The sequence below is a fragment of the Brachyhypopomus gauderio genome, chromosome 12 (assembly GCF_052324685.1).
Source record: "Brachyhypopomus gauderio isolate BG-103 chromosome 12, BGAUD_0.2, whole genome shotgun sequence".
NCBI lineage: Eukaryota > Metazoa > Chordata > Actinopteri > Gymnotiformes > Hypopomidae > Brachyhypopomus > Brachyhypopomus gauderio.
This window is the reverse complement of record NC_135222.1, coordinates 10,014,298-10,084,872: the sequence shown is the minus strand read 5'-3', so window position 1 is coordinate 10,084,872 and position 70,575 is coordinate 10,014,298. Positions and strand designations below refer to the sequence as shown.

Below are 70,575 nucleotides of genomic sequence, written 5' to 3'. Positions count from 1 at the left end.
GAGGGCGGGGATATGGACGGAGTGGGGGACTTCGACGAGAGCAGTCAGGGCATGTTCTGGGGGGAGCACGTGGAGGGGGAGGCCCCGCGGGGCCGTCGCATCGACCGCCTGGACATCAACATCCAGATCAACGAGTCGTACTGCGTGGACGTGGGCGAGGGCCTGAAGCGCTGGAAGTGCCGCATGTGCGAGAAGTCGTACACGTCCAAGTACAACCTGGTCACGCACATCCTGGGCCACAACGGCATCAAGCCGCACGCCTGCCCCCACTGCGGCAAGCTCTTCAAGCAGCCCAGCCACCTGCAGACGCACCTGCTCACGCACCAGGGCACGCGGCCGCACAAGTGCGCCGTCTGCAAGAAGGGCTTCACCCAGACCAGCCACCTGAAGCGCCACATGCTGCAGCACTCGGACGTGAAGCCGTACAGCTGCCGCTTCTGCCGTCGCGGCTTTGCCTACCCCAGCGAGCTGCGCGCCCACGAGGTGAAGCACGAGCGCGGCCGCTGCCACGTCTGCGCCCAGTGCAGCATGGAGTTCCCCACCTACGCCCACCTCAAGCGCCACCAGGTCAGCCACCAGGGCCCCGCCTCCTTCCAGTGCGGCCAGTGCACCAAGGTGTTCGCCTACCGCAGCCAGCTGCAGAACCACGTGCTGAAGCACCAGACTCAGCGCTCCTTCTCCTGCAGCCAGTGTGGCCTGCAGTTCCTGCAGCTGCACCAGCTGCGCCAGCACTCCCTCACGCACAAGGTGCTCAAGCCCCAGACCCGGGCCTCCAAGGTACCGCCTTACTCCGCCTTACTCCGCCTTACTCCGTCTGCTAACTACACACGTATATTTGTAGTGAATGTATTATGTACGTACACAGAGATGGCTACGTGGACACACATAATTTTTTTTAGTGATAAATCAGAGCTAGTTTGGCATTTCATTTGGAAAATTAGGCCGATTCCCATTCACCATAGAAAATTAGGACATTTGCCTACGTCTAAAAGAAGTTGTACAGGTTTTAATCATGGCACGTAAAGTCCCGCTGTACTCTGTCAGGGGAAAATTATTAGTTGCAGTAACCTAACCTTACATGTTGGGTTTCAAGGCTAACGCCAACCATCAGGTTCTCATAGGTTAATGGGGATCTTGCAGGTTAACGAGATCATATTACACCATTGAATGCCTACTCTTCTTTAGAGCTACACAGCTGATTAAAATCATTTTACTGAAATTGTACTCTGGGCTCAGTAACAATAACTTCTGCTCAGTAAATGTCCACAGCGATTGTAAACAGCTGCCTGCTCCATGTAGAAATACACCCCTCCCATTATTAGAAAATGGTATTGATCAGAAACACCTTGTAGATGCACAGTTGACCACTATTGCCCAGTACTCCCCATTTCCAGTTTATCAGCAACTCTCTGACTCCTAATCAGTGGTCACATGACTGCTGTGGTGGTACGCCAGTCTCGGTGCACCAGTGACACCAGTATCTTGTCCAGCTGTGTGTGTCCAGAGAAAAGTGATGGAAAAGTTTTCTCTGAAATGAATGTTTTATGGGGCCAAAAGTCACACGATTCTGTTCCACCTGAGAGCAGGAATGTACAACACAGCAGACCTCTCCACTGGTCTTATGTTTTATATACACCTTATACAGTCAGGCTTTTTGCATAACTGCCATGGACAAAGATGCAACTTCGTTTGTATTTTCATCCCACAACTTTTCTGAAATACACATATTTGCAAAACACTGGACTGGATATGCAGTCATAGACCTAGTAAGACTACGGTGCGTGTAAGAATCCCATCTGTATGCCATGAGCATGTCACTGTCACTTCTGTGCTGAGGATCATTGCATAGCAAATATTCGCTGTGTTTCAAATAACGTATGAAGCAAGTGTGTTCTCGAATTTAGATTTTGTGGATTAGTGAGTGCATAAGTTATAGTTAGTTTTTTGCTTTAGTTAGCTTTTATGTACTAAATAAATTTATTTCATTCTACTTAGAACTGAATTACACAAATATCTGAACACAGTATGTGTACATATTTTATTAATTCAGCTAAAACTGTATAACTTTTGGGAGGCTGGTGTAAACTGTAAATTGTGCTCTATGTGGTGTTTCTCTTCAGTCTTGTCTCTGCATACATTTCCAAAAAGGCTCATTTATTTGGACAAAACCTGAAGCCTGATCTTAAACAATGTCTGACACATGAAAAACTGCATTCTGGGATTTGATTTAGTGTTTGTGCTGGTTTCTGTTGACCGACAGGGAATAAAGGGATTCAAGTGTGACGTGTGCGCACGCGAGTTCACACTGTCTGCGAACCTGAAGAGGCACATGCTCATCCACGCCAGCGTGCGGCCCTTCCAGTGCCACGTCTGCTTTAAGTCATTCGTCCAGAAACAGACCCTCAAAACCCACATGATTGTCCACCTGCCTGTGAAGCCCTTCAAGTGCAAGGTAAGTATTCACAATGTCATCAGTGACTCCCCCAATCAACTTTCCCCACTCGTGCTACTCCCAACATAGATCTGTCCAACTCTGTTAGAATCAGGTGCCTCTGTTTTGTTGTTTGTTTGTCTTTTTTACACTAATTACGGAGGAGGAAAAGAACACTACATGAATTGGGGGAAATGTGGTTTGTAATCAGACTGTAGTCCTCCAGGATACCTTCAGTCCTTCGTCTGAACCTAGAACACAAGCCAGATTCTCTTGAGTTCCTTGTTGTTATTATACCTCACCACTGTGTCTCCAGTTCATTGCTGTCCACATTGGTGCCTTGCAGGTCTGTGGGAAGTCATTTAACCGAATGTACAACCTCCTGGGTCACATGCATCTCCATGCGGGCAGCAAGCCGTTCAAGTGTGCTTACTGCTCCAGCCGCTTCAACCTAAAGGGGAACCTTAGTAGACACATGAAGGTGAAACATGGTATGGATATTTCTCCAGATGGACAAGGTGAGGAACAACTACCAAAATACGTCAAGTCCCTTTTCTACCAGTTTCATTTTATGTTATGTTTGTGTACTGTCTTATAGCAGTGAACAAGTTCATAAAAATTTTCATCTCATTCCTTTATCAGATGCTCCTCCAGATCTAGAACCTCACGACAACTATGAGGAAGAGAACTTCCACTTCACCGCACCTGAGAATATGGATAGTAATGATGCACCTAATCTTACCAAGCTCTCTGAGGTGGCTATCCAGGAGCTGGACTACTATAACTTTGGAAAAGATGTGGCAAGCTATAATACAGCCTGAACACTACACTTGGGCTGAAATGCTCTTAAGTAACAGGTGACCTGGGCTGGCTGAGATGTTTCTCCAGGAGAGCCAAGGCCTAGCTTTTAGGAATGAGGGCCTAGTGATGTCCTTGGTCTCACTCCCATGGTAACTACTCTGGTCCTGTTTCTGAAGAAACAGACCGAGTCTGCTAGCTAAGAGTCTTTTGAACAGATCTAACAACGGTCACCCCTGTACGTTAGTACTTTGTGGATTATTATAGTTACATTTGAAACGGTCTCAACATACTGAACTGTAGGCGTGTTTACACTCACTCACTCTGGCAAATCACCCCATGACCGTTTGACAGCAGGAAGAGAGGCGCTAGTGCCACCTTGTGGTCTTCCTCTCTGCTGCACATCCCATTACATTTACAAATACTAATTTCCACTCCCTTTCACTACATTCGTTTACATTCGCTTACAATTACTCATAGAATTACTCCAAAAGACTCTTAGGTGAAAGAACGAATCTACACTGGTCAGTGTAGTATACAGGATGACTGGAATTCTGTATGTTATAGCGCGCGTGTGTATGTACGTTGTAGCGACTGTGCATGTATGACGTAATGAGTGAGTATGTATGAGCCTGTAGCAAGTATGTGTACGTTATAGTGTGTGAGTATGTCAGTAGTGAGTGTGTGTGTATGCTGCTGTGCACGTGTGAGAGTTGTAGGGCATGTGTATATGTACATAGTTGAGAGTCTGTATTTGGGCCTCATGTACCAAAGCTACTGCTCTCGGTCACACCCATTAGCGGCCCGCCCCTAAGCGCCACTACTGTTGCCAGAACTGAATATAACCATAAGAAATCTTTGGTTTAACAGCCACTTATTTTGTGAAGTATTATTGTTTCTTTATATTGATTTGCTATTTATTTTGCACTTTTGATTAAACAAGTTCATTTAATATCTTCTGGAAAAAAAAAACCCTGGTTTATCACTGACAGTTTGAGCTCTGGTCTGCCCTTCATCTTCCAAGGAGGCGGATCTTTGTTCCACATCCTTTGTATGCTGTTCCTTAAGGTAAACTTGCCGACTGTGTAGGTTCTTTAATTAAACCATTTTGAAGTGAAGTCATTTCCTTGCTTCCTTTTCTTATCCAGGTAAGTAACTTCAGGTCTATGAGATCTTTGTAGACAGTTTATACTCCCTTTTCAAGTACACTTGATCTAGCCATATTTACATTTACCATAGACCTGGCAAATCTACGCTGTTTACATTAAACCTGTCCCAATCTACAATAACCAGGAAAACTCACATTTACAGTAGACTAGAGCAACCCACATTCACGTTTACAGTAGACTGGAGCAACCCACATTTACAGTAGATCTGGTCAACCTACATTTTGGATTTTCTTAACGACATTTATTACATATGTGTGTACGTTGAACATTTGGATGTAGACAAGGGAAGATGTGAGTGAACCACCCAAACACCAGAACGTTATCAAACATTTAAACAAAAACAGTTCTTGGCATGGTGACGTCCCTACTCATGGGCAAACACTCAATCTGGTTCATTTATCTGGACTAAATGATGTTAGTGGTGTTGGTTCTGGTTATTGCAATCTCTTGAAATATTTATTTGTTGAAATTATACTTAGGTTTCCTCCTACTGGCATTAAAGTTGAAAATCACAGAATTCATAATCTTAGGTCAGTCAATCCTCCGGCCTTTTCTTCTATCCAAGTTTTTTTCCTTTGATCGTACCAGTCTGTGCTGTACAAAAAATTTTGATCTCCGCAAATGACAATGACAGTCTAAAGCTCTTGATCCACATGCCCCCTTGACCCGCCTTTCCCCTCCTCTCATTCCTGATCCTAGATCACTCCTGCATAAAAACAGCGGGAAGCTGCCCTGAGCGCCTTCATAAGTAAATAAAAATAACCATTCCATATCTTATAATGAACTCATTAAAATACAAGTCTGCAATCAACATTGCCCAATCATTTTTTTACTACAATAAAACCCTCTGTTACTGGCTCTGGTGAGCTATGTCAGGTATTTCTCCACTATTTTCTGAATAAAACTGACTCTGTTTAAACCCTTCTCAAACAACCCATAAATGTACATGACCATGCCGAAGGGGGATTTCTTTATGGACACTATTCATGTTTTCACTCTTCATTCATTTGATTTCACTCTGACCCCTCTGCAACATGCCAGCTATTCCCTGCACCCATTCCACTACTCAAATGTCTGCCAGATATCTGTTTCCATTTCTCACTTGATTAACATCCTTGGCATCTGGAATGCATATTTGGCATCCCGTTAAGAAATAAAAGCTGCTGCATTGTTCCAGTCAAGAAGACAGCTGGTTTAGACTCAAGTAATTTAAATAATTATCAGCCAATTTCAAATTTGACTTTCTCTTCTAAACTACTGGAAAAGGTTGCTGCGTCTGTTACAGTCCCATTTAGCATCATAATCTCAACAGTTCTAGTCTGGTTCATGCCAGAGACAGTTCTCCTTAGTATTGTAAATGGTCCTGTTGCTTCAGATTCTGGAGCAATTAGTATTCCACTACTTCTGTATCTCAGCTCTGCTTTTGAAAGTCTCATGACATTAAAAGACATTTCATTGTCATTCTGTTGCTTTTTCCTGGTTTAATTCCTACCTCAGACAAATGTTTATCATAATTAAATAATGCAAACCACCACTGTCCATGTTGCTCAAGACTTTCACCAGGGTTCTGTTCTCTCTACTCATCACTTTTATGCTCTTATTTGGAGATGTTTTGTCAGCATGGACTATTTTCATTGTTGTGCCGGTGACTGGTTTGAGGTTTAGCCTTTCTACTCCCTGGCCTCCTCCCTCTCTGACTACGTGTGTCTGATTTTGAGCTTGATGAATTCAAGTTTCCTTAAGATAAACACTGATGTCCTAATAATTGCACCGAAAGCATCTGTTAGCACCCACTTTGATATCTTTGTGAAGGATTTACATATAGTCCAGTGTCAGTCATAATCTGTCATCTTTTCCTTTCATTTGAATGTTGTTTACTAAAGTAGTCACCTGCCATCCAACATAACCAGTCTTTACCCCTCTGTAGCTAGAGTCCCGTATTACACACGACCTTCATTAAATATCCAATACAAATGAGTCCTTAGTCAGACTTGCTCTCCACACCACTCCACTAGCCCACACTTAGGTCTTCCAGTACTGGTCTAGTTGTTCAGTCAGTAGTAGAGCTTTCAGTGCAACAGATCCTAAACTAGAACTCCCTTCCTCAGGCAGGTCTCAAAACCTGTTTTCTTAGCCCTTTCCCTTCCTGCACTGTTCTTAATTTGTTAACTGCCCTACGTTTTATGCATGGTGTATGTGAAGCTACCTTGAGTGTGAGAAAGATGCTATATAAACAAATATTCTTTTTTAATTGTTATTCAAAAATGAGAATGCAGATAGATTATGGAACAAGTGAAAAGCAAAACGCCGTCACATACATGACACCCTAGGTTATAAAGTCAAATGATTTAATGGAATACAAATAACAAAACAGCATTTAAACACTTTTAGACCAATTACTGTGATCTGCTTCCACAGTTGCAGTGAAAGGATCATCCACAAAGCTTCACTTTTCATAACCCATGAAGTATGCAACTTACTGTAACTGTGTTTGTGTATAAAGGTTTCCAGACCTTAGTCACCAAATTTTATAAAACGTACAGAACAAATCAACATGTAGCAGACTCGAAACACGTTACTGAGGTGAGGAGAAAACGTGCAGCCTCCCGCCCTTGGTAGCAGCCAGTATGGCGTGTCTGTTGGGGTGGAACGCTGTGATGGGACACAATGCGGTCATGAGCTCCTCGTGCTGAAACGAGTAGAGGAGCTGGCCACTCTCGTGACACACTTGTATCTGACGAGGCCAGGTGTCTATGTTGCCCATGACAAAACAGTCCTCCTGCTTTGGGTCCCAAACTGCTTTTGGTCTGTCGTACTGGCTTACCTGCATCATTTTTCTGTGAGAGGAGACATGTTGCATGTTACTGGAAAGAATGTGTAGACCAATGAACAGCCAGTATCCTCATGGGACTGATGCTGAAGGCTTAGTCCTCTCATTATCTCAATTGTGTTGCATATGTACGTACTTGACTGAGCTTATGACAGGGGGATCGGTGACCAAACTGGAGGTGTTAAATACCCTAAAATGACCATAACGAACACAATAAAAAAGTTAATTTAAAAAATAATTTTTATCATTTAAAAATAATTCTTAATAAAAATGATTCTCTGCACGTTCACATTTACTTAAACACCATGAACTACAATCGGAAAACCTTTAAAAGTGTTCTTTCCTGGGACAAACTGGTAACCAGTTATTGAGTAATATTAAGAAAAAGCAACATTTTCTAATACAAAATTTTTTAAGAAAAAACAATAGTTACAAAAATAATCACAAAGACTATTTTGGTACCTGATTGTGCCAGTTGTGCATGAAGTCAGCATCCTGTTGCCTGTGCACGGTGAAAAGAAGGCACCTGAGATACTGTTAGAGTGCTCCATTAATGTGCACACAGGAGAGCTGACCTTCCTCTTCAGCAGACGACAATCATATATGTGCACATATCTTCAACGGGAACAGAAAATTGTCTTTGATAATTCTATATATTGTGTAACGTTTGAACTCTGAAGTCAGTTTTGATGCCAAAGTTACATTACTTAATTGAAAACCACCAACTTCTACATACATTTCATTCTACAATCATTTGATCAGTTTTGTATATAAAGCCGAATGTTGCTGCAATCGTGCCGTTTCAAACCTGCTCTCTACAGCCACAAAGTACTGCCTCTCCAGTGGGTGCACATGAACGCCACGCACAATGTGAGGATCCAACGTGTGCAGGGACTCATAGGATATCCTGTAAACATTCAAAACAAGTCTTGTTTTTTCTAATTTGCAAAGTTAAAACCACATTGAAGTGACCCAAACAACAAATGGATTTTAAAAACTAGGGAAGATCATTCTTACCCTCGGGTTCTGCGGTCAACTATGACAACATCTCCACCATTGTGGGCAATTAGTAAAGTTGAACAGTCCACAGAAAGGAAGTCAAAGCTTTTCAGCCCAGAGACTGAGTGGTACACCTATGTACAACATTACAAAAACATCGAGTTCTATGTAGATCAGATACAGGTAGCAAAATGGTTTTAACAAATATAAATTAGTATATGTATGTAGATTGTAAACCAGCTTTGTCTGCACAGAAAGTCACACCATAAAAAAAAAGTGTGGATTACTTTTGGAACACACCTAATAACAGTAAGGACACAAGACAGTAATGGCAACATGAGTGTGTTACAAAGTTTAGTCATTACAAGCAGCTGTTTATAAGAGTGGGCAGGGCCTAGTTTTGCCGTCAGACCTCTTCAAACAGCGCCCTCTCCAGGTCCATGCTGCGTGCGCTACCATCGTTGCTGACTGTGAGCAGGTTGGTAGGCTGAGCTGAGGAGAAGGCCAAGCAGGAAATGGAACGGGAGTGTGGCTCAAAAAGCAAGACGCCATCTTCACCCCAGTCCCTGCCCTTTCAAACACAAGCAGATCACAGTTCAAAAACTTTAGTGGTCTATAAATACATTTACTAATAAATAAATAAAATAAATGTACTTTTATCTGTCTGGTTTATTTTGACAGTATTATTTGACAGTAACAAGCCAAACCGAAAACGTATTAAAGCAGAATCCACTGCACCATGGTCAGGGAAGAAACAGTAAAGGGAAAACCCTATTACTCACTCAATCCGAAAGACCTATTTGGACACTATGTGCTGTTATAAACGCAATATTTATTTTAAAACACTTCTTTCGTGGGCATTTCCCCAACACATATTTTTGGTAGTCCACTCGCATCTCAGTGCCGCATGTAAAAATGACAAACACTCTTCAAAACACCAATGTCGGCATCATAACTGAGTGGAGATGCTCCGCTGTTCAAATAACATCCAGTCAGCAATGGTGCTGTGGTCGGAAACTGACCAGCGATGAATGGGGGAGAGTGACCGTGCATTTGATTGTTGTGAGAGTGATTGCCAGCAATTGGGATAAACTCTGTAATTGTACTCAATACAAGGGAGGCATTTCTAATGAAGTGCAATGGACGTAAAGTTGTAGTCAATTTAGGGTTTGCAGGGCAAGCAGGTCTGGAGTCCTGACGACTGCTGCTGTTGTTGTCTGAGTGTGTGTGCTTGTATGCCCAGTGGTGGGTGGTGCTCTGCTACTAGGGTCTGTCCTCTCTCCCCTTCCTGCACCCCATTCAGTCCCCCAGGGGGCTGTGGATCCGGGTAGAGATCCGCTTCTCGCCAGTGTGTGTGTGATTGGTAGTCTGTGACTTGTACCTGTGATAAATTGTAAAGCGCCTTGGGTATTCTGAAAGGCGCTATATAAATCGAACATTCATTCATTCATATAGCATCAGCCTTGTCAAAGTTATCGGCCTTTGGTCCCCGTGAACTTACCAGGGTCCAGAGGCCCAGGTGGCCCATACTGTCCCCAGCAGCCACGAGTAGGCTGGTGGAACATGGATGAAACGCAGCAGAGTTAATGCCCCTGGTCACCACCTTGGCAACAGCATTGGCATCTATGGACATCATCTTCAGATGTGCCAGGTACCTGAGACACAAAACACCTTGGTAGCTGCACGATCTCCAACAAGCATCCATGACCATGTTGGCCAGTAATTTACTCCAACCCAACCCAACTCACAAAGCAAACATTTATTAGGCAGAAAACTTTAAGCTTAGTTTGATCCAAGCCTGTCTTGTGGATCACTTTTCCAGGGCAGTATCACCATGACATCTTATGTTACACATCTTATCTGCTCAGTGGCAGGTTAACGTTTGAAACTGCTGATCATGAACAGCTCTTGGTTAAATTCTCTGGTGTATCAACTGTTTTTTCGAGAGCATCTCACTATGCATTTATAGCACATTTTCTATAAATTCAGAAATGCAATCTGTAAATTCAAATCACAGTGCCAGAGGATGGTGTCTGATGATCACGCCTTCCTCTCTACGCCTGTAATTCTTTTTGCCACGCCTCATCCCTCTTTCCCACCCACATGTGAAAAAAGTGTTGACAACAGTACAAGAGGAAGAGCATTTTTTGTCATCCATATAATGGTATGATATAATAATATAACATTCTACTGTTCGCTGTAGAAAAATACACAGCAAACAATAGAAAATGGTTATTCTCATCTCTACAAATTCTCAGAGGGAGCATAATATGAAACAATAGACATTTTTATGTTGAGACATGATATACATTGTCATATCTCCCAACCCCAAGAAGCACCAACTACTCCAACTACAACACTACAAATCCTATCATCCTATGATAGGATACAACCTGTGCAACAAATCAAGTCATGAAATTTCCTCGCTCCTAATTATTCCAGTCAACTGTCTTGTTAAGAATTGTGTAACAATTACTAAGAAATGTAATAAGACAATGGAAGTGTTTGGGAATGACAGCAACTCATCCACAAACTGGTAGGCCACGTAAACTGACAGAGGGGTCAGTGGATGCTGAAGCGCATAGTGCGAAGAAGTCGCCAACTTTCTGCAGAGTCAATCACAACAGACATCTAAACTTCCTGTGGCCTGCAGATTATCTCAAGAACAGTGCACAGAGAGCGTCATGGAATGGGTTTCCATGGTCGAGCAGCTATATCCACTCCATACCTCACCAAGTGCAATGCAAAGCGTCGGATGCAGTGGTGTAAAGCCCACCGCCACTGGACTCTAGAGCAGTGGAAGCACATTCTCTGGAGTGATGAGTTGCGCTTCTCCATCTGGAAATCTGATGGACAAGTCCGGGTTTGGGGGCTGCCAGGAGAATAGTAATTGTCTGACTGAATTGTGCCAAGTGTAAAGTTTGGTGGAGGGGGGACTATGGTGTGGGTTGTTTTTCAGGAGCTGGGCTTGGCCCCTTAGTTCCAGTGAATGCTTGAATGCTTCAGCATACCAAGACATTTTGGACAATTCCTTACTCCCAACTTTGTGGGAGCAGTTTGGAGCTGGCCCCTTCCTCTTCCAACATGACTGTGCATCAGTGCAGAAAGCAAGGTCCATAAAGACATGGATGGCAGAGTCTGGTGTGGATGAACTTGACTGGCCTGCACAGAGTCCTGACCTCAACCAGACATAACACCTTTGGGATGAATTAGGGCGGAGAATGAAAGCCAGGCCTTCCCATCCAACCTCAATACGTGACCTCACAAATGCTCTTCTGGAAGAATGGTCAAAAATCCCCATAAACACACTCCTAAACCTTGTAGACAGCCTTCTCAGAAGAGCTGAAACTGTTCTAGCTGGACCAACGTCATATTGAACCCTATGGATTAGGGATGTCACTTAAGCTCATATGTGAGTCAAGGAAGGTGAGCGAATACTTTTGGAAATACAGTGTATATACAGGTTATCAACTTTGTCTTAAAATCAATTAGAAGCATAAATACTGGTGCCTTTAAACCATAAAAAAAAGCAAATGTTATTTTACTTAATCGCATGCAAGGTGTGCTGTTAAAGTGAACGTATTTCTCACCTGTTTAAATCTGGCAGATGTTGGTCCTCTTTAATGTAGTCCTGTCTCACATAAGTTAAAATTAAGTGAAGGTGACAAATAAGACATAATGAAGACAACAAAAGAATCCCTCCCTACCTCTGTCCACAGCTTAAGGAGTCCCTCAGGGAGTCTGCTGTTTTCATCCATATTAATTGGGTTCACCTGGACATGTTCCGCTGGTTTACAGGCCCGAATCTTCCAAAAGAAAAAGTTGTTTAGATCATCAATGGAAGGGTTTGATATAGCATGTACTGTATGCAGCCAGAATCACACGTGACCCTTACTTTTCTCACTGGTCCTGCAGCCGAGGTCTCTGAAAGCCCTTTGCTCTGTAACCTTAGTGACTTGCGATGAGGGAGCACTTCGACCGCCTTCACTCTGAATTAAAATCATTTTATTTATTTTTTTTTGCAGTCAGTGAGAAATTTGTCAGCAATTTGTTTGCAACCATGACACTGTACAAACTGATGAGATAAAAATCTACAAAATCTTTGTCTAAAGATTGGTTCATAACTTACTTTTTGATGATTCGCTGAGAGGACTTAGGTTTTGTCCTCAGTGCTTCCAAGACCTGCCGACAGTCAAGACTTCATTACAAGGCCCATAACTCCACTCCTATTTCTACTGTTTCAACAGCTACATGAATGTTAGGAAAGTTTTACATGTCTACCTGAGGCAGTTCCAGAAAGCAAAGGAAGGACTTGTTCTGTTTGATATTTTCAAGGCGCTTAAGTTCATACTCAGACAAATGTTGATGACCCTATGAAAAAACACACGATGACCAACTCGCCCCAAGAGCCTGCATGTTAAGGGAAAACATGCTGCATATTCACTTACTGAACTGCAAGCTTCCTTAGATCTGCGATTTGAATCTGCACCCTTTGCTGCAACTTGAATCCGTTCCACATCTTTTCTAGTTCTCTGATGATGAAAGTCAAAGTCATGATCATTATGTGAACACACAAACTTTAATACTATGGTTATGGCGGTTGCAGACCTCTCCTTTGACTGTCTTGTTTGTAGGCTCTCTCTCTTCAGAGCTTTTCGGTTCTCTTTCTCGTTTCAACTTGACTCGTTGAGACCGACGCACTTGTCTGGTTACACTAGGACTCTCATACTCCGTGGTCTCCTAAAAACATGTTAAAGCGTTTGACAGCACATCGCACTGGTATCCGGGCTTTCTAAACTAGATTACAGGGCGGATATACAGTAACTGTGAGCTAGCTAGAGTGCAAGTTAGGATTCACACTTGTTAATTAACTAGCCAATTAGTTATGGCGGTTGCAGACCTCTCCTTCGACTCCCTTGTTTGTAGGCTCTCTCTCTTCAGAGCTTTTCGGTTCTCTTTCTCGTTTCAACTTGACTCGTTGAGACCGACGCACTTGTCTGGTTACACTAGGTCTCTCATACTCCGTGGTCTCCTAAAAAAATGCAAGTTAGGATTCACACTTGTTAACTAGCCAATTAAGAATCAACTAAACTTTGGAGTTAGTCAGCTAACATGCTAAGAAACTTTAACAGACGTCAGCTACAACACACTGGCTCTAAAAGCTCAGTTTACTTAATCTAGTGAGGTAGCTAGTGAGAAATCCCAGAGCGTTTTAAAAAGAAACGTGCTACTTGTTCACCTCTAACCGATGTAGTTTCACAACACAATCGTAATGAACCGTGGTCCCTTGAGTAGTTACAAAAGACGCATCCATACCACTCCCACGTGTTTAAAATGTGCCAAAATGTTATACTAGATGGCTAAACCGCTGCAAGGCTGACGATAACAAAATAGCAGCATTACATATATGCATTATTCTGCAGATCATCACTCAACGTTACGACAACTCTCGCCAAAGCCCGCGTGACGTGTTTCCAACGCCTCAGTAAGGAGAGCAGCTATTGGCTGTCCTAGAAGTCGACGAATGACGTTGGCACCTAATTTGCATAATTAATGCTTTAATGCTTTGTATAAATAATTTTTACGTAAATTAAATAAACTGTGTGAGTTAAACGCAGTGATTTCTTTTGATGTCACACTGAAGGCGCGTTTAATTTTACATCCCGCTCTGTAAATACGGGGCGGGGTGAGTCAGCGGCGGGGTTTGAGCATGCGCAGTTCATTTTCGGTGTGGACGTGGAGCGGTGCGGGTCTGCTCGGTGAGGCTGCACTGTGAGAGTTGTGGGACAGGGCTCACGGCAGCTCCCGCTGCTCGCTGAGGACAGTAACTGAAGAGCGTAGGGTTCATCTCACAGTGTCCAAAAGTCTCCAATAACCCCACAAAATGTCGCTAGATATATCGCTTAAAAAAGTCACTAAAGGGTCTGAAAAGTCGCTACATATAGCGACAAAGTTGACAGCAGTGGACGGTTCACGGACACCGCACTGGTTGCGTCGGCGACACGTTGTAAAACATTGCAGCGTTTACATTTCTCCACCGAGTGAATTTTACTTTCAAGTCAATTGATTGTCATAAACTGTAAAATCTACTGTTTGTCAAGTATGGATTTGAATAAATTTCCTTGGGTAATACTTGTGGATTCATTGCGTGCGCACATGTGTGTATTTCGCTATATTTAGAAAATCGGGCTAAACGTGGTGTCCACCTGGTCTAACAGACATACTGGTGTATACATATTGGTATAGCCTACACTTTACCAATACCAATGATGCAAGGATGTTGGACAAATAGTTGGCCGCTCTATCAATATTGTGGCCCCTAATGGCCCCTTACTCATCCACTGTGATTTACTCAGAAAAATCCAAGATCTGCCTCTGGAGAGAAAGAAAGATGTGGAAAATTAATTCATACTTTGACAAGCCAACTGAGTTCTCAACATAATGTTATAATGGCCAAATACAACAAAAAATATTGTTCAGTATTACCTGTGAAAGGTAGCTAATTCTCCAAGTTATGGTTTGGATTGTGGCTCGTCAGTAGGGGGCACTGATACGCCACCCCCATCGAATAATCTAGAGAATAAATGCAAAAGTATTATGTAACTAATAATTCTAGCCATTATAATTTTTTTAAGAACTAATTATATCCGCTGAATTTCTGTGACATTAAATGTATACCGTGTACTTCTTGCATGTGGGGCTAATGGGTGTCTGTGGCTAATGGCTGTGAGTAACATCATACTCAGGTACAATGAAATTTCACATGACTTCTTTTACAGAGGTTACAAGGCAGTACAAAGAAGGTTGTGCCATTGTGTAAGTTGAAAAGGTTTACAATATAAATGAATGGTTATACATATACATGGTTAAATGTATGATTAAATGCACAAGGGGTTGGGTGTTATGAGATCTATAATTACAGCTGGACTTGGGTGCTGAAAATGTGTGCAGAGCAATTTGTGTCGATTCCTTCAGCCTATTTTTAATCTGAGCTGCAGCCTCAAAAGAGTTGTGTTTATGTCTTGTGTGATTCCTGTCCCCAAGAAAATGCAGCCAATGGATCTAAGTGACTATTGTCCTGTTGCATTGACATCCCACTTAACGAAGACACTCAGGCTGGTGTTTGCTTATCTGATATCTCTGGTCAGAACTACCTGTGACCCTCTGAGGTTTGCGTATCAGGTTGGCAAAGGAGTGGACGATGCAGTTATCTACCTGCTGGACAGAACATACACTCACCTGTACGTGAGACACATCAGGCAGAACTGTGAGAATCATGTTCTTTGATTTCTCCAGTGCATTCAACACCATACAGCCTGTGCTGCTGTGAGAAGATTTGGCTTATGCAATTGGATGATTAAATCGTCCCATGGATACTGGACTATCTGATTGGGTGACCTCAGTATGTGAGACTGCAGGGATGTATCTCAGACAAGGGGGTGTGCAGTGTTGGTACACCCCAGGGAACTGTACTACAAGCCCCCTTCCTGTTCTACCTCTACACCTCTGACTTACAACACAGTGTCCTCTCATCTGCATTGTGCATTGACACGGCTATCGTGGGGCATATCAGTGATAGACAGGAAGAGGAATACAGGAGGCTGGTGTAGGACTTTGCTGTTTGGTGTAAGCTGAACCACCTGCAGCTTAACATCATAAGATGTTAAGTGCTGGGGCAACTGCATCAACAAGAGCACTCTGAACACACTCAACAAGCTTGTTGGGAAGGCTGGCTCAGTGGGAGAAGTAAAGCTGGACTCCCTGGAGGCTGTGGCAGGGCACAGGACACTACCAGCTACTGGCCAACTCTTGGGCCACACCTCACACCTCCTGCAATCTGGAGAGACAGAGAAGCACATTTAGTGGCAGATGGTTAGAGCTGTGTTGTGTTAAAGAGTGCCTTGTGAGATCTTTCTTATCCACTGCTATAAGACTCTGAGTCACACTATTGCAGCGGTGGCACTGAGCACTGCTGAACCACTTCACTCTCTGTCCAAGGCACAGGCGCGGTACATCTCCACCTAAACTCTAATAATACTTTCTGCATTCCCTTTTCCACTCTGCACTTTATACTGTAAACATTGCTGCTGAATTTTGTTTGTAATACATGAACTTTCTTACATTACTTAGTGATATTTACTCTCATGTACATGCTATCCATATCCAAATATTTAGAACATGATATAGAAAAACACTCACAATTTTTCTCTCTTGCCCCTTGCTCTTTGCAAATCTTATTCTATAGTCCCCCCCCCCCCCCCGTTGTACTTTATTCTTGTTTTTTGTTTTTATTGTGACTATGTGTGTGTGTATATGTGTGCATGTGTGTGTGTGTGTGTGGTAGTTGGACACAGAAGTACACAGAATCAGAATAGACTATTTCACCAAATATGTTAGATATACAAAGAATTTGTGGTGGTGTGTGCACACATGCATGACATGTAGCATAGACAAGTGTACTGACTATTTACATATATACAAGAGAATCAAGACTTTAAAGTAAGGGGTAAATAAAACTATTCACTCAAAATCAAGAGAGCAAATATAAATGCACCAATGGAATGGAGCCCAGCCTGTTGAATATGTGAATGTGTGCCTATGAGCAGAATCAAAGGAAACATACTTTATTATGATTCATATGAATCTATTACTTTATATTGCAGTTCTGAACATTGTACAGTGCAAACATGCATCATGTTACATGACAGTTGGTCCCCAGTAAGATAAGTAAGTGAGGATTTGTTTAAAGTACAAAGTGTCCACTGTGATCAACGAGTCCTACAGCTGTGGGGTAAAAGCTCTTTGTCTTTTTGACCTGACCTTGATGGCCCTGAGTGGAAGAGGTGGTTTTTGGGGTGAGAGAGGTCAGACATGATCTCTGCGCACTTTGTAACCTTGCTATTGTAAATGTCCTGAGGTGTTGGCAGACTGATCACCGGTTGAATTTCTTAAGCTGCCATAGAAAGAACATTCTCTGCTGTACTCTCTTTGTGACACAACCTTGTGGATCGCAAGTACGGTCCAATTGTCTGACGTGATTCACTAGCCACAACTGCTGACTTCTGTTCGCCAGAAACACTGTGATCCACTGGCAGATGGAATCTGGCACAGATAGCTTTAACAGTGTCACCTGCAAGAGCAGAAATAACATTAATAAATAATAATTTAACATGGCAAAAACCTCTAATGAGTCTGCAACACAACAATAGCATATCTCTTAAGGTGCTATGTAATTATCACACTGACTAAAGCATTTTTAATATATATGAAAGGTCCTATCAACAATTAACAGCAAAGTTACAACTCCAAGAGGCTAAGCAAAATGTGTCATCTGTGACTGCATAGTAACCATGATCCAGGAAACCTCAGGGAACCAGAATATGGCCTAAAAGAAGCTATTCACAGGTAGGTGAGTCATTGACCAATCACGATTCACAGTCCCAACTGTTAATTCTCATGATGATTCAGTTTTCACAGCACCAGCTGCAGCATCGTCTCTTGTATGACCTGCAAAACAAGACTAGAGAAGCACAGATGCACAAACCACACTCAAAGGTGTTGCCTATAGCACTGGTCTGTGCTGGGACGATGGTGGTGGACTTCAAACACTTGGAAAAAACCAGAGGTGTCAATTCCAGGTTCAGAAAGTAAAAGTCCTCACCAGGATTTTGCTCAGGCTTCCTGGATTGTGTTGATTCCACAAATTTTACCTGGATTGCACTAATTAGAAATTAGAAAATCTAGCAAGCTTGAGCAAAATCCTGGTGAGGACTTTTACTTTCTGAACCTGGAATTGACACCGCTGGAAAAAGCATAAAGTTCTAAAGATTAGCAGATCTTTTTGATTACTGATGCTAGTTGATCTCAGCTGTTATTTAGGGTGGATGGTGAGACAAGATCTGGACATAAGGTTTTTCTCAGACAGTTGCCACTTAGGTCCAGGGATAGGTGACCATTGCAGTACTTTCAAATTTGCAGTAGAACTCATTCAGATCATTGGTGACCTATGAACACTGTTTGAGTTTATCTGAAAACCACAGCTGTTCTTTGTTGTAATGCACCCATGCTGATGTCTTCACACGTTATCACAGTGTCTGTGATTTGTCCAGGCTAGAAGGACTAAGACACAGGTTCAGAACAGTTTGTGGGACTGATGGAGTTAAAAGTGAAGCTAAAGTCCACAAAACACATTTTCATGTAACGTTCTTGTCCTTCTAAGTGTATCAAGGCAATGCACAACACTGATATGATGGCATTTTCTATGGAGCGATTTAACTAGTATGCAAAGTGGTACTTGTCCACATCAGATAGGATGATGGCTCTCATGTGTGATAGCACAAGCTTCCCAAAACACTTCATGACTATAGGCATTATAATCATTAGATAATAGTCATGCAGGCATTTCACAGCTGAATTTCTGGGCACTGGAATGATTGTGAATGATTTCAGACATATTGGAACAGCAGCAAGCGACAGATTGAGTATGTTGGCAAACATCTCTGTAAGCTGGCTGGCATATGTTTTCTCTACTTTGACAGAAGCTGTACCTGGGCTTGATGCTTTGCTAGCATTCACCGTCTTTTGTGTGGTCCTCACCAGATGATGCTGTAGGCCTCTAGCAGGCAGGGAGGCAACCACCCCGTTTGAGTGTAAAAGGCAGCCAAGAACTTGATCAAGACATCCGGCAGTGTGGCATCATTACTGAGCAGCATATTGTTGCTGATTTGTTGTTTTTAAATCCTTAATGGGCTTTTTGTATCTGCAATTGTATAGCTGATGCCTATCCTGTGCCTCACTGTAGGCTTGTTTGTCATCTGAATTCTGGATCTCACTCCTTGAGTAGTATCCTCACCTGGAGTAGTGTCCTCACCTTGAGTAACATCCTCACACCTGGAGTAGTGTCCTCATCTTGAGTAGTATTCTCACACCTGGAGTAGTGTCCTCGCCTTGAGTAGTATACTCACCTGGAGTAGTGTCCTCACCTGGCATGGTGTCTTCACCTGGCATAGTATCCTCACCTTGAGTAGTATACTCACCTACAGTAGTATCCTCACCTGGAGTAGTGTCCTCACCTTGAGTAGTATCCTCACCTTGCCATTCATCCATAGCTTTTGTTTACTACTGACCTACATACACCTTATTTTATCATGAGGTCTCACATAAACATGCATCAAATTTATATAAGCTGGACCAGTCCGGTCAAATGGAACATGACATTTAAGACTGCATAATAGACATAACAAAACGTTTCTTAACTTATTAAATGCTAGGAGTGATGTCAATTAATCCGTCTCAGACTCAGGTTTTCCATGCTGTCTGACTCTCCTGACTGAGCTCACAAAGTGCTTTATTATCGAATGGTGTGAGAGGTCAAAGTTACAACCTCCTTTTCAATATGATCATGCCAGGATGCATAACTGCCATGTGTGTAACCCCAGGATGAGATTTCATCTGGGACAGGTTTACAAAAAAACATTAGAGATTAAGATCTTAAATGAGACACAGTGTTCAGTGAGGTTCCTGCTTTATCATTTAACAATGTGTAATGATGCAGCCAAGACCGTTCTCATAGGTCAGAATCACGTCTTTCCACCTGTGACACTTACATGTGAATTTTGTAGTCAGATTTGAAATCAGATTTATATGTTGGGATTTGATTCTGGCCAGTATAGTGTGGACTTTTTGTAAATAATATGGTAGGTGTTGACAGTGTTGACATGGTGTAAATAGTGTGTTAAAACAGTGTTAAAAATGTATTAATTGTGTGCTGAGAGCCTGACTTCTGGTTTCTGATTACTATGTCACATTACGTCATGTGCAGTCTCACCAATGATTTGGAAAAATGTAAGCATGGTTAGATAGGGGCTAGGACTGGGACAATATATAATAATTTAAAAGATTGTACCACTAGTCTATTATTAACCAGACTAATCATGAATCATTTATCTCCTAATCTCCTGGCTGACAGAGCATGAGAAGAGGTCAACACCTCTTACAGTTATTATTCTGTAAAGTAAACCCAATAAATTTGTGTCTTTCTGCTGAAGATCAAAAAGATCTTTTAAATGCATTTAGCCCATTTCAGTATTTTTGAGGATATCTACTCTCACCAAAGACAACCATTTGGAGACATCAATTTTCATTAAGAAGGTGAAAGGCTTTTCAAAAGCCATGACTGAGATGCCCTTGAACAAGGCACCTAACCCCAACTGCTCTCTGGGCGCCGGGCTAGGGCTGCCCACCGCTCTGGGCACGTGTGATCTACAGCCCCCTAGTAATCACTAGTGTGTGTGTGTGTGTGTGTGTGTGTGTGTGTGTGTGTGTTCTGACTGCACAGATGGGTTAAAAGCGGAGGACAAATTTCGATTGGGGTGCACGCACTGAAATATATGAATGGAATTTTACATGCAGGTTCCTACATTGGCCTCCTGGGGGCACCAGCGATGTCTACAATGGAAATTGAAGATGGTTCTAAATCTTGCCTTAATATCTGAGAATATTAATTTATAATTTACAATACAAGGAAATGTAAAAATAATAAAGATGATAATGACATATCTAAATCAAAGGTTTCTTAAAAGAAAGACAATAGGCAATTGTGTCAGCAATTTACAGTACAGGCAAATATTTTGATGATATTTGGGAGCCACAATATGCAAACCATATATGTTAGCGGTTGCAGGCCAACTTTTATAAGGGTTTAAATCTGATGAGTATGATGTAATGAATATTATTAGTTTTGCTTATCACTTTTTAGTGCAAAGCTGACAGAAAATGACATTGATTTATTGATCAATGGACATAAGACTGAGTTCCTATATTATTGACTCTGATCTGATTAAACAGTTATTTTAGTTCTACTTTAGATCTGCAGATACACAGCATCAATATCATAGGATATTCATTTTATCTTTGATGCTTTTTTTTCCAGATCCTAGACTCTTCTCTAGAGGAAGTCATGTGGAATTGAACTGGCAACCAATGTAGTGTCAATAAAATAGGGCTAACAGCGCAAACTCTAGTTCTCATCACTAAGCCTTGTTAAGGCTTATCTACTAAAAATTCTAGATACCAAGGTGTTTGTGATCACTGGAAAATCAAAGCAGTTTGTCACATTATCAAAATCTTTCCAAATCTAAATAACAATTTCACCAATAAAGTGACAGTTTCTAAAACATCTGAACTTGGCCCACCTGAGTGAACTCATTACCCATGATCTGTCCCGCAGCTCTAGCCATGGTCTTGCTTCTGTTTCTGCGTTTTTAGTTGATGGTTATGGCTGGCCCTGCTGGAGTTAGTCCTTGCCCCTCAATCAACATCCCGATGTGATGGTTTATAGAGCTGTACGGGTACCTGTTCTGCTGGATGTGATGGTTTATAGAGCTGTATGTGTACCCCTCTGCTGGACGTGATGGTTTATAGAGCTGTATGTGTACCTGTTCTGCTGGATGTGATGGTTTATAGAGCTGTATGTGTACCCCTCTGTTGGACGTGATGGTTTATAGAGCTGTATGTGTACCTGTTCTGCTGGATGTGATGGTTTATAGAGCTGTATGTGTACCTGTTCTGCTGGATGTGATGGTTTATAGAGCTGTACGTGTACCCCTTCTGCTGGATGTGATGGTTTATAGAGCTATATGTGTACCCCTCTGCTGGATGTGATGGTTTATAGAGCTGTATGTGTACCCCTCTGCTGGATGTGATGGTTCATAGAGCTGTACGTGTACCTGTTCTGCTGGACGTGATGGTTTATAGAGCTGTACGTGTACCTGTTCTGCTGGACGTGATGGTTTATAGAGCTGTACGTGTACCTGTTCTGCTGGACGTGATGGTTTATAGAGCTGTACGTGTACCTGTTCTGCTGGACGTGATGGTTTATAGAGCTGTACGTGTACCTGTTCTGCTGGATGTGATGGTTTATAGAGCTGTACGTGTACCTGTTCTGCTGGACGTGATGGTTTATAGAGCTGTATGTGTACCTGTTCTGCTGGATGTGATGGTTTATAGAGCTGTATGTGTACCTGTTCTGCTGGATGTTATGGTTTATAGAGCTGTACGTGTACCTGTTCTGCTGGACGTGATGGTTTATAGAGCTGTACGTGTACCTGTTCTGCTGGACGTGATGGTTTATAGAGCTGTACGTGTACCTGTTCTGCTGGACGTGATGGTTTATAGAGCTGTACGTGTACCTGTTCTGCTGGACGTGATGGTTTATAGAGCTGTACGTGTACTTGTTCTGCTGGATGTGATGGTTTATAGAGCTGTACGTGTACCCCTCTGCTGGATGTGATGGTTTATAGAGCTGTATGTGTACCCCTTCTGCTGGATGTGATGGTTTATAGAGCTGTACGTGTACCTGTTCTGCTGGATGTGATGGTTTATAGAGCTGTACGTGTACCTGTTCTGCTGGACGTGATGGTTTATAGAGCTGTACGTGTACCTATTCTGTTGGACGTGATGGTTTATAGAGCTGTATGTGTACCTGTTCTGCTGGATGTGATGGTTTATAGAGCTGTACGTGTACCTGTTCTGCTGGACGTGATGGTTTATAGAGCTGTATGTGTACCTGTTCTGCTGGATGTGATGGTTTATTGAGCTGTACGTGTACCTGTTCTGCTGAACGTGATGCTGATGTGCTGCCCCCTGGTGTCCTCCTGTGTCCTCCACCTTACATTCATAGTAGGTATTCATGTATGTACTGCACCCCATCCTACTGCTGTCAGCAACATCTCCAGGATACTGCAGATTTCTTATATTATTATAATACACTATAGCGCAGAAAATGCATCATTTAAATTAGTACTCTAATTTTCTTTTTCAGTTTTTATGATTGCCCCTGGCTTGTCTACTGAGTGCTATAAAAAGTATCAGAATTCCACCCAATCACATGGATTCCTGAAGCCATTCTGCATGGTGTCAGCAGCACAGACCGATGGAGTCAGTGTTAGGGTGTGGGCACTGGCAAACAGTACTGTCCCTGACACCCACATTAGAATGTCTGAGGAACAGTGTATCTCAGCATCTGAATAAATCTCTTCATGGCTACAATTTATCCAGACTGGACACTTCCAGCAACAAGGCAGGTATTGTCATGCAAAGATGAGCATCTCTGGGATGAGGTAGAAAGGCTTGTTCACTGGGCAGCTGTCCAGTATGCAGCAACTGCACAGTCATTTCCACAAGATACAGTATTTCTGCAGAGTGCATCCAGCATCTTGTAGAATCAATGCCCAGGTCAAATCTTGCCAGTCTTAAGAGCAAAGCTGATGTGATATATTAGACAGGTATGCCAGCAGACTGGTGTGTATTGCAATGCAATGCATGTAAAATATAATAGCATGAGGTTAAAATAAGAAGGTCAGAGCCACTTCCTCTCTATAACATCTTACCCCTAATTAACATAACCACTGTGTCCCTATGAAGCCAATTTGAAGAGTCTAATTCTCACTAAACTTGGCCACGTGGCCTATTAATACATGGTTGCTACAAAAATGAACCTGATTCAAATTCTTTTTAGATGAATGTAATACTCTACCCATCAATTTACACTGTTCTTTTCACCAACAAGATGAAACACTGGCCCACATCTTCACTTCCTCCATTTCTCAAGTTTACTTCCTGATTGAAAAGTATAAATGAATCGTTGCTGACTCAAGTTCTATGTCATTTCTATTTTTAGCAGTTATTATATAGATTAAATTGGCCAAATGGAATTTATCTAAAGCCCCAAAAAAGTAACCGTTTCACAGAAACTGTTCAGCATTTATTTCTGATGCAAAAGCAAAATGATGTCTGAAATGTGGGGCATAATGGTGGATATGGTGTTGGTGGGAATGTAGACTGTGTAATCCTGATCCCGCTCGGAAGATAAGTTAGTGACTCTCCGTTAGGCGCATGAGTGAGCTTGATGTCTGATTCAGGCAGAACATTGTGATCAGATAAAGGGCTGTTTGTTTTACAGAGGACTTTCACACTGTCCAGAGGAGCTCAACTAGATAGTCAATGACAAAGCTTCTCAAGACCATGGCTTTCTCTATAGTGACATTGGCATGCTAAGACATCAGCAATGATTAGCCACAAAACAGCCAATCAGGCAGAAAAATTCTAGTCAGCTTAACTTGGATTATCTCATTTTGGACTTGTACACACTGAATATTAAATTTACTTACATTTCACTATAGCAACTAATTTCTCTGGTCAGTATTAACAACATGTGCTTAGATTTCACTACAGAAAGAACCTGTATCCATTATAAATTTCTATGTTTATACATTTGTACACTCCCAGATATAGTATAAAATGTATGCATTTGTCCTTCCTAAAATAACTAATATTCCTGATATTTGAAGAAAACTAAAAATAAAACTTAATAATTGTTTATTGGATTTGAAATGTTGTTTTATTAAGATGCTTATCTTTGATGCTTTCTTTTTCAGATCCTAGAGACCCTTCTCTAGAGGAAGACAATTTCACTCTATACACTTTAAGCAATGCAGTTTTCATACACCAGTGACTTAATGCTTAATGTAAATTCACATATCTAGTAACAACTTAGTAGTTTATTAACAACTAAATTTAGAAGGTTGTTGAAGGTAATGGTTGAAACCTAAATGAACAAGATATATATATATATATATATATATATATATATATATATATATATATATATATATATATATACACACACAAGATATTTAACAAGATATTAGTTAAAATTTTAAACTAACTAGTAAAAAGTTGGTTTTAGATTTAGATTTACATGTCTTTCAGTCTGAAGAAATTGTGATTTAACTGGTTAGGGATCTAACCAAACCCTGTTTGGATAATGTGTTTTTTTTTGCATTCATTCTCCATTATGTAATATTCCAATTATATAATTATAATTTTAAAATAATCTAGAAAAAACACTTTCAAGCTGCCATGTATTAGCCAAGCGAAACTTTATAAAAACTATACAAATGATCTGCAGGCTTTAGAGACTAATTCTAAAGGCTTTTCAACTGAAAAAGATTTTCACCCCACACCACATGCTGTTTCCAAGTGATAGTTAACTATCTTGACAGGTGAAAGACAATTCACTGGACAAAAATGCAGTAGGAAGCCATTTCTCCTGCACCTTCCAGGTATAGGAAAAGCTGCCACTGCCTCTTTCTGTCTCCACAGGAGCAGAAACAGAGTGGAGCTGACAGGTATGTGGAGCTGACAGGTATGTGGAGATCGGAATGTTGACTTCAGTTATACCTGAGCTGTACAAGCCCACACGTACTACCTCTCTTCCTCTCACTGGCCAATTTTATTATGACAGTCAGGACAGACAGCAAATAGGCTTCCGCCAGTGGCCCTCAGGGGACCCCAATAGTGCTTTTCCAAATTGTCTAGGAGATGAAATGTGGGTAGGTGGGGTAAAGGGGTAATAAAACTGCCCAGTAGTAGTGGATCTGCAGGAAGATCGCCAGTGTTCTCTTTATGGAGTGGATCTTCAAGAAGGCCTTTAGACTGAGAACTGTGAGTACATTTGGGTAAAAAGAACTCTGGTGAAATATAACTGGCTGGTGAAATTAGACTGATTCTGCAAGACACTCAAACTTTTTGCATCGTGTCAGAGGTGGAAGCCATCCAAAGATACAGAGGTCCTTCTCCTCTCTGCTGTTCCCTTTAGAAGCCACTGCTGGGAAGGCTGGAAGATAACTCAGTTTTGCTCAGAGGTTTGAATTTTGTGCTTGCAGGAATCTGGAAAGAGCACTTGATTTCTGAATGGGATTTTGGAGACACCTGGTCGTTCACATCTCCTTATCACTTCTCCAGCCCAGCTAACGATGGTGAATACGTTGGACGGAGAACTGATAAGGGCATGTGCTTGACACTCACAACCACAACCATTTAGGCCAGATCAAAGGATGCAAGCAATACATGACAGAAAATGAGTGAGTCTTACTCGTTGGATTTACCCATTCTATATGATTTTTACTTGACAATATATATTGCTGTATACACCAAATTTAAATGTTATATTTTTACACTAGAGCAGCTTCATAAAAGCACTATGATAAGACAAACACTAGTCAAAACATACCGATGTAGAAATCATTTGAAATATTACTTCTAACCCTTGAGGGTTAACAAAAAGTGGATGGAAAAAGAATATGCATGTTTCATAAATGAAGTAATAACCTATTGACAAACAATTTTTTGGGTACTACTGCAAGCATTTCTATCTGAGAATGGTACTAAACAAAACTACTCATTGGTACGGCTGCATGGACTTGCTGTTGTGTATGTGCCTTTGTTTCCCTACTCTTGAGTTTTTCAGTGGTTTCCTAATATTAGTATATTAGAAAATCAGACTACATATGCAAAGGGGGTGTATGCAGGTGTAATAGCTTTATGCATCGCACAGCGCTTTTGAAAATATATATTTAGAACTTGTATTAGAACATTAAAACTTAGATAATTTAATGTACTCTCACTTTAGTGTACTCTCATTAACCTTGACCACTGAAATCATAACTGACAATATAATGTTTTTTATTAATATGGTAAAATTAACAACAGGACAAGCATTAGCAGCTGCACCAATGAGCAAAATCCCTAAGGATGCCAAAAAAAGTCTAAAGATCAAATTCCAAAGCATAAAAAAAGGAAAAAGGTGAGATGAGAGATGAGTAAATCCTTCATAAGAAGGCAGGGATAAATCTTAAGGCATAGGGCAACATTACAGAACAAACAGTTCTAGCTAGTGTTTCTGATTTTGTGTATGCATTAACACAAGCTCTACTGGAGATTCAAACGGAATCAATTGTACATATTTTTTCCCATAACACATAATCCATAAGACATCAATTTACATTTTTGTAAAGGAATGTAAAGGTCTGTGAGAGTTCAGTGTACTGGGTCTTCATGGCAGGCCTACCATGGATGCGCTGAGGTCCCACAGCCTGCAGGCGGCGCTGTCACTCTTCGCTGCAGGAGCTTCTTCTTTAGGAGCACAGTCACTATTAAACAAATAAAGAATGCAGCACACATTCAGTGTCAGAAACATAATAACGCAACAGAACCTTTACCAAACCTTCATAAAGATCCTTTACAGGCGACTTCACTTGTAGCAGGACCCTTAAAACAATATTTCTGAAGTAATGCAGATTTGTTTGTGTGTGTGTGATCATTTACCAAATCAGGATTTTCCAGCAGCCTATCATAAACATACAAAAACTTTGTGGTGCAAAATTATTCACAAAATGTAAACAAACTAAATTATAAACAATAACTGGCCCCCAGGCACGCTCTATACATACATACACACACACACACACACACACACACACACACACACACACACACACACACACACACACACACACACACATTTATATTTTTTATTTATTTATATATAATTATAATAATATTTTTAAAGGACTTTGAACAGGACTTTGTTCCAGATCTACCACTATATCTCACAAGTAGGGTTTATGTTGTTTTCTGAAGTACATTGCTTTTAAGACAATCTCATTTTTCATTCCTTCCAGAACCTGATTCAAATCACTGTCTGTGCTTTGATAACAATGAAAGCCTTATCATACCACCATTGCTTGAATAATGAAGATTAATAATGTTCTATCTCAATTCTTTTTGCCTCTTGTGTAACAAGTTACGTCTTTCACAAGATCAAAACTAACGTAAGATCAAGGTGGTGAATAGCAAGTATTTTGCATACAAATTTTTGTTTGTATAAAAATTTTTGTTTGTATGTAATAATTTTTTTTTTACTTTAAAATTGTTCAATTGGGAACAGAACTGATGGTAGAGGGACAGTGTTTATTCGAGTTCAACGGTGTGTGATGTTACAGGAAGCAGTGCAACAAAGCAGTTCATAGAATCATTATTGCCATTCAAAAGGAAATACCTCACTATGATGAACATTTTACCTTTCTCAGTTTCCTGGCAAAACAATGACAAGTCACGTATGCATCCTTTTACATGATGTCAATAACTTCGGAGGACACATAACTGCATTTTTGATTTAGGTTAGTTGTAAGACTATAATTCACATACATTAGTAATATTATTAGAATTCTGCATGAGTGCACTTTTGTTTAGTATTTTTGTTTAAAAAAAATGTAGCAGGTCACTACATTTAATAGGAAATGTCCATCACTACTCCAGGCCAAGCCATGTATATAAAAAGAACTTCTTTATATATGTGTGACGGTGCACCACTGACTCCTCTCTCGGATTCATCTGTGTCTGTTTGTGTCTGTGTCTTCGTGGGTGTGGTTCTGAGGGTGTGTGTTCATCTGTCATTCGTCTCACCTGTCTTTTGTCTCGTTTGCATTATGCGTTGCACTTGTGTCTTGTTGTCTGTATATTTAGTGTCTGCTAATGTTGTGTTCATTGCTTGTCTTTGAGTTCCTCCGTGCTGGAGTGTTAGTGTTAACTATAATAAACTAAGCTGTTTACACTGCTCTCCCCTTGGTGTCCTGCCTCACACTTGCATCATTACAATATGCACATTACATTTTACATATTCAAATAGACGCATACACTAGAAATGTCATATTTCTCTTAAATTATATTAAAATGTAATATTGTAACAAAAACTAAATAAATACATAATGTATACATGAATGCTAAATCTATAGGTAGAAAAAATATATATTTTAATTAGTGATGTTACATTCCCAGGGTCAGGTGGCCTAAATGGTGGTTATGAATTCATCATCCTTCAGGATGGAAAATTAAACTACATTTAGAAATATGAATAATGTTTCTCTGTGTAAAAAATATGCATAAAGACTGTAGTACATTTTTTATTCATTCCCAGTATTTATAATGTTGGCAGTCTAAATAGATATTCATCAAGGGATAGAGATGTTCATCAGGAGATAGAGATGTTCATCAGGAGATAGAGATGTTCATCAGGAGATAGCCCATATATCCACTAACCTGTAGTAGAGGCCCGTGCTGTCCTGGATGTTCTCATCCACTGCACAGTAGATGGTGGTCTGAGCACCCTCCCAAGGAGTTTTGAAAAAAATGCGTAAACACCTGAGCAAGATTTTCATCCACAGAGCCATGGTTGGGAAAAAATGCCGGCCCAGCTCAGTGTAAACGACCCCAGGATGTAAAGAATACACACTTACACCTGTACCTGTGGGTGACACCAAAGCTTACACATAGCGGCCATAGTGACTGGAAGCATATTAGCATGTGTATGTAGAAAGGAAGCTGACCCTTCAGTCTGGCTGCAAGCTCACGGCTGAACAGAACATTAGCCAGCTTGCTCTGCTGATAGCTCTTTGCTGGATCATAGTCTTTGTCCAGATTTATGTCATCAAAATGTATCTGGCCTAAGACATAAACAAACCTAATAAGCATCAAACACTTCAGCAAACAGAAAGCAATAGTATCAAGCCAAAGTAGAAGGTTGTGTTAAAAACATCCAGTTCCTGGACAAAGTACAACTCCCACCTTTCTCATGGGCCAGACTGGACACATTGACAATTCGGCTAGGGGTTGATTTTTTCAGCTTGTCCAACAGGAGGTTGGTCAGTAGAAAATGACCAAGGTGATTCACCCCAAACTGCATCTCAAAGCCATCTTCCGTCTTCCATTTTGGGCACATCATTATCCCTACAAAACAAGCCTAACTAAGATTTGTCTTGAATCACTCCACTGTGAAACAGAGATCAACATCAGAGACGCCTGGGCTGCATGCTGTATCAAATCATCAGTACCTGGTAGGCATCAACACCCTCTATATGGTGCATTTCAGAAATTTAGAAAAGCACAATGTTTGTAATAGAAGCTTAGCTTCTAGTAACGATCACCTGCATTATTGATGAGGATGTCAAGTCTGTCCTCATGCTCCTGGACGTCTTTGGCCAGAGCTCTGACACTCTGCAGGGAGGCCAGGTCCAGCTTCTTCACCACCACATTACCATTTCTGCTCCTCTTCCTGATCTCTTCTGCTGCAGTGCGTGCTCTGTCCAAGTCTCGGCAGGCCAAGATCACTCGTGCGCCTGAGAGACAGAAAACATTAGTTACACAATCACACAATTATACACATTTAAGCTGTCCATGACGATTTTCTCTGAACGTGATTATGTTTCATAATATTTTGACTTCCAATGCATCAAACAGAAAAGGAATTTGAGGTTAGGGTAAGTTGTAGTAGTGGGTTTAGTAAGTAGTAACATCACTATCACTTATTGTTACATCACTACTGAATAGTGATTTTGCGTTTTGCAGGTATAAAACACAAAAAGCATTGATGTGTACCTTAAAGATAGAATTTAAGATACACTGATGATGTTCATGCAGTCTCAACTATGGACTTTATAACTTAAAATACCATAGATGTTAGATTAAAATGTCCACTCTAATACTGATAGTGTGTGGCATTGACTCTCCCAGTAAAAACATAAAAATTCTTATGACCTCTGATTTGCATTTCTCATTATGTGTATTTGAAAAAGGTTCAGGAATCTGCCTCAGTAGTGATGTTTTGGGAATCTGCTTCAGTAGTGATGATATTTTGGGTGTCTTTCTCAGTAGCAATGTTACTGGATCTCAATTCATATGGTACTATCTTTACTATTACAAGCTCACCTCTTTTGGCTATGTCCACTGCTGTCTCTTTTCCAATCCCTGTGTTGGCTCCTGTGATCAAGACTGTTTTGCCATCCAAGCAAGCTTTGCTTCGACAAACTCCACCTGCCTTCCATCTCTGCAGTGCCAAGATCCCAACACCTAGTTTGGAGTACAATTAAATTTATTATCATTCAAGATTTACTCAAGTGAAGAGTATATACAACAAATTTCAGTGAGAAAATCATGAAATATGTACCTCAAAATACATTAATTCAATGAATTAAGTAAATCACATGACCAAGCACTCCTGTAAGAGTTTCACAACACTCAACCTAACAAGTACGGTATGCTGGTAACAGCTATTTCAAAATTTTCACCCAGCTTCTGATATGCAGGTAAAACAGGTGGTTAAAACAAGTCAATTTCTGTTATTTTCAGGATGATTGGATGCATCTTTCAGCATCTAAAAAATGTAAGTCAGACTCAGTATGCTTTAAACTATTGTGAATTGTGGAGGTGGGGCCTCTATTTGACGGTGTGGGACTACACCCGTGGGGAATTAGGGTAGGAGTGCAAACCTGATAAAAGAGAGTGAGGGGACCGCTCGTTTGGAACTGAGTAAGAGTCTGAGCGGTGTGTAAAGGGTGAGGAAGGGTGTTGTTTGCTGTGAATAGAGTAGCCGGCGACGAAGACAGATAGTAAGGGGTTTAATTGGTCCTGTGCCAGGAGAGGAGTAACGACTGCCTCCTTTAGAAAGTTAGACGGGATGGTGCAGCTTTATGTTTAGATGGGTCTCTGAGTGGACTGCCAAACTGCAACAGGGAAGCTGTTTAGCGCCGTCTCAACTAAAACAATTTCCAAGAGGAGTCGGATGACACCATAAGCTCAGACCCCAGGGGAGTGTCTTGCCAGCAATCGAGCTAAGCAGATTTTACAGTGTCTTGTGATGGCTTTATGTGTTTTAATTGGTGGCCAGGAATTTAGGGGTAGGTCAATTAGCTGGCTGTCTGAGTGGTTTGGGTGGCCCCCTTGCCTCTTTTAGAGTGCAGTTGTAATATAGTGCGATAGTTGCAGTTCCCTCAACATGTGATTGTGTGTTGGGTATTTTTTGGGGGGTGCATAGTAATTTATTGGGTGGGTCCATTTAAATCATGCTTGTGGCAATCGTCTGACTCCCTCTTTATACCGTATTTTCCGGACTATAAGCCGCTACTTTTTTCCCCGTGATTTGAACCATGCGGCTTATACAAAGGTGCGGCTTTTCTGTAGATTTTTCTTCACTCGTCAAGGGGCGGAGCAGAAAGTTAATCAGGTGGTAGGTCAAAGTTGTAAATCAAAGAAGAAAGTGCTCAATTTCATTTAGCACATGCAAGCAGCAGGCACGATGGAGAAATTTTTTCAAACCAACGTGTTGTGCCAAATTCCGACTCCCCTCGTTTGCATATGCATAATGACGCTACAGGTGATATTATTTATGCATAGAAACATTGTTACGACCCGCCCCTGTCTAGGTAGGTAGAACAAAGAAAGACACGGAGGGGTGGAGGTGAATTGCGAGAGCTAGGACACAGACACAAAGGTTTCAATTGCCACGTTTTACTTTGTGTTGAACAACAGACAAACAAATAAACTTCTTATAAGTGGACTGAGGACCGTGCCAAAGGAAAGAAACAAAAATAAGACCACTAACCTACCTGACCAAACCTAACCTCAATAACATACATACACGGCACGTGCCCCCAAACTAGTGTTTTAACAAAGGGTTCCCCTACGTGAATGTAATGTAAGGGCCCAACTAAACTGTCCACTTATAAGAAAATACAAAACAAAAACATCGCATACAAACACCAACCAAACAAACAATAACGTATCTCAGTCTATTTGCCGTCAACATGCCCATCTCTATAGACAAGACAGAATCCTTTGCACTTTCCAAATCGTTATGTTTATTACATTTACCGAAGCGCAGACAGCGCACATAAAAAACTTTTACATAGAACATGTGTGACTCAAACAACGATGAGCACAGGACGCTGCGCGAATGCACATTAAATTTAATTCAAGGTGTCCTGGATTACCTTTCTTGAAGGTAGATTTATGATTACCCTTTTCACCAGTCTTCGAGCCATCAGTAACTACCAACTACCAGTAACTATTTGCTGATTAATATCGATATAATACTAGTTTTAACATGTTGCTTCTGTACACAGTCAGGAAACAGCTCAAATACATTTTTAATAACACTAAACCCCGGATTGGATCGAATCGGATCGAATCGATTAAATCGGATTAAATCGGATTAAATCGAAATAAATCGATTCTTAATCTCCGGAATTGGATCGATTCTTGGAATTTGAATCAATACCCAGCCCTAGCTCTATAGTCCAGAAAATATGGTATTTGTATCATTAAATAAAGCTACCTTGGTTAACTTACCCAGTGTTTGTGCGAGTGGTTGCACAAAGCCCCTGATCTGGACCGTACCAGGTTAAAAAGGTGGTCGGAGAATTATGTTATCTTGTGGTTTATTACACTGTGGGCAGTGGGATCTTCCATTTAATTCATAAAAATTATTATGATGTCTGTGGCTGAGGGTAACAACCTGCAACAAGGGGAAGGGGTTAGACAGGAAGAGGTAGGTCAGGTACATGGGGTTTCAAGTTTGTTGTAAGTTGCTCGGCCTGTTTTTTTTTCCAGGAGAAATTTTCAGTGGTCAGATTGGGCTAAACAATTTGAGTTAGCCGTAAATGTGAATAATTGGGATGAGTCCCTTAAACTTATGTTTATGTCCCTACTGTAGTTGTGCCATGCACATGAGATCTATTGTGGTCTTCCAGGTGAAGCTAAGAGTAATTACACCTGAAAAGTAGCCCATGTCCATGTTTCCATGTTTAGAGATTTGTCACAGTAAGCCTCAAGTGGTGTTTCCCATCTCTAATCATTCTGAAACGTAGGATCTGGCATGCTGCTGCTAATGAAGGGAATATTGGAATTGTGGGACAATAGCAGACAGTCTCCCAATTTAATACCTTAGCTGTAGTGATAGAGTTGTTGGTGGCTGATATCCCTTCTCAAGATATTCTCCTGGGGTTTGATTTTCTCGCAAAATATGGAGTTGTATTGGATTTTGCAGAGAAGCAATGTTGCATTATGGGAAACGAATTTGCCCTTTTTAAGTTGCACAGATGTGGAACCCCCACCTGTTGTTGGGGTTCAGTCATATAAAACAGTTCTTCCTCGTAGTGAGGATATTGTTTCTGGGGCTGTTAATGGAGTAGGAAATGGGTTAGAAGATATGTTGGAGCCATCTGCCTCCTTCATGAATCGTTGTGATGTTTTGGTGGCCTGGGTTATAAGTAAAGTGAGAAGAGGTGCCATTCTAGTTTGTATTAATATCACTGATGCTGAACTGTTGTTTGGGGGGGGGGGGGTATAAATGAAGATACTGGGGTGAAAAGTTGAACAATGAGGCTGGTGGGAAGCAAAACAGTTGATCTTTTGATTCCTTGGTAGAACAACTGGGAGTTAATAAAAATGAATTTGGACACATTTGGCTTGTTGGTTTTCCACATTGGACTTCAAGTAGACATAGACCCAAAAGGATAGACATGAAGCTGCATTTACTACACAATATGGGGCATTTGAGTTTAATGTTTTGAGTTTTGTGCTTTGTAATAGTACAAGTACATTTTAGAGACATATGAATGTAGTACTAGCTGAGTTATAGTGGAATACGTGCCTTATGAATATTATTGTTTGTGGAGCATTTATCCCATTTAGTTGAAGTTTTATGTAAATTGTGTCAGGCCAACTTAAATATGAAACGTTGCAAGTGTTGGCAAACCCTGTTTGCCTTCCTAGTACATTACCTGGGCCATGTGATTTCTGGAAAGGGAGTTGAGCCACATCCGGCTAAAGTAGAAGCTACACGTGAGTGCCCTGTGCCCAAGAATCAGACTGAAGCCAGGAGTATTGTGGGGTTGGCTTCTTATTATAGGCTTTTTGAACAGAACAAGGTAGACATTTTGAGTCTCAGTTGTTCAAGGAGGTGTGTCAGATATTCATAAAATGCTTACTTCCCCATACCATCCACAGTCAGATGGCTTGGTGGAACATTTTAACTGCACACTACTTGCAATGTCGTCTCTGTTTGTGGAAGTTAACCAGGCAAATTGGCATTCACTGTTGCCATGTCATGATGGCATACCGAAGTAGTGTGCATGCAAGTACTGTGTTTGCTCCATATAAAGTGTTGTTTGGAAGGGAAATGTTGTAGCTGTTGACATTATGCTTAATTTGGAAGGAGGAGAAGGTTAACAAATATGTTATTCTTCTGTTAACAAATATGTTTCCAAATTGGCAGATTTTTTTACTGTAGTTTCCGCTTTGAGATGACACAGGACTTCAAGCCGGCAGAAGCTGACGTTTGAGTTTAAGGCATATAGCCTTAAAGTATTTTCCTAAAGGCGAGTTGGTGTGGTTTGGGAATAAAGCTACACTGCAGAGGAGCTTTAATGGCCCCTATAGAGTATTGGAGAGGCTCACTGATGTGTTATATAAATGGTCCCTAGTGCAGGGTGGACCTGAACAGGTGTTGCGCTTTAATCTCCTTTAGCCATATCTGTCTCCTCTCCCAGAACCTTTAAGAACCAGAGAGGAACATCCAGGATCATCGTTGCTACCTCCTAGGCAAAGGTGCTCTAGCCACCAGGCTGGGGTCCCTGTTAGGTCTGATATATGCAGTGAAGTGATAGGGGAGCCTGTGCGAGAGTCTATGGGGGACAGTCCTGGACCTGTTGGAGTGGAGTCTCTGCAGGAGTTGGAATTGGAGGTCTCGGAGAGGAAAGACACCAAGGCTCCCAGGGAAGCCAGCTTCCAGGAGGGGTTGATGTAGTGAGGGGGGCTGAATTTGTAGAGGAGATATCAAATAGTTTAGATGGGGACTGTATGGTTAGAGGGGGAAGAGGGGGGTCTTTTAATTAGTGTGTTTTAATTTAATTAATGTGTTTTATTTGTGGCTAGAAATATAGGGGTATGGCAATTAGCTGGTAGGCTGGTTGAGTTGTTTGGGTGGCCCCCTTGTTTAAGGTGGTGTGGTGTTCCTTTTAGAGAGTGCAATGGTATAAATTATTTGTAGTTGCATTTCCCTCAAGTGGTGATTTAAAACGTGAAAGTGTGTGTTGGGTATTTTGGGGTGCATAATTTATTGTGTAGGTCTTTTAAAATCAGCTCCGGGCCAATGATTGTCGCAGTTGCCTGACTCCCTCTTTATTTGCAACATCAAATAAAGCTATCTTTGTTAACTTACCCAGTGTTTGTGTGAGACGTTATGCAAAGCTTCTGATCCGGACCTTACCAGGTTACAAAGGTGATTGCAGTATTACATTATCTAGTGAATTTGTGGTTTATTACACAATTTTTAGTAATACGGTGTGTGTCAATTTAATTTATAACCCTTAAATTCTTGAAGGGGCTGCTTTTTTCCAAGTATTTGTCAGATGAGATTAGGGTGACCAGGTGTCAAGCATTTTCATTACTTTTCACATGTCCCGCAAATTGAGACGCTGTCCCACTTTGTTATTGACAGTCAGACTCCACATTTGAAATGTGTTTTATAATCTGGCATTTATGAATTAGCTGTGTTGGGGGAAGCAGTGAAGTGAGAGCTGTCATCAGGGCCAGGGCGGGTTGTTTGATCATGTCAATCAAATGGGAACGCAGACACAGGTAAAGAGCGCGCCCACCAACACAAACAATACAAATGAGGTCACCGGCACGAGATATGGAGGAAAGCACGACCCTTTGGGGAACCAAACTATTTTAAACGCACATTTAAAATAAGTTGTTATTTGCAGGTTTCCCACATTGTCCCACACGAACAGCCTTTGCTCCACGTTTGGTGAATTGGGTCACCCTAGATGAGATCTGTTTAACGCAAACAGCATCGGTGCATAATGTGATGCCTAAAAATCAGCAATGTTATATGTTTATTACATATAACATGGAAGACTAACCACATCAACTAGTGTCCTGTAACTGAATTCAGGGACTGGAATAGTTCGTCACTCCTCCAAAATCTTCAGATACACATAAACTAGCAAGTAAATTATATCTTATCTTTTTCAGACATTATAAAAGTTAAGTAGCACTATAAAAGAAATATTATTGGTACAATATTTTAAGATAACTGATGGAATGTAATAATTGGTTACTGTAATAAAAGCTACCTGCAACAAGGGCAAACGAGATCCCAAAGTGATGTTCTTCCACGAACTGTTGCACTGTCTTCACGTAGTCCTGCAACATTGTAATCCAGGTATTACCTTTAGATAGCTAACGAGTATGACCAATATATTCCTATGGAGGAAGCATATGTTCTCCCGTTAAATTGTGTGAATGAAACTAGCAAACACACTTTAAGCCCATATAATGTTGATCCTTGCGTTACAGCAACACGTTAATAATAACCGAAAGTTGGAAATACGTGACAGGGATAAAATATAAAGAATGAAGCATTTTCCGGGTTCGTCCCCTCACTGGTAAAATACGCCAAAATAAAAGCTTAACATCCGAGACAAAATAGCATAATTATGAAGATATATGTTGTAATCATAAAAAGCAGGCAATTACCGACGATTAAAAGTTTCTCTGGAGCGGCAGTTGCCAAAACTATATCCAGCTTTATTCCGCAACCAACAGTTTTTGTTATTGTTCCTATATACAAACAGGATATTATGACTTTGGGGGGGGGGGGGATTATAATTATTATATATTTATATATTTTATAATTATTATATATTTATATAATACCACGGGCATATACCACCATCAACATCTCCCCAGCGTGCTGATTGTGAGTCACTAATTTAGTTTTAATTTGAACTTCTAACGTGAAATAACCCGGAAATATCCTCGTCCTCATGCCACGTCAGTGTTTTATTCTCGTGTACGTAAAGGTTGACAGATTTATATATTCTTTGGAACTGTCAGAGTTAATTAAGCTACCTCATATTTGATTTAAAATCCGGTACTGGTCTTTGCTCACCTGAAGCAACATGCGGCGCGCGGGACTGTTAATTGTGACACTGTACACAGCTTTGATCGGTGCCACTGAACTAACGTTTGAATTACCGGATAACGAGAAACAATGTTTCTACGAGGACTTGGAAGAGGGAATCAAGTTTGATATCGACTTTCAAGTAAGGTTAACAGTGGGTTAAAGCTTTAATATGCAGTAACAACGTTAATTTTTATTTATTTAATTTTGAACCAAAATGTGAGAATTATTTTTTTAAACCCAAGACCAGAAATGATATGTGCATTCTTCGTCACTTTGCAGCTGTCATAAACTTGCAATTTTAACCAAGTAATACTGTGCAGACTGTGTAATAGTTTTCCCTCAAACCAACCTCATAATAACTTGGTTATATTAACTTAATATAGTTAAACAACCTTCCTTGTCTATAGGCATTTACACTATCTCAAAGGATACGTTTTCCCTTCCATGAATTATGTACATGGGCTCTTCTCATTACCTTAAGTGATATCAGGGGACACAGCATATAATCTACACTGCCCCTGGATAATGTTTTCAGAGTGTTCAGATTTTATGGCTGGGAACGGCAAGGTTTTTTATGTATGAATTCACATTGACAGAATTGCAGATCCTGGATATGAAGAACCAAGCAGAGCAGCAATGCAACACTACAAATGCAAGTTATGCATGTAGAATGAGTGCAGTTGATGGTGTCACATGTGCAACCTTGAAAGACTTGGACTTTTCTTTGAGCCTTGTAAAAACAATGTTTGTGACTGGGTTTAAATCTGTGTTGGATTGCAGGTTATTGCTGGAGGCAACTATGATGTTGACTGCTTTGTGACGGACCCAATGAATAATGTCCTTTATGAAGAACGGAGGAAGCAGTATGACAGCTTCAGTCATACAACTGCTCTGAAGGGTGTTTACAAAGTCTGCTTCAGCAATGAATTCTCCACTTTTTCTCATAAAACTGTGTATTTAGACTTCAGAGCTGGAGAAGACAATTCGTTACTGCCAGACATGAACAAGGCAACAGCGCTCACCCAGGTAAAACATACACCACTTGCAAACACATATTGATTTATTTAGTTAACTTGTGTTAGTCAAAGAAAAGTAAGAAGTTATTGTAATTGTTGAAGAGAAGGTAAACTATTAAATGAATTTGTAAATCACAGTAGTGGAGAGAAATTAAGTAAGTGTACTTAAGAGCTCACTTCAAATATCTGAACTTTAATAAAGTTTTAAAGACTTTTACCCAGCTACTTTTCAAAGTAAAATAACTTATTTCCCTCTCAAGTGCTTTCTGTAGAATACATCAGCACCCGTTACTCTCAGTTGGACTAATCTGGTCTCTGTAAAATATCTGAAAGAATATGATCCACTTTCAGATTAGAGCAGTCACACCACAGCACACCACAGAACCAACTGATTTTGTTTCAGCTGATACAAACAGAAGATAGAGAGAAGCTAAAGAGCTAAATCTGCAACAACAATCAGAATAATGTCAGACCTGCGGAGGGTGGTGCATTGTGGAGGTCTGTCTGCAGCCACACACACTTGCCCTCACTCAGAGTCCACCATAACATTTTATTAAATAAGAAAAAGCAAAAAGTGTAACTCGCAGGATTTTACTTTTGATCCAGAAGTATATTTGTTCACTTTTATCCTGTAACTCACGTATTTAAATAGATGACTTCTACTTGTATGAAAATGTTTTACCATGGGTATCTCTTCTTTGTCAGATGTAGGATTTATTTTTGTCCTCTGCTAATAAATAACGAAATGTCTCTCTAAGGCCTATTTTCCCTTCCACAGATGGAGTCTGCTTGCTTATCCATCCATGAGATTCTGAAGGTTGTGGCTGACTCTCAGACATGGTATCGTCTTCGAGAGGCTCAGGACCGACTCAGGGCAGAAGACCTAAATGAGCGTGTGTCTTTCTGGTCAGTTGGAGAGACAATCATTCTCTTTATGGTCAGCATTGGCCAAGTTCTCATGCTCAAGAGTTTCTTCAGTGAGAAGAAAACCAATGTGTCCACCAGCACATAGACTTTCCACTATCACGTAGATTGCAATCACTTGGCTAAGTCTGCCCCGTTTTTACTGGAAGCTGCCTCAGTTTAAACCTATAATACCAATGATGATGTAGTCAATTACATGAAGCAAGATACCTGTACCTCGTGGCATTGCAATGTTTCATATCTGCAAAGCACTAATCTGTTGGATTACCACATTTGTTGGATACAGTAATTAAGATCCGTTGAGTACAGTAATTAAGGTTAATACCAACCTTTTGCAGTAATACCAACCTTTTGTTTTATATTGTTTGTTTAGTTTTTTCAGCTGAATCCCAGCTTCAGCTGGTCAGCAACTAGAGCTGTATACATGTCTTGTTATTTGATTTCCTCCCCCCACATCCCTTGTGTACTGCTGAGCTATGAAGAGATTGTTTTAATGTTGGACCCTGTGCACTGTAAACCAAAGAAAACTGGTGGTGGTTTTCAGAATTACTTGTCATTTCTTTCTGACTTTATTTTGTTAACACTCTTTGTAACTTGTGTTATCGAGTATGAGTTTAGACAAGTGCAATTACACTCATGTTTTGTGAAGCTTTTGAGAAGTACTGTGTACAGTTCTTTAAAAATTTGTTTCCGTTCTTAACGTATGTGTTGGCTTCATTACCCACGTTATATGACCCTAAACTAAGTGTAATGCAAATTCGTCTAAACATATCAGTACGTAAAATCAATTATCCATTGATTTGAATTCTGTATACCTAGTGATACGTTTTTAAAAATCTCACTTTCATAATGATACTTATGACACTTTATTAGTGGATATTGCCGCCATATGGAGTTATATTTAAATAGTAAAATATACCAACAAACGTTCACTGAAGCACGGGTATCTACAGTTTGTCTCCTGATTCTTCGTTATCTTAAAGATAACGCGCCACTAGCGACTACTAGATGTCGTTTTTAGAAACGTGCCTAATCTTCTGCAGGCGGGTATTGATGAGTCACCATCTAGTGTAGCCCAGGGAAAGCCAGTGATTTTGCGAGCGGATGACATCCATACGGTACTGTTAGGTAGAATGGTCCGAACACAGCTGGGACGATGTCTGTGGGACACGTGTTTTCATCAGTCGCATGAATTTATGTGTTGCATTCTCACACAGTACTCGATTCTCAGGACCAATCGTAACGAACATGTGTATAAGACTACGCTAAATGTGTTATTCGTATGGTCGAAGATGGGCCAGTCGTGAATATCAACAATGGTTTGGACTTCCAATGCATAAAATGCGCCCTAGCCCTCTCCAGAAACGCAGTGAATTAATATGAAAAGCCTGCTGTTCTGCTGAGTGTCCCAGGGTTCCTCAGCGTTCGCGTCAACTCAACTGGCAGCGGAGGACGTAATGTCCATTCCGGAGGATAACTATGATAGGACATTACTCCTCCAAACGCTTTCTTTCGCGCAGGTGGTTGACCGAAGAGAAGACTAATATTTCACCGTTGGTATGTCGCGACCAGCTTAACGCGTTCGCCGGCCGCCACTGACTGGCCATGATGTTGAGTCGACTGATGAGCGGCAGTGTTCGGAGTCTGGACAGAGAATTCAACTGCACCGTCCGGCTCCTGGATGACACGGAATACACCTGCACGGTTCAGGTCAGTTTGGACGTGATTTCATTACATTACAGTTACACACGGCGCAGACACACGTGTTGTCCTTGTTGTCGTGATGCTGCTGCGTAGTAAATTGCTCGTGTTTGTGCATGTACATGGTTAAGACGATTTGCCAATATGTGCAAACGTGGACGTTGGTTTCGGTCTGCATTGCGCAAGTTTCTGAAACGTTTAACGTTTAGAACAAAGTAATGGCTTCGAGAAGGAAACCTGTCATCATTATTCCTAGCTTGTGATACGATCTTACGGGCAAAAACGGGAATGTTGCGTTTCAAGGTAAGCATACAGTTCGGCTTATGCAGCACAGGGAAGATATAGTGATATAGTATCTTTCATCAGTGGTTTCCCTGCTCTGTTCATTTAATGTGACCGGTTCAGTTGTTATGATTCCTGCTTTTGGAGTCTTCCCGTTGTGTGTAAGTCTTACTGCCCTTAGCGTCAGGGCAAGGACTTTAAGAGGAAGGCTGAAGTCATAAAGACATCATTCAGACCATCTGGCATAAGATACATGAACTCAATAACAGTGTTCAGTGACAAAAGGGTTAGGATGAAATTCTGAGTAATCTTAGTCAGCAGAACATTCCTTCATTCCTTCACCGTTTCTTTGCCATGATGTATTAAGGTCAAAGTTAATAAACTCACCATATACTTCTATTCAATTAGGCAGGATTACAGTTACATCACATGTGAATTTTCATGCCCTGGAGTAGGTGTTAGTGATGGACCTTAGAAAGCTGTTGTAGGTGAGGTCATATGGTTGGTGTGTATGAGTGGGGATGTACATGTGGTGTGTTTGGGTGAGGTCATATGTATGATGTGTTTGGGATTGTCAGTCTCCAACCATGACAGTCCTTCGCCCTTGAAATTCTAGATGATGCTGTGGTCTCCATGGCAACAGACTAATTCCATCATCAGTCTCCAGCTGCTCCTGCGCTTGTCAGACGGGAGGCAGCCAGGAAATGTGCACACATGCACACACATACACATACACACGTTTACACACACCACCACCGCTAACACAATGAACAGTCATTCATGGCAGGTGTATTGGAAGATGGCCTCACTCTACAGGGGAGGGATTTGATGGACGGTGAGTGTGAGCAGTGGAGAGAAGGGAGAGAGCATCTCCTCCTTGCTCAACCCCCTCCTCTCCTCCTCCCTCATCACTATCTCCTCCTTATCTCCTCCTCTCCTCCTCCCTATCTCCTCCTTTCTTACTCCTCTCTTCTCTCATCACTATCCTCCTATCCCTCTCCTCTCCTCCTTTTTTATCCCTCTCTTCTCCTCCTCTATCATCCCTCTCTTCTCTCACTCCAGTCCTCTCCTTCTCTTCCCCTCCTCTTCATCCTTCTCCTCCTCTGCTCCTCTCACCTCAACACTCATCACCTCAATCCCCCGTAATTGACTGATGAGGTCAGAGAGGCTTGGTTAGAGACAAAATGCTTATTAGTGAAATATGGTCTCTTGCTTTTGAAAGACTGCTGACTACACTTGGCTCCTGGCTGTCACACATATACAGATTGGACATCTGAATATCTGCTTCTGGTGCTACTACCACATACACACACACTTACCCCCCCCCCCCCCCCCCCCCCCACCACCACCACACACACTAGGCTAATAATGGTGTAAATATTAGCCTAATAGAGTGCTGATTGAAAGTTTGTGAACCACCCAAACATGGTCATTATTTTCTAAAAAAGGTGAAAAATATCTTATCTTGCTACAACATTTCTATGGGATTGAGGTCTGAACTTTGACTGGGCAAATCCAGAGTGCAATTCTTTCTCTTAAGCCATTCATTAGTAGTTTTACTGCAATGCATTGGGTTGCTGTCTTTCAAATGGCACCATCCATTTCTGTCCCAGCTTCAATTCCCTGACTGATGGCAAGAGATTCTGTTCAGGAATTTGTTGATAGACCTGGTTATTTATGGTTCCCTTTATAATATGGAGTTGTACAGATGAGGAGGCAGAAAAGCAAGTCCAGATCTTCACATATCCACTTCCATGCTTCACTGTTGTGAAGAGGTTCTTCTCTTTATATGAAGTGTTGACTTTTCTCCAAACTTGTGATGTGTGTGGGTTGGCCTTTACCTGAACAACTATTTTTCTGGTGCAAGTTTTGATGGCCATCCTCTTTTGGGCAGAGCTGCGGTGATGTTGACTACCCTCCAAAATGATTTTTCTTGCATGGGTGGAGCTGCAATCTTTTGGAGATTGTAGCTTGTATCTTTCCCCAGACTGATGGGCTTCACCACCTTCTTTCACCTTTGTCCTCGAATGTCTCCTTTCCTCTCTGCATTGTTTTATGCCTTGGCACAACAGTGGCTTGGTTGGTTTCCTCTCCCTTTCAATCATTGTGGCTCAAATCTTCTCCCAAGGATGTCTCATTTGATTGGTCTGCTTCACTGATTACTTGAGCACTCAAAATCTTTGAGTCTTTTACCTAATTGACTTTCCCATGCAGCTGTGGTTCATTTACTTTTGCATATGTTCAGATTCCATGATTCATGTAGTCTGCTGGCATTTCATATATAAAAACTGGTGATAAAATAAGAGAAGGTGTTCACAAATGTTCAAGCAGCATTGTATTTTAGGTATGTTCAACATAAGTCAGTCAAATGTTAAAAAAGCAAAAACTCAGATAACTGTAATCTGTTATCTGTTATTTATTATTAGACTGCCTGCTGCCTCTTTTAATGAAATATACCTTTAGTCAGTGTTCTGAAGTTGCTAACAATCTGCATAGATAAGTGTCATTACACAGTTTATTGTAATATTGATAATCTCAGAATCATCTCTCCTGCCGAAAACACATAATCGTTCAACAGTATGTGTGTGTCTGAAGAGGTGTGTGTGTCTAAAGATTTTGTGTGTCTGTAGGTGTGGGGAGTGTGTTAATATGGGAGGGGTCATTTTTCGCTAGGTTCAATGTATAGTGTGATAGTCAAACTCTTGCCCTTCCTCTGTCTCATCTAGTGCAAGCCAAGCAGAATCAAGCAGACACTTCCTGTGATTTGCTCATGTGCACACACATTCTCTGATGCATCTCATGTAGAACATATCACTCATTAACCTTTGCATTATTTAATCCTGCATACCTACCCATTTGCATATATGCATTCGACATTGCATTACACAATAAAGCCCTGCTGTCAGAATCCCCAGAGTTCAGACATCTGGTTTTATATAACGTGGTAATTTTTCCTTTATGCTGGATATTTTGTTTTGTTTACTTACTCAGCCAATCATTGCAATGCAGTTGAGTAATTGTTCAAGTAGAAGGGCATTATAAGCTCAACTCACCGTGTAATTAGTTGGTTAAATGACTTAGAGAACAGCTAGCTCCCTGGCCTTCACAGATCTGCCTTTCTCCTTAGTCACACTGAATCAACAAATAACCTTCAATTCAGAATGAAGCAAATCAGAAAAGACAGTGCTCAGTTTGAAGAATCGCATGTTTGGAGAAACAGTGGTATTCTGGACAGAATTCCACTCACTGATTCCATTGTGTTGGGGGACTTCAATGCTCACGTCAACAGTGACTGGATAACCTGGAGAGTACGAGTGAAGGTCAAAGTCATACAGTGATATAATAATTATATATATATATATATATATATATATATATATATATATATATATATATATATATACCAACCATTCTCTCAAATCAGCTTTAAATATGTCCAAATCCAAGCCTCCAGTGAATATGTCAAGAGGAGTGATTGGGAGTGAATTGTTTGAACAGCCTTCTGAACCCTGATGACTGGATGTTATCAGACTTTTGTGTTTGGCATGATTTGTCCATAATGGAGACCATGTTCAAACACAAGCTGTCTCATAAGTAGGGGCGATTCAAGTGATAAATCCAGTGTCCATTGCATATTCATGGCAACTTTAGGGAGTATGTATGTGCAATTGTCAAAAAATGACCAAGAAAGCAAATTTATATATTTCTATAAGCGTTTTTTATTATTTAAAGAACACATTAGAAAACACAGACATTCAAAACCTTTTGAAATAAATCTTCATTATGAGAACTGTAGGAAAACTATAGAGGCAGGTCAATGATAATAATACAAATCAGAATAAGATTAGTAGGAGACATGTACATTAAGGGACTACAGTTTGGGGCTCTAGTCTGGTTCAAGCTGGTGGTAATAGCTAAACTATGGTAAGTTATAAAATATTGTATATATTATATTAAGTTATAAAATATTGTGATCTGTAACTAAAACCTCAGCTATATGAGGTGACAACCTAAATGACAGCATACATGCGAGCCTATGGGTTCAAGATGTTTAACCTCTTGCTGTTAAAGTCCGCATTTACTGCCTGAGATGCTGACCTGAGGTGAGGTACATGGACTCTTAGTGGGCCCTGTTGAAGACCTTCATTGTGAAAGTGGCTGCTCATAGTGGTTGCCAGACGCTTGTTTGTGCCTGTTAAGATGGCAACACAAGATCACAGTGGTGCGTGCAATCAAGCAGAAGAATTAGGCTTTCTGAGTTTGGCTGGTTCGGGAAACTCTGGATTCAGCTAAAAAATATAGCAACTTTGATAGTTGCTGAAACAAAATCCAGGATTGAGGAATTTCTTAATCCAAGAAACATACCTCCTGTCTAGGAGGTCCAAATGCTTCTGGGGAGTCATTCTCCATCTTTCTGGCTAATATCACTGAGATTTTTGGAAAGCCCTTCATTGGCAAGACACCAGGGATGGATGAGGATCTACCCAGGATTGTTTAAAGCTCTGGATGTTGACATGGTTGACATGGTCTTAGTTGACATGCCTGTACAATATACAATATCCAGTAGATTTTGGGAATATTGCCTCTGGATTGGCAAAATGAGGTTGCAGTCCCCACCGGAACGTATGTGCAACACAGGATATGAGGAATCACACTTCTCATCCGAGAAAGTCTCTGCAACTTTGTCCTATTGTCAGATTCAGGAGGAAGATTGCAGATTCAGCAGTGGCCGTGGAAGAGTGGAGCAGCTCTCTATTCTCTCATGAGAGGGCATGACAGTTTGTCACTCCAGTATATATGAGTGGATCTGAAAAGCATATGACTGCAAGCCCCGAAATGTTCTATAGGAGGTATATAGAATGAGTGTTGGGGCCACTAATGTGGGTCATTCTATACTGTGGCTACATTCTTAATATTAAGATAAGCTTGGGTGTTGGGTTCTGCCAAGAGTGTGTTTTGTCTACACTCTGTTTATGATATTCATGGACAAGATAGCAAAGCCTAGATGAGGACAAAGCTTCTGCCAGGGGACCATTTACCTGTCGATCTATGTCATGAGATCTGGGGAATGACCAAAATTACGAGATCACTGATGGAAGTGGCTGATGTGAGCTTCCTACCTAACTTACCATGAAACGCTGTGGAGCTTGGCTATCTGGAAGGAGGAATTCCAGGCACAACCAACTGGGAGCTGGGAGGAGACCTTAGGATGAGATTTCATCTCATGACTGGCATATGTGTTTTTAATATTTGTCATTTTCATTAGCAACAGGGCCTATGTGTGTTGGCATGTGCTTTTGTAGCAGTCTGGTGTAACACCTATATGTGCTGAAGATGTGCTTAACATCTGTTGTGCTACTACAACAATAATTAGTGTTTATGTAATAGCTGTTGTGATTACTAACACAGTTCCCACATGGTTCACTTCTGGTCTTTCTAATGAATATCACTTTATTTCCCTTTATTATTCCCTTTTTCCTTGTCATGCAGGGATTGCCACACGGTTTTGCCTCCTCCCTGCACTTATCCTGTATACTAGATCTTAAACAGTTGATGGTCTTGAATTTTCTGAAATGAAAGGGAAATCTGAGGTTGTGTTTACTGGTCATCTGTAACCTCCTTGACTTTGAAATCAACCAGCATACAGATGCTGGTCTCCTTTCCACTCTAGAATTTAGATTGGCTTCTGCTGAGGGTAGATCCTTCAGCATCATGGAAGCTAGTCTCTGGAATACCTCTCCAACTCTGTGCCTGTTCCTCAATTTCCTCTTTCAAAGCAAAACTTAATACTTGGGCCCATATCTTTTCTATACATTTCTACCACCTTCTTAATGATTTCCCCCCTCAATGTAAAGTGACCTTGGGTATGAAAAAGACACTATATAAATTAAAGCTTGCTAGCTTGCCACAGATTGGTCAGAGTGCACATTCTGAACTCTGTCCGCTACCCAAAGTGGAACACATTTCCAGATGTCCAATCTATGGAGGCAACATCTCAGATCATAAACACAAAGGACCTAAAAGATGCCAGATAGCATAGAACATCTTCACAATACTAGGTATTAGACAGGTGATTTCAATGTTATGGCTGATCAGTGTGTGTGTGCGTGCACAATATATTGCTATTTCTATAAGATATATATATATATATATATATATATATATATATATATATATATATATATATATATATATATTAGGGGTGCACGATATGGACTAGAATTGCGATGTGCGATAACGTTGTTGGATATCCCGATATCGATGTGAACCACGATAAATTAAGATTAAAATACAGAAATGTAGTGTCTCTCTGAACAGCAGCACGTTAATTTGTTTTGTTTTTTACTGTGTAATGAATCCAGAATAATTCCAAATATTTTGCAGGTTTATTCAACAATAGATTCAATCTAGGTTTATACTTTCAGGAGTGAGCGACTCCGCACACCTCGTTAACCTCCGCGAACGGCGGAAGCGTTTAATCTTGCCGTGTCACATTCTTTGCAGTGTTGTCCGAAACGATATGTAGGCCTAGTAGTATAAAAAAAACACCCCTCAAATACAGGGGAATGAACTTTTACCTGACCAATTTTAATGTTGCTTTGTGTTTCAGGTTTGAAAAGTGCTGGAATTTAGGCTAAAGTATTTGAAAAGGCTTGAAATTGTAACTACTTCGTTTCACAACAAATATCTGTCTGACTGAACAGTTTTCATGTATTACGTTAACAAATACGAGCCTCTTGTAATTCCAGGACGAAACAGAGAACGTGAAGACGTTAAGATTGGGCGTTTTGAAAATAAACAACCATTAAATAATGTGATAAAAAAAGCGAATTATTTCGAATCATTTAGAGTATATGTATAAATATTTAATTCAATAACGTGCTGGGAATTATTGAAATGGACCTTGAAAGTGACATACAAGTGCTTGAATTCCACCTTGTATAGGTGTATGAACCCTGCAAACATGACTGTTCTCATATCGCCGAGACGCAGCGCGCGCGAACTTTAAATAAATAATAACATTAAATAATGTGATAAAAAGCGAATTATTTCGAATCATTAGAGTATATGTATAAATATTTAATTCAATAACGTGCTGGGAATTATTGAAATGGACCTTGAAAGTGACATACAAGTGCTTGAATTCCACCTTGTATAGGTGTATGAACCCTGCAAACATGACTGTTCTCATTGCGCCGAGACGCGGCGCGCGGCGAACTTTAAATAAATAATAACATTAAATAATGTGATAAAAAAGCGAATTATTTCGAATCATTAGAGTATATGTATAAATATTTAATTCAATAACGTGCTGGGAATTATTGAAATGGACCTTGAAAGTGACATACAAGTGCTTGAATTTCACCTTGTATAGGTGTATGAACCCTGCAAACATGACTGTTCTCATTGCGCCGAGACGTGGCGCGCGCGAACGTACAAAATTCGAGAGGTGCACGACCTCGTGAATCGACAGCGCGCGAGGCAATTGCACACGGGCGAAGCCACCGCGATTACGTTATTTTCGCCTCCCGGACCCTCGCGCCGCATCAAGTGTAAACCAGGCTTAAACCAAATCGCGTGTCTGATGAGCGTGTTCACCCCACTCCAGGGTTGCCAGGTCCTACAAAAGTTTTCCGCACAAAATCTGCGAGTGTAAGTTGTCGGCGGGGGGGGGGGGGGGGGGGGGGTGTTGCGAGTGTGAACTGGAGACAAATTAAGTATTATATCGCGATCGATTCTTAGTGTTGACTTGTAACTTCCGCAGTAGCCCAACTCAAAAGTAGCCCAAAAAACCGCACCCCGCGGCCCCAGAATTTTTACCCGCGGCTGGATTTTCAAACAAGCCCAATTTGGCGTGAAAACCGCGAACCTGGCAACTCTGCCTCACTCTGCCTCTTGCCTACTTACGTCACGTGATCATAGTCTGCAGCGCGAATAGCTCCCTCTATTGCTGGACGAGGATAACGCAATTAGAGTTTGCTGTTATTCAAGGAGTTATCGTGGCTCTTTCGATGTGTTTATCGTGAAACTTCACATCGCGATAACGATAAAAATACGATTAATCGTGCAGCCCTAATATATATATATATATATAATCTTGACCACAAAGTCTGGCTGTATAAGAGGCAGTATAAAATGATCTGAAAAAGGTTACAATGACCAATGACATTGCATATATTTTGTTTCTGTCCCTGTAGAGGTCAAACTTGTATGATACTACCTTTCTGTTGATATGGTTGATGTCACAGAACCAATATGAATTGGCCTTGGGCTCTAGAGGAGACAAATTCAGAAAATCTTTCTACAGTCATGTGCATTTGAACCCAGCAGTCCTTCATGTCCTATGCATACAGTTATTGTAAGTATGTAGTGAATATTCTGCTCTCCTCATGGAAAGGTCATGGAGGTCATGCTGTGACAATGAGATGCCAATATTCTTAGTCATTAGTTTTCTATCACTTATGTTTGTTAGCCAATTTATAGCAGTGAAATGCACATATGAGGCGGCATAATGGGTACAGTGATCAGATCTGCAGAAGGGCTGACGTTTCATTGTAATTAGGCCCTTTCCCTCTAATTAAAAGGTTTATAAATAAAAGCAGAAATCATCTGCTGTTCCATTTCTTTAATGTGTGCATGAAATATGTTTAAATAGCTCCACATGTGCTCATGAACGTGTTAATATTTGATGACTCAAGAGATTCTAAAATATTAAGCTCTTACGTATTAAGGCTCTTGATGTTATGAGCTAAATCAACTCTTCAGACACATTGCTAATGCAGGCCCCCTCCATTTTAAATATGTATTTTAAGGAGATAGAAGATGAAGTAAGGTGGACAGTTTCACTGTAATGGATCTATATTAAATTGTATGATAATTCTATGAAGTGTCAAAACGCAGCATTCTAACATCAACAAAAACAATATTGGTACAGTGACATTTGATCAACTGTTTTTTTCACTATCACATTAATTCAATTATGCTTGTGTTACAGAGGGATGCAAAGGGCCAGTGGCTATTTGAGCAGATTTGCCAACATCTAAGCCTGCTGGAGAAAGACTACTTTGGCATCAGATATGTTGACCCAGACAAACAGAGGGTGAGTTCCGGTGACTGGACGAGAAGATGTGAGAGAGTCAATGTAGAGCTGTTTGGATTATACAAGTAATATAATTATAGACTACTTCCAGCAACTCATACTCTTCCAAACGAAATGTAAGTGTTTCCGCGTTAAAAAACTATTAGAGAAGGATAAGTTAAAGCTCCACCAATGTTTCCTGTAAAGTATTTCAAAACATCTTTGCTGAGAAAACAAAAACAAATGGGAGAGAAAGGTAGACAGCTTTCCATCTCTTTTTATATACAAGCTAATGTAATTACAGGGGTAGCCAACTGACAGCAGCCTGTTAGCCTGTGCTAACATACTATTTTGCTGTGGTAGAAAATATAGTTCAAAAAGAGATACAACTTCATCTACAACTTACTGACAATGGTAGTAATATTAGTAATGGTAATACAGAACCCCATTCAATGGCCCATAGTGAGTACTAGGAGTTATACACAAAAGTGCTTTAGTTGTCTACTCAGAAAAGAATCCTTACCTAGAACCAGCAGCCTGCATACTGCAAGGGTAGCTTTCATATGTCCTTTTATTTATATTTTGTTTTTGTGTCACATGTTTCTGTTTTGGTTATGTGCCACCTCCCACTCAGGTTCTGTGTCTTGTATCTTTTTGCACACCACCTGTTTGCTGTTGTCTCGTTATGTTCTGCCTTTAGAAGCACTGAACACTGATGCCTGAACACTGTCTCTCCTATTTACCTGTGGATTTGTTAACTTGGCTCATATAAGCGCAGTCTTCCCTCAAGCTTCTTACGGAGGCTTGGTTTGTCTCAGAGTTCTCTTTGTGGGCATTAGGGTCCCGGAGTTCATCCAGGAGGCACGGACAGTTCCCAGAAGCTCTGTTAGGGATATTAGTGTCTTAGATTCCACCAGGTGATCTATTTCAGTTATCCTGTCTCAGGCGTGGAGGACAGCAAGAGGTGAGAGCCATCCCAGAGGGAGAAGAGCACCAGTCAGACCCTTCCACCCTGGAGAACTGATGTTTGCTTCCTTTTTTCTGAACATCATTGACATGCCAGGTCCAAAATACACTTAACTGAGATACTGTCAGAAAAAAAAACTGCTTTTTTTCTGGAACTGGAACTTAGATTCAGAGATACAATACCTAACAATGCTATAGTATACAAAACAATTCTAGTGCCTTTACTAAACAAAACAGTTTTATATATAAAATCTTCCATGAATATGTTACATTTAAGTGCTTTTCAATGATGTGGCAAAATCTGCATTGTTTTGAATCACTTGCAATGGTCTGATGACATGTGTAAGAAGACCCACCAGATTGGGCTGTGGTAATTAAACCTGGATCAGTAAGAGTCTGAAGAAGTACCTGTGTGACCTCCATGAAGAGAAAATGTCAAACTCAGAATGTTGAAAAGGAAACTTGCATGAAACAGTGAAGTTAGTAGCTTTAAGTAAGACAGCAGGATAACCAGTTACATGAAAGTTTCTTGCATTAATGAATGGACTGTTAAAGCAGTTTTTAAAAGAAGAGGCAAGATTCTTGTACAGACTAGTTGCTCCATAACTTTGCTCAATCTTGCTGAGATTCAGTTTCAGGTTGTGGGATGCCATCCATGATGAGATATCAGCAATAATGCTGTGTCAGAAGGTGAAAAGGACAGGGTCAGTTGGATATCATTAGCATATAAATGGTAGGAGAATCCATGGGTGGAGATTATGAATGTAGGTTAGACTCTAAAAATACATGTGGACCTACACATTAGGCTTACTAACTCTTCCCACAATGTTGGCATCATACAATTGTCCAAAATGTCTTACAATTCTGAAACTTTCAGATTTTCCTTCATTGGAGCTAAGGAGTCTGGTTCACCTCATGAAAATGAGCTTCATAGCATTTTCTCTCACTGTTCCACCAAATGTTTCAGCCTCCACAGTCAGGCAGGTAACATTCTCCTGGAATTTGCCAAACCCATACTCGTCCATTAGACAGCTAGACAGAGAAGCATGATTCTTCGCTCACCAGAACGCTCCATAGAGCAGTGGCAGTGTGCTTTACACCACACCATGCAACGCTTGGCATTGCGCTTGGTGACATAAGGATCGCATGTTATTGAGTCAGCAGAACGTTGGTGACTTTTATTAACTTCATGCCTCAGCACTCCGTGACCCTACTCTGTATCCTCTATGTGGTCTGCCACTTCTTAGCTGAGTTGCTATGGTTCCTAAGTACTTCCACTTCGATAAAACCACTCACAGTTGATTGTGGGATACCGAGGAGGGAAAAATTTTATGAACTGGGTTGGTGGCATCCAAGTACCATGTTCAAGTTTAGTGAGCTCATTATAACGAGCCATTACTTTGCAAATGTTTCTAACTACATACTGACTGACTAGGTGCTTGATTTTATACACGTGGCAATGGTACTGAACGATACACCTGAGTCCAGTGATTAAGACGTGTGTTCCAATACTTCTGTCCATTTAGTGTACATGCTATAATATTTATAAAGCAATTTGAATGTACTTACTAGACAATAGTGGGAATGACCAGTGGCAGTTCAATAAGCTGGGTGCCAGGATGGACAAGCATCTTAATACTGGATACTTATCTTCCAAGCAACAAGAAGTTAACATTGTTTTATTTAGTAATAACTTGAGTGCAGCATTTTTACACTGTTGACTACAATACTGCAGAGGATATCTGGTCAGTTTAGACAGAGAAGCCATTATGTGGTTCAGAACTTAATTAACTAATCATTTGTCAGTGTAATTTGTGAATATTTCCAATGTTTTACCATTACAGACTGCCATGACAACACCACCTTGATTTCAAATGGAGTCTTATTGTAGATAATCTTCACTGTCGCCATCTCTATCTCCTCCTTAAAATTCATGAGGAAACAAGGCTGGATGTACTACTGTATCTGCTTGTTCCAACCAAGCATAACTTATATCCCAGTCCTTAACTACATCACATTTTCTACAGTTTTATTGAATGCTTGAAAGAACAAACTAGCTGCAAAATTCATACTTTTTACATGGACATTTAAAGGTGATACATGGTCATCCCTAACCAAGATGAGTTGAGAGATTTAAAGCATTATCTTGATGCTCGACCTGAGGAGAATCCTCTCAAACCTCTTACAGCTGTTGGAACTTGTGATGACTTTAAAGTGCTTCATTGTTGATACCAAGTACAACTCACAAATAAAAGGATGTAGGTTGGGTAGTGAAATGGGATTATCCTATGTAAATCTCTTTTTTGAACACTATTCTGGAGCTGTATCATTAACACTTCTGAGATGCATGACTTTTTTGACTATTTCTAAATCACCTTTTTGACATTTTGAAACAAAAATGAAATTATTATTAACATGACTCAACTTTGATTCTGTTATTTCAGCATTGGCTAGAGCTGACCAAGTCAATTACCAAACAGATGAGATGTAAGTCATATATTCTGTTGTTCTTTCAAGAGTTAGCGCTTTAATGGGGCATTGCATTGCTGTGAAAGATGATATCTCAGCCCCGTAATATCTGATCACAGGGAAACCCTAGATTGCCACCCATTGTCCTTGTCTTTATGCTCTTTATTCTTCTTGTCTCAGCTCAGCCACCGTTCACTATGTGTCTGCGAGTGAAGTTTTACCCCCCTGACCCAGCTGCTCTCAAAGAAGAGATCACTAGGTGGTCAATTATATACACTGTGATATACATATCCTTATATACATATACATATCCTTTACATATATAGTATCCTTACTATTTCTACACAGTTCTTTAACCATTTTATTGTTTTTGTTTTAGATATCTAGTTTTTTTGCAGATTAAGAGAGATTTGTACCATGGACGACTACTTTGCAGGAGTTCAGATGCAGCTATGCTAGCTGCATATATCCTACAAGGTAAGTGACCACAGTCAGGCAGTGTTATGGAGTGTGGGATCAGAGAGTGTTCTAGAGTACAGGAGTGTGGGTTCACACAGTGTTCTAGAGTACTGGGTATGGGTTCAGACAGTGTTCTAGAGTACAGGAGTGTGGGTTCACACAGTGTTCTAGAGTACAGGGTATGGGTTCACACAGTGTTCTAGAATACTGTGTATGGGTTCACATGGTGTTCTAGAGTACTGGTATGGTTCAGACAGTGTTCTAGGCAGTGTGCTATAGTACTGTGTATGGGGTTAGGCAATGTACTACAGTACTGTGTATGGGGTAAGGTAGTGTGCTATAGTACTGTGTATGAGCTTAGGTAATATGTTGGAGTACCATGTATAGGGTTATGCGGTATGTTGATGTACTATGTATGGGGTAGGACACATGGTACTGGAACTGAAAACACTCAATAACAAATTGGCATTATATTGAAGTTTCAGTGAGTACATTAACTGATAAAATAATGGAGGCCATCTTGATTCTTTTCCTGGTAAACTGTTTTTCATTTGTATGAAGCTGGCTCACAGTCTTGTCTTATCCTCTAGCTGAGATCGGAGACTATGATGCAGGGAAGCATCCAGAGGGCTACAGCTCCAAGTTCCAGTTTTTCCCCAAGCACTCTGAACGTCTCGAACGCCGCATCGCTGAGATCCACAAAGCTGAGTTAATGTAAGAGATGACATGATGTAATGTCATGTAATTAACTTACTTTCTTCCAAAGCTTTTCCTTAATCTTTGTCCACTGAATGATGTCCATGAAACAAAAGTCAGAACATGATCAGATTAGTGACAGGGTCCAAACCCTAAGAATTACTTTCAGGAGTCTGCAGTGATCTGAATTTTTTGTGTATGTCTTTGTGTGCATATGTACTCTATATAGATGTACAGAAATGTGCACGTGTCTGTGTCTTTGTGTGTGTGCTGATGACTGTATGATTCCATCACTCTCTTCCTCTCACAGAGGTCAGACTCCTGAGACCTCTGAGTTGAATTTCTTAAGAAAGGCCCAGACTTTGGAGACATATGGGGTTGATCCTCACCCTTGTAAGGTCAATACCTGCACACATCACCATCATTTCCTGTCTGTCCTGCTATGACACATCTGAAGCACATTGGCCTTCAGAAGTGGTTGTCTGAGTCTTTTCAGCTTTCCTGTGCTGTTTTGGAGTTGGACTTTGGTTTAACCAACGTTTATAATATCAGAAAATGTATATTAGCTTGATATAATTAGAAGTGTTTGTTCTTTTTTTCATCATGTATGATAGGACGTGTCAGGAAATGCAGCATTTCTGGCCTTCACGCCGTTTGGTTTTGTGGTACTGCAGGGGAACCGCAGAGTGCATTTCCTCAAATGGTCAGTTGGACAATATCTGTCATGTCATATGCTGTGTGTGCGTGTGTGTGTGTGTGTGTGTGTGTGTGTGTGTGTGTGTGTGTGTGTGTGTGTGTGTGTGTGTGTGTGTGTGTGTGTGTGACTGAATAACTGCATCTGGCTGGTGTTCTTGTGGACAGGAATGAAGTTACTAAAATGAAGTTTGAGGGAAAGACCTTCCATATTTATGCAAATCAACAGGAGGTGAGTAGATGAACAAATAGTAGCTAGTAGTTGTTAGTCTCTTTAGCGTGATAGAATTTAAAATTTGAATGAAATATTTAGGGGTCCAAACACTCCTATTTGTTACAGATTTTCCTTTATTCAGATTCTTCACTGAGGTTAACTCTTCACGTACATGAATATTTATCAAACAATGTCAGACTTTTAGTGCAATGTGAATATGATACAATAATAATTTTATGTGAAGCTCTTCCAAACTGGTTTGCAAAAAAAATGTGCTGGAGTAATTTGATTTTAAATTGGGTACATAAATATCAGATGACATTCATTTGACCAAGTTCGGTGTGAATCAGCCTCTGGGTGGCACAGTGATGGTCATTTAGGTGAAAACATGCAAAACTAAAATACTTTGTTTTGTTAAATAAGAACAATGATGTCACAAATAAAACTCTTCAGTACAGAAAACTATTCTGTTACAGACCTCTTTGTAAACTATGCATTTAATGGTGGATATTAATTCATTGCTATTTATACCACAACAGAAAAAAAATCACTACCTAACTTGACCTACATGTTCAAAACATCTTGTGGAAGGCCTCAGTTGGTATGATTAAGTCTTGTTCAGTGTAACAGTTCCAAGGCATGCTATTCTTAGTCATATCATAAGAGTACGTTGCTCTTTATATTTCCTCCAGCATTTCAAATTAGTTGCTAAAGGCCAGATTGTTCATTGTAAACACCTTGCCTTGTATATAAAATATTGCAGTTACATTGTTTTTACCCGTACCAATCTGACCTACACATACTCTGACCACACCAGAAAAACATGTTGAATGCCTCCTTCAGTCCAATCCAGACTTCGTACACAGCTGGCTCTTTCTCTCAATTACAGTGTCCCAAGTCCAGTGACAACTGAACTTCAAACAGTAGGAATAGTTCAGTTATCATGAAACTTCCCTGATATCCTCTTCTTCTCACTCCATTAATTCTGATAGGTTAGAGTCATAAATATATAATATATATAATAATAAAACAAAGGTTTGGTATAAAATACCAATATATATATATAATAAAAAACTGAGTCACCAGATAACCAAATTAGATGCAAAGTGCCAGTTTGTACATTTGTAACACATTTACATCTTTAAAATGTTGCATAAAAGATAAACTACAAAGAGAGAAACTGTTTTCATTAAACGTGCAAATCTGACCTCAGTATATTTGAACAGACCTGAAAAAAATGTAAAAGGCTAGTTGAGTCTAAAGCAGACTTCACATTCACCTACGCTTCAGTTATGGAACTTAATGTCATACATTAACAGTAGTTACAATGCATGCATGTCTCGCAGTGCTGTGCAACACACAACAATACTGCAGCACTTTGAGATTTAGGACCATCATCAAAAACTCAGTTTTTGAATCACATTTCATGCAATGTGCCAGTTTGTAAATAAACACTTTTAAAGACTGGATTGAGCGACACATCTCAGTAGCTATCATATTAATCAGAGCAGTAGCACTCCCAGTTTCATCTACAAGACCAAAAATGGAATAAACATAAACAGTAAATGCAATATAGGTCTAAGTAGATAAATGTATTGACATTTAACTTTTCATCTACCCTTGCACCTAAACATTTTACATTTGTCCACAGCATCAATTTGATATAACTGCTTGATATGACTCAGTATGATACAGGGCAACAGTTCATGGACCATCATGTCATACTACAACATTAAGCTGGAACTTCCTGTAATACAGTGCAACACAGCAATAGACCAATGCAATGTGCAGGGCTTCCTAAATGTAGTCATATTATCATATAATCAGTGCAGGCCAAGAAATACAATACTTAGCATATTTTATCATCATCAAAAACTCAGAAACTCACCAGCAATTCATAAAAGATGCAAAGGCCAGCTTGTGCATGTTTAACACCTTGTCTTGTATTTTAAAATGTAAAGTGACAAAACAATTTACACAGAAACTCTGCAAATCTGAACTCCACATACTTTAAACACAGAAAAGTTTGATCCTAATTCGGTTTTGGAACGGGCAGGGAGTGCGAAATAAAATGGAAGCGATCACACCAAGTCTCAGGGAAAAGGGGGGTTTTAATGAAGAAAGTGCACAAACCAAACACCCGTGGACAAACATAGGCCCCGCCCGGGGGCCCGCCGTACCATGACAGGTTTAAACTGGACTTCACATACACATACCATTGCACTCACTAGTCTAGACACAATTAAATGTCACGCATTAGTAATCAGGCACATCTTTTATAGCTACACAGATCCAATGAAAATATAACCACACATTGTAGGGATGACTTTTGACTTTAAAAACATATTAAGCATAGAAAATGTACTGATAAAAAAAAAAATATATATATATATCAGCCATTTCAAAGTGTCTTGATTGTTTATATATAAACAGACCCCAAAAATGTTAGCCCCATGGATATGTGTTGAACCCAATTAAGATTACTCAAAACACATCACATAAATTCGCATTTACTGATATAATTGACAAATATAAAACAAATCAAGGGTTTCTGCGTGTGCCTCTTGGACCATGTACATTTTCTCTGCGTCCATGTTGGTTTTTACTCACAATGCTCCATTATGCATATAACTAAACTCTAGTCACATGACCAGTTCTACTACATATTAAATTAAACCAATGCATAAAGTCAAATCAAATATCAAATATATTTGTATAGCGCTTTTCACAACACATGTTGTCACAAAGCGCTTTACAGGATTTACAAGGTTAACAATACTATGGGTCCAAATCCCTAATGAGCAAGCCAAAGGCGACAGTGGCAAGGAAAACCTCCCTAGATGGTGGGGAATAGGAAGAAACCTTGGGAGGACCAAGACTCAAACGGGAACCCATCCTCCATTGGGCGGCCCATTAACACACAAATTACACAAAAACAAATTATACAGACGAATACACAAGTCTCAAACAAATCACATAATCAGGCTAAGTATAAGATAACAAAGTGTACTGCATTAACACATTGCTTAAAGAGGTACGTTTTAGTCATATTGTCAATGTTATTTTTATTTTAACTTTTAGTAACTTTAGGGACAGAAGAAAAACATTTAATGAAACATCCCTGAGACGGTTGCATCTGTTTATTGCTATTTGCGCAATACACACACACACACACACACACACACACACACACACACACACACACACACACACACACACACACACACACACACACACAAAATTCAAAACCACAATGCCTGGTTTAGTCACCACCAATTTTTGCATCCATGTTCACAACATTTTGTTGAAGCCATCCAGTAAGTCATAAAGGTTTTATTCAGTCTGATTCAATGTAGCAAAGCATGTTATTTTATTAGAGCACCACTGCAGTTCTTAGCTTTTCATACCATAACAAAAAGCTCAGAAAGTCAACATCCACCACCCATGGTGGGAGGTTTTAGCTTCCACAGTACATATGAACTTGATGAATGCCTTAATCATTGATGGACCCCTTAATCACTGTTTGCAGCTCTGTTATTTCCCTTATAATTACAAAAGTCTTTGGCCTTTTTCCTAAACTCAGGATCAGAAGATCATTCTTACCTACTTTGCCCCAACACCTGAAGCGTGTAAGCATCTATGGAAGTGTGGGGTGGAGAACCAGGCCTTCTACCAGTGAGTAGAGTAGTATTACAATAAACTAGTTTCCACAAACCTTAATTAAACTATAACTTTATATAATTCCATATGTCTAAGGAAAGATTTCTAATAAAAAAAACCGTTAAGAAGGTCTCATCTTTGTTGAATCTGATTTAGTAGAATATGGAAAACATTACTCTTACTCTTTTATCCAGGTTTGAAAAATCAAGTGAAGTACGGACGGTGTCCAGCAGTAATCTTTTCTTCAAAGGGAGTCGCTTCAAATACAGGTAAATGAAAATAAATCAACTACTTCTGTCTTTTTCACCATTTGACCTATTTTGATATGTTAAGTAACTGGTATGTTATATTGGTTTGTGTTCTGTTTCTTCATAGTGGGAAAGTGGCTAAAGAGGTGATGGAACAAAGTGCTAAAATCAGACGAGAGCCACCAGAAATCCACCGGTGGGTTTTACGATTGCAGTGTGTTTGTTTAATATAGAGGCTCATTAACTCCTAATCTCACATTGTCTCTTTTATTAACTGCTTAACTAATAAACGAATAAACGTATTAGCTCATTAACTCATGAACATATTAGCTAACTCATTTACACATAAATTCAATGTCATTAACTCAAATCTCATCACCTCAAATATTCTTCATTAAAATGTTCATAAGCTTTTAAGCTCCATGTGCATCAGTCGAAGAAAAGATTTTGAGTCATAAAAGTATGTGTGCGTGCGTGCGTGCGTGCGCGTGCGTGCGTGCGTGCGTGCGTGCGTGCGTGCGTGCGTGCGTGTGTGTGTGTGTGTGTGTGTGTGTGTGTGTGTGTGTGTGTGTGTGTGTGTGTGTGTGTGTGTGTGTGTGTGTGTGTGTGTGTGTGTGTGTGTGTGTGTGTGTGTGTGTGTGTGTGTGTGTGCGCGTGTCCACTCCTCAGGACTGGGATGGTCCCAAGTAGGAGTTGTCCGTCCATCACACATGGTCCACGGCAGAGCAGTGTGCCCCGGACACGCAGGAGAGCAGTGCATATATCCATCATGGAGGGTAAACACACACACACACACACAGTCTAAGGTAAAGGTATATTTTTATACTTTTAATACCAAACCTTTGTCTGGGAAGTTCCAAGGGAAATCAGATCATTTCTCTCTTTCTGTTTGTAGTGTTACACGCTTTTTAAAAGAGAGTAGTCCTTCTTTGTGATTCTTTATCCCAAACAAACCCATGAGCTGGAATGGCCAACCTCTACACCCCTCTGTTTGTAATCTGAGAACTCTTCCTTTGTGAGTGTCCCACCATTCATCTGTGCCTGTCACTCTAGAACAACCACTGTTTGAGTGTGCACACATGAATGACTGTTCTGTTATAGTCTATTTAAAAATTGTATTTAATTCTTTTTGAACATGCTACGGTTGGCCTAAGGCACGGAAACACTTCCCCATACAAATAACAGCCAGAAGCTAAGGACTGATACTGTACGCATGACAGGGAGACAGCAACAAATGAAGTAATTGTTTAAGCTCATGGGGTCTGACAGACTCAAAGCCTTTATACCTGCTTGGAATTTATCGTTTTTCTGTAATATGTCCACATTATGTATTACTATCGAATAGTGCAGATTATACAATGCTAAGAAATTAGTTCCTAACAAACAAATTTTACAATTCTCACTTTCTTCCTTTTGCTATCACACACACTTGCCCTGACATAGTGTCATGCATACAAATGCACACACAGTGGAGAGTGAGAAACTTTGTTCCCTATTGTGTTACTATCTACAGGGTTATTATTACTTCTCCTGTAAATAGAGTCTTTCAGGAGTCCATGTATGTCATTATGGTGTAAGTGACAATAAGCTGTGTGTCGAGTGGGCGGGGCTTATGTGTGGAGTGGGTGGGGCTTATGTGTGAAGTGGGTTCAGTTTGTTCTTTTGCTATGACTTGAACTAGGGAAAGGAGGTGGCAGTAGGTTAGTGAGTGCTTGCATGTATTGGTTGAGTTGAGTGCCTTCTTTTTCACACTCACTCACACTCACGTACACACACGCACACTCGCTCACACTCACGTACACACACACACACACACACACACACACACACACACATACTCGTGCCAGCAGCATGGTCAAGTGTCTGATCCGGATTAAGACGAAGGTGAATGTTCACCTTCGAATGATCAATCACTGTTACCGGGACGTGAAGGTACGTGTGCTGACTCTGGGTCCCAGGCTGCTGGGAAAGGTGCTGGGTGCTCTGCCCCTGGTCCCCTCCCTGCCGGACCCGGGGAGTTCGTCTGGGGCTGCGTCCACACTCAGCCTACCACTGTATGATCGACCTGGCAGACCTGAAGGTAATACCCAGGCTTGTCGCCATGCTTAAATTGACACTGTGTGTGTGTGTGTGTGTGTGTGTGTGTGTGTGTGTGTGTGTGTGTGTGTGTGTGTGTGTGTGTGTGTGTGTGTGTGCATGTGTGCATGTGTGCATGTGTGTGTGTGTGCATGTGTGTGCATGTGTGTGCATGTGTGTGTGTGTGTGTGTGTGTGTGTTATGGTAAGTTCTGAGTGGATAGACTTAAGGGCAGCAGTGTCGTTGTTTTCATAGTTGAGTATTGTAGTGTACTTTAGACCTGTAGTTTAGTACTGTACTGTGGTTAAGGGCTTTACTGTTGTACTTTAGTTCAGTTCTGGAGTAGTGAATGCAAAATGTTGAACCAAACCAGTCCACACCCTTCCTTCAGCCTTTCTTCCAAAACCACTCCCCCCAAGAGAGAAACACATCTCATTGTTTTCCTCATTGTATTCAACTACCTCACGTTTAAAAAACACCTAATATTATCATAACTGGCAAAAATAACATATGACTAGTTGGTACTCACATCTGTCAAAGATAGTATTGGGAAAACATGTTGAAAATTGAGTTCAGTGCAGTAACATATTGCTGGTTAGCTTGCAACAGCTAGATATAATAATGTTAGGTAACATGTTGTATCTGTGTCCCTTTTCTGTGCCATTCTTGTGCAACTAGCTCGCTAGCTTTCATCAGCATGTATTTAAAGCTGTGTGAAGGACTCCAGATATGTGCATATGAATACATGTCCAGACTGCAGAGCAGATGCATGTGAACTGATCCTTAGGTAGTTAGACAGGTATAAAATTAATAAAATAAATGAATAAAATTACAAATTGAGGTACACCTAACCTAATGTGACCTTCTTTTATAAATCTGTTTTTACCCATACATGAATACATCTATTTTAGCAATTAAGTATTATTTGTGAAGTGTCTCTCATTCAAACTTTCAGCATGCAATGTTTTTATGCTAGTGGCTTCTTCAGCACAGTGGTAATGTGCTACATAATCATTGGACTTGAAGGACAGTCAGCAGTGAGCTGCTGCACTTCCGCTATGAGCCCTTCACCCAGCTGATGTCTTCTCCCTGCTAGAACTTTCATTGCATACTCTTGTTTATTTCTCTTGGATCAGTAGTATAGATGGAGCAAGGGCTTTAAAAGTTCAAGTATTGCTCAATATATTATTTTATCAGAAACATCCTTCCATTGTCTCCCTATTTTATTATATATTTTTTATTATTATCATGGAACCCACAGCAATTTCTGGCAGAAAGGACATTGCAGTGCTGAATAGATCCAAAGATTTTCCTAAGATTTTGTCTTTTTATACTTTTATTAATATTATCATGGATTGTAATATGTTTCAATTCATATTACATTTCACTGTAAAACATGCTGACAAAAATGCTAATTTCTGTTGTAGCGTGATAATATACATAATGCAGAAAATTTGTCTTACAGAACATGAAAAAATGCTTACAGATACAAAGAATTGATAAGTTATTTAAAGGATAAAAGAAATGGAAAATGTATTTTGTGCTCAGCATTGTAAATACTTGCATGCGTTGGTTTTCACATGACCATGTAGAACATATGAAGGACCAAACGATTCCCATGTTCTCTGTGCCCAGGTTTTTGTACACCAGGTCATACGTTCTCTCATCTTGGCCTTTGATTATGATAACTGCAAATCATACTGTAAAATGAAATTCACATACTGTTTCTAGAAAACTGTCATGTAGTTGTTCTGCAGTTATACGTATTCAATCCTAGCTATTGGATTGTATCGTACTGATCCCAGTTCCATAATCATAATCTTCCTATAGTTCACAAGAGAGATATTAATTCCATGATTAATAGTGTGCAACTTTGGCCTTTTCATTTTGTGCTGTATGTGGGCAATGTATTATTATTATTATTTTTTTTTTTTTTTTTTGGCCCACCTCCACCCCCCCATCTTTGGAGGACAACTTTGTTTTTATGTACAGATTTAAATGGCAATTATAACAATTCTGTATAATATATAGTGTAGTGATAACAATATATAGTGATAACAATATGCAAAGTGATAATTATTGGGGTTAGGTGGACCAAGAAAAGAGGGGGAGAGAAATAATAAAAAGGGAAAAGACAGAGGTAGGAGAAGAAAGGAGAAGAAAAAGAAAAGAAGAAAAAAAAATAAATAATAATAATAATAAAATAATAATAATAATAATATTAATAAAATAAAACACGCAACCAGCTCAAATGACCACTGCAAAGAAGTACAGAAAGTAAACCAAATACATATAGTGCAGATGAGTGCGATGTATGGGTGTGTGTGAGTGTGTGTTTATGTGCAACCTAGAAGTGCAACATAGGATAGATGTATGGAATGTACTTACCAGCAAGGGTGGGTAGCTGCGACAGCATTCCCCCAGAGGCCAGAGGTGGGCGGAGAGAGACCCGGGAATCCCACCCGCCCACGGCCCCCCACAGAGCGGTGGAGTACCAGAGCCGCACTTCCCAGAAACCCTCACATGCCCGCCCCCGCAGGCGGGAGAGAGAGACCCCGGACAGCGCCCCACCAGTCAAGGAGCGCAGGTCCAGGGGAACCAGAGGGAACAGAGCGCCTCCCCCCCAGGATGCCCCCCCCCCCCCCCCCCAGGGGCCAGCGGCAAAACCACGGCGCCACGCGCCCGGAAAGCCACCCACCACCCGGCAGGGCCCACCTCCCGCCGAGGAGCACCCGGCCGCCCCATACCACCACCGCCCAGGGGAGCGGGCCAACCGCCCCTACGCCGGGGGGCCAAGCCGGACTCCGGAGCTCCAAGGCGCCCCCCCTCTGGAGTGGTGCAGTAGTCTCAGGGGAGTGTCCATGAGTGAACCGGGCACGACCAGCCCCGACCCAGAACCAGCTGTCCTCACCCACATAACCAAACCCACCCTACATTCGCCCCTATACACCCCCACCATGTACACATCCACCCCCACACACACACACACATACACTCAAATTCACCCTCACACCTCCAAACCTGGCCATATGTCCCCTCCCTCCAACACGCACTCATTCATCCACCCATTCAGAAACAAGAAGAAAACAAGGACAGAGACACACACTTATCCAGACTAGCACACCCTCTGCGGCAGGGGCAAATGGCTGGACCAGCAAGGACCAGTAGCGGTCCTAGGAAGCCACCAGCCCAGTCCCGTGCCAGCAACCCCCCCCCCCGCCCCGGCAGGGAGCAGGAAGCGGGTGAAGGAAGGCCTTCCCACCCCTCCACCCCCAGTGTTGTGTGTAGGTGTTGGTGTATATGCATGTGTCGTAGTGTGTGATACTATGGTGCAGTTAAAATTGAGGGGACAGGTGCTAGGACAAACGTGAGTGCATGTCCACACCGTCCCCTCAAAGGCCCTCAATGTCTAAAGTGCAGTAAAAACTGAGGGACAGACAGTGGTGAGGAGACGGGTGAACCATGGCAGCAGGCCCACCTCGTCAACCTCTGGGTACCTGCCTGTCCCCAGAATCCTAAATGAGCAAGGATGTGTGTGTGTGTGTGTGTGTGTGTGTGGGGGGGGGGGGGGGGGGGGGGGGGGGGGGGGGGGGGGTGGGTGGGTGGGAATGCTTAGGTCCAGAGGAAAGGGTCCTCTGGAAGAGGAGAGCCAGCTTGCTAGCTGGCTCATTGAGCACCGAACTTCACTGCCCCCCCAGCTCAAGGCAGGGAGCGGTCGACCCGGGGAGACCAGGGCGGCAACCCCCCCCACCACCACATCCAAGCCCGGATCCACACCACCTCCACCACAGAGAGCAGCCGGTCCGGACATCCACATACACCTAGACACACATTTCTTTCATACACGTATGCACTCACACACATTTAACCCATAAATATATACATATATACACATATACATACATACATCCATCCATATATATAAATATATACATACACATACATACATATATACATATATATCTACACATACATATACACCCACACACGCTAGTCCCATATACACCATACCCCTGTGTATGCACCCACAACCATACCAATCGCACAGTGAACAAACGATGACAGACATCAACAGTATTGAGGACATGCTGGTCGGAGTCCGGAACCCTACCTCCCGGCCCACCCCAGACATCCCCATCATCCACCACCCCACTCCCACCACCCAGGCACCTCGGAGCCCCAAGGCCCAGACCCGACCCCCCGACCCAGGCCGACCGACCCACCCCCCCCAGCGGCGCAACCGCAGCGGCGCAGGTCCCCCCGCACGGGCAGGGCCCCAGCTCGGGGTCGGGGGGCACCAGGCCCCGGGTCCCGCCACCCGGCCTCACAGGGGAGGCCAGCCACCCCGCCGAGGGCCAGCACCTGCCCCCCCCCCACGCCCCGGCCCCACACCCCAGAGCCCAGAGGGAGCGCCTCCCAAGCCCCCCCCAACCACCGCCCGCCAGGGCAAGCACATGCCATCCCAGGTCGGCAGCCCCGGCCCCCCGCCCAGAAAGTGGCCGGCACGAGCAGTCTCCCCGGGGTGGGCAATGTATTAACTTCATCACTACTCTAAATGGAGATAACACACGTGTCTGATGAATTTCTTTATTTCTTGTTTGTTTCCTAAAACAGGTCTGGAGTCTTTACGTGATAGTGGCCACTCTACACCTGTGCGGTCCGTCTCTGGAAGTGACTCTTTGGTGAGGTCCCATGGCAATGGTGTAGATGGTGGAAACAGAGCAGCAGAATTCTCTGAGGAATCCTATAGCCCATCCCACAGTATGTTACCCACACCTGTTTCCAGCAACTGCTCACTGGACCAGACCCTGTGTCGTCACACCAACGGCCCACCACGCATCTATGAGGAGGAGGAGTCTGAGGCACCCTGGGGTAGCAGGGCTGTGACTGGGCCAAGAGGGAAACCCTCTGGCCTGGGAAACATCCAGCCGTCTACCGGTACCAAGGAGGTGGAGCAGATGAGTGAGGTCATTGGAAGTTTGGCGCGACTCTTTTTGGTGACGCTAACTCTCTTGTTGGCCCTTCTCCTTCTTCTCATCGCTCTCACAGAATCTGAGTTAGATGTGGCCTTCCTGAGGGACATCCGGCGGACACCTGAGTTTCAGCAGTTCCACTATGAGTATTTTTGCCCGCTGAGACGCTGGCTGGCTTGCAAGTTGCGTTGGATGGGCGGCCATCTTATAAATAAATAAATAAACAAACAAATAAATAAATAAGAGCCTTGGATTGTATGACAGAGCCTCTCCATTATTTGGATCTTGAGAAGCTTGCTACGACCTTTCATACCACGAGCCCTTCAGCGTGGGCATCCCCATCGCCATGCCAATGGGACTGCACACATCTGTCTGTCTCATAAGGACAATTTAGCATTAGTGTTTCTCATTATCACAAGTGAATGCAAAATAGAGAATGCTGCAACTTATCAGTTCTGCTATTAACTGATTTTATTATTGTTATTTTTATTATTATTATTTTAATAAACCCATTCTTTTTCTCACCTCTCTCCATGCAGTTCCTTGTCATCGCATCACTATTTTACTTCTATTGTTTCCTTTCTCATCACCATTTTATACTTTGAATCTGTGATGAGACCTAATACTGCAAAGACAAAAGTTGCCTTTTCAATGATTTTACAGTAAGGAAGAGATTGAGACACACATGGAGAGTCTGAAAATGAGTTTCATTGGTGAAACACACACATTCATTTTGTGCTAGGTTTTTCCATTTCAGAAATATGTACTGACATGTCCATATATTTATAAAGTAATATAGGATGGAGCTGTATGTGTGTGTGGTTAAAGTGTAACATCAAATATTTTTTATTGATTCGTCAGAGATTGGTGCAATAACTGTGGAATTAGTTTTATTGATAAGCAATGAGATGTTCTTCCAGTAGCAACTGTAATTTTTAGATAAATGATTTACTGCAACTTTTCCCGTTGACGTTCTTATATAGATGTTGGTTCTTATGGTTGGTGAGTCTCGCATGCATACATTTCAGCCCCTCAATGCGGATGTAAACTTCTAATGAACTTCGTGATATGATGAAACAAAACTTCCTGCTTGCAGAATGAATAATGCAGTGGTTACATTCATTCTTGTTATTCTGTAAAATGGTTAGAATCTGGTATTATTTTTGCTTCAAGAAATAGTTGGTTCAATTAGCATATACTACCACACGCATGAACCTATTCATACATGCAACACACATACCAAACAGTGTGCACACGTCTTATGGAATAACATTTCTGCCTTTACTACAAAGATGTAAAAATCAATGAGTTTAAAATGACAGCTGGCAGGCATACACAGGATATGCGTGTTAGCACCAACGAATTAGCACAGCTGTGCAGTTCAGCTTTCCATGCACGTGTGATTTATTTATGTGCACGACCACTTTGTCTATGACCAGAATTAATCCTTGATAAATGATCACTTGAACTATCAATAGAAGTCACTAACCCCGTCCCTCAGCGTGAACCACCTCTAAAAGCTGATCTTAGAGAGTCAGTAATAAAATCTACAGTTAGCTACTAGCTCCCCCTACCATAAACGGTGTATGCTTGCACTTGTGTCTGTATCGGTGGTAAATTTCATAAAATGAAATGAAATGATACAAAAACAGGACAAGAAACAATGAAACCATCAAAAATGAGAACAGTCCAAAAGATCATGGGAGCCCAGACTGCATAACTGTGACAGTGCTTAGTGCTAAAATGCAAGTTCTGCCTTTAATTGCTGTTTTCCTCCATTAAACCTTGTTTTTACCTTCTAAAGAATAGAATCTCACTCCATATCTTTCCTCTTGAAGTAACCCAAAGTAGCAAAAACATAGATTACATTGTTCATTTTATATGTTGGCTCTTTTACAAAACAACAATGTATCGTGATGTATTAATAAAAATATACTGTAATATTAAAATTATTTTAATGTATGGATCATACGTATGAAATATTGTCCCACATGTGGAATGTAATATATTTAGTATAATATTTTACAGATTTAATTCTGTTGTGGTAAGGTTTACAATTGTTTAAAATATTTCCCATATATTTTGGCAACAGTACTATACTATATTACACACTGTAATACACTTTGATCTCAAAAGTGTATTTAGTGTATTTTAAGTATATAAAAAAATCCATAAATATTCCATACAAACTGTCATAAATGTGCCATTATATTCAGCACAACTACTCTAGGCCAAAGCTGACTATGGTCTGTTTTCTTCAAATATCTTAAAACTAGATAAGCTAATCAGTGTGACAATTACTTACAGCTTTATCTTTATTTCTGCCTTACGACAGGAGATGTATCAAACAACAGAGATACAAGTACAGCTGTAATGTAAAAACAAAACACAATGAAAAACTCATCTGTGACTCACAACAGCAATACTAAGGTAACTGGTTCCACTGCAGAATGCTGCTCAAGTTGAACATACTGTTGCTCAATAAGTCATTCTAATATGGCCAATTGGTCCCCAAACTCCTTTCCATATTATTTATTTTTCTATTATTTTGTTATATTTTATTATAAAGTCATTGTTCTATGCTGATATGATATTTTATGCTTTATAGAAAATAAAGTTGTTCCATCTTTAAGAGATTGTCAAGGCATAATTTTCTTTCACTGCTGAAGACAAAGACAAGAAAAATCTCTTTGTATCAGTGTTGATCAAAGGTCTCTGTGTGTCTTTGTATCAGTGTTGATCAAAGGTCTCTGTGTGTCTTTGTATCAGTGTTGATCAAAGGTCTCTGTGTGTCTTTGTATCAGTGTTGATCAAAGGTCTCTGTGTGTCTTTGTATCAGTGTTGATCAAAGGTCTCTGTGTGTCTTTGTATCAGTGTTGATCAAAGGTCTCTGTGTGTCTTTGTATCAGTGTTGATCAAAGGTCTCTGTGTGTCTTTGTATCAGTGTTGATCAAAGGTCTCTGTGTGTCTTTGTATCAGTGTTGATAAAAGGTCTCTGTGTGTCTTTGCAGCAGTGTTGATCCAGGGACCTTTTATATTTTTAAAAGTACCACAATATGTTTACACCTAACTACCAGTAAAATCACACGACTTGTATGCTAACTAGTAATAAGCTACAAGGGCAAACAACACTTAAAAACTTTTTGTAATAAAAATTACTTTGATCTCCTATATATATATGACCACAATGACGGCAGTTTGTCTAGCCTCCCTCGTTTCTGTTAGTCTTTTGTTCTTTAATGTTT

General features: G+C 40.9%; 5 protein-coding genes across 11 annotated transcripts in view; 3 read left to right on the top strand and 2 right to left on the bottom strand.

The window, feature by feature from the left end:
* Positions 1-4,347, top strand: part of znf710b (zinc finger protein 710b) — a 20,767-nt gene extending 16,420 nt beyond the window's left edge. For both annotated transcript variants that reach the window (XM_077023069.1, XM_077023068.1), the window contains exons 2-5: positions 1-777; positions 2,261-2,452; positions 2,778-2,949; positions 3,074-4,347. The exon at positions 1-777 is cut by the window's left edge and continues 777 nt beyond it. In XM_077023069.1, the coding sequence (XP_076879184.1) occupies positions 1-777; positions 2,261-2,452; positions 2,778-2,949; positions 3,074-3,252 (1,320 nt within the window). In that variant the 3' untranslated portion in view covers positions 3,253-4,347. The remainder of the gene's footprint in view (positions 778-2,260; positions 2,453-2,777; positions 2,950-3,073) is intronic.
* Positions 4,348-6,630: 2,283 nt separating this feature from the next.
* wdr76 (WD repeat domain 76) lies at positions 6,631-13,727 on the bottom strand. Of its 3 annotated transcripts, none has more exons than XM_077023066.1 (16): positions 13,467-13,727; positions 13,128-13,259; positions 12,836-12,967; positions 12,676-12,759; positions 12,509-12,598; positions 12,357-12,409; positions 12,123-12,216; positions 11,935-12,033; positions 11,818-11,858; positions 9,729-9,780; positions 8,640-8,798; positions 8,246-8,361; positions 8,037-8,135; positions 7,691-7,843; positions 7,365-7,418; positions 6,631-7,235 (listed from the first exon to the last, which is right to left on the bottom strand). In XM_077023066.1, the coding sequence occupies exons 1-16, from the start codon at positions 13,539-13,541 to the stop codon at positions 6,974-6,976; spliced, it is 1,695 nt and encodes a 564-aa protein (XP_076879181.1). In that variant the 5' UTR covers positions 13,542-13,727; the 3' UTR covers positions 6,631-6,973. The 3 variants fall into 3 exon arrangements, with proteins under 3 accessions (XP_076879181.1, XP_076879180.1, XP_076879182.1); XM_077023065.1 differs by having other exon boundaries at positions 9,729-9,882; positions 13,467-13,726; XM_077023067.1 differs by lacking the exon at positions 13,128-13,259 and having other exon boundaries at positions 9,729-9,882.
* Positions 13,728-26,170: 12,443 nt separating this feature from the next.
* On the bottom strand, positions 26,171-37,339 carry LOC143527771 (retinol dehydrogenase 11). The gene is made up of 7 exons (XM_077023062.1): positions 37,042-37,339; positions 30,833-30,973; positions 30,052-30,243; positions 29,693-29,854; positions 29,455-29,571; positions 29,168-29,372; positions 26,171-27,219 (listed from the first exon to the last, which is right to left on the bottom strand). The coding sequence occupies exons 1-7, from the start codon at positions 37,118-37,120 to the stop codon at positions 27,123-27,125; spliced, it is 993 nt and encodes a 330-aa protein (XP_076879177.1). The 5' UTR covers positions 37,121-37,339; the 3' UTR covers positions 26,171-27,122.
* Positions 37,340-37,731: 392 nt separating this feature from the next.
* Positions 37,732-40,462, top strand: tmed3 (transmembrane p24 trafficking protein 3). Of its 2 annotated transcripts, XM_077023064.1 has the most exons (4): positions 37,873-38,013; positions 38,471-38,526; positions 38,655-38,900; positions 39,669-40,462. In XM_077023064.1, the coding sequence occupies exons 2-4, from the start codon at positions 38,488-38,490 to the stop codon at positions 39,900-39,902; spliced, it is 519 nt and encodes a 172-aa protein (XP_076879179.1). In that variant the 5' UTR covers positions 37,873-38,013; positions 38,471-38,487; the 3' UTR covers positions 39,903-40,462. The 2 variants fall into 2 exon arrangements, with proteins under 2 accessions (XP_076879178.1, XP_076879179.1); XM_077023063.1 differs by lacking the exon at positions 38,471-38,526 and having other exon boundaries at positions 37,732-38,013.
* A 524-nt stretch (positions 40,463-40,986) lies between these two features.
* Positions 40,987-69,937, top strand: frmd5b (FERM domain containing 5b). Of its 3 annotated transcripts, none has more exons than XM_077023058.1 (14): positions 40,987-41,524; positions 50,793-50,897; positions 54,287-54,329; positions 54,492-54,570; positions 54,691-54,788; positions 55,361-55,484; positions 55,777-55,864; positions 56,081-56,169; positions 56,328-56,391; positions 59,957-60,048; positions 60,228-60,302; positions 60,409-60,477; positions 60,951-61,057; positions 66,972-69,937. In XM_077023058.1, the coding sequence occupies exons 1-14, from the start codon at positions 41,420-41,422 to the stop codon at positions 67,547-67,549; spliced, it is 1,716 nt and encodes a 571-aa protein (XP_076879173.1). In that variant the 5' UTR covers positions 40,987-41,419; the 3' UTR covers positions 67,550-69,937. The 3 variants fall into 3 exon arrangements, with proteins under 3 accessions (XP_076879173.1, XP_076879174.1, XP_076879175.1); XM_077023059.1 differs by lacking the exon at positions 40,987-41,524 and adding an exon at positions 41,635-41,818; XM_077023060.1 differs by lacking the exons at positions 40,987-41,524; positions 50,793-50,897; positions 54,287-54,329; positions 54,492-54,570; positions 54,691-54,788 and having other exon boundaries at positions 55,777-55,859.
* Positions 69,938-70,575: the final 638 nt, after the last annotated feature.

Bases quoted from the DNA above. Each gene is read 5' to 3' on its own strand.
- LOC143527771 (XM_077023062.1), bottom strand. From the start codon at position 37,120: ATGTTGCAGGACTACGTGAAGACAGTGCAACAGTTCGTGGAAGAACAT. The intron at 30,974-37,041 runs GTAGCTTTTATT...ACTCCAAACTAG, and splicing joins CTCGTTTGCCCTTGTTGCAG to GTGTTGGGATCTTGGCACTG. The intron at 30,244-30,832 runs GTGAGCTTGTAA...TCTGTCTCTCAG, and splicing joins AGTGGACATAGCCAAAAGAG to GCGCACGAGTGATCTTGGCC.
- frmd5b (XM_077023058.1), top strand. From the start codon at position 41,420: ATGATGTTGAGTCGACTGATGAGCGGCAGTGTTCGGAGTCTGGACAGA. The intron at 54,571-54,690 runs GTGGTCAATTAT...TTTTTGTTTTAG, and splicing joins CTCAAAGAAGAGATCACTAG to ATATCTAGTTTTTTTGCAGA. The intron at 55,485-55,776 runs GTAAGAGATGAC...TTCCTCTCACAG, and splicing joins ATCCACAAAGCTGAGTTAAT to AGGTCAGACTCCTGAGACCT.
- wdr76 (XM_077023065.1), bottom strand. From the start codon at position 13,541: ATGGATGCGTCTTTTGTAACTACTCAAGGGACCACGGTTCATTACGAT. The intron at 12,760-12,835 runs GTCTGCAACCGC...TTTCATCATCAG, and splicing joins ACAAGACAGTCAAAGGAGAG to AGAACTAGAAAAGATGTGGA. The intron at 7,236-7,364 runs GTACGTACATAT...CTCCTCTCACAG, and splicing joins CCTGTCATAAGCTCAGTCAA to AAAAATGATGCAGGTAAGCC.
- tmed3 (XM_077023063.1), top strand. From the start codon at position 37,870: ATGCGGCGCGCGGGACTGTTAATTGTGACACTGTACACAGCTTTGATC. The intron at 38,014-38,654 runs GTAAGGTTAACA...GTTGGATTGCAG, and splicing joins AGTTTGATATCGACTTTCAA to GTTATTGCTGGAGGCAACTA. The intron at 38,901-39,668 runs GTAAAACATACA...TCCCTTCCACAG, and splicing joins AGGCAACAGCGCTCACCCAG to ATGGAGTCTGCTTGCTTATC.